This window comes from Bufo bufo, chromosome 3 (genome assembly GCF_905171765.1).
Source record: "Bufo bufo chromosome 3, aBufBuf1.1, whole genome shotgun sequence".
Taxonomy (NCBI): domain Eukaryota; kingdom Metazoa; phylum Chordata; class Amphibia; order Anura; family Bufonidae; genus Bufo; species Bufo bufo.
In genome coordinates this window covers 162966103-163038191 of record NC_053391.1, presented here as the reverse complement: position 1 = coordinate 163038191, position 72089 = coordinate 162966103, and the positions used below count along the sequence as shown (strand labels likewise).

Sequence of the window (72089 nt, the reverse complement as noted above, 5' to 3'; positions counted from 1 at the left end):
AAATAACTCTGAACGTCCTGTCGCCTACGTGCACCTGAGGAAGGTGTTTCATTTGGGAGTGTAGCTGCCACAGATCGACCACTTTCTCTCCCTGCAACAGGAGCTCCACCAACACCAGCAGCACTACGACTAGGGCCATGTCTCTTATTTGAGGTCACCCACTGAACTAACAGACAAATTAACTATATTAATTTCCCTGTCACGGATGCAGTGCAGGTGTACTTCACACCAAAAATGGGTATATGTCACCCACCGTATTAACAGACGGATTAACTATATTAATTTCCCTGTTACAGATGCATTGCAGGTGTACCTCACACAAAAAATTGGTTATATGTCACCCACCAAACTAACAGACGGATTAACTATGTGAATTTCCCTGTCACATATGCAGTGCAGGTGTACCTCACACCAAAAATGGGTATGTCTCACCAGCCAAACTAACAGTCCGATTAACTTTATTAATTTTCCTGTCAAATATGCAGTGCATGTGTATCTCACACCAAAAATGGGTAATGTCACCCACCGAACTAACAGATGGATTAACTATATTAATTTCCCTGTCACGTATGCAGTGCATGTGTATCTCACACCAAAAATGGGTATATGTCACCGGCCGAACTAACAGTCAGATTAACTATATTAATTTCCCTGTCACGTATAAAGTGCACGTGTATCTCACACCAAAAATGGGTATATGTCACCCACCGAACTAACAGATGGATTAACTATATTAATTTCCCTGTCACGTATGCAGTGCGGTGGTACCTCACATAAAAAATGCACATATGTCACCCAGCAAACTAACAGACGGATTAACTATATTAATTTCCCTGTCATGGATACAGTGCAGGTGTAGCTCACACAATAAATGGGTATATGTCACCCACCGAACTAACAGACGGATTAACTATATTAATTTCCGTCACAGATGCAGTGCAGGTGTACCTCATACAAAAAATGGGTATATGTCACCCACCGAACTAACAGACAGATTAACTATTATATTTTTGTGTAAGGGATACAAAGATGGTGCATTGGACCCACATAACAAATCGCTATAGGTCACCCACAGAATAAACAGCCAGATTAATTATTATATTTCTGTGTTAGGGGTGCAAAGCTGGTGTATTGTACCCACAAAAAAATCACTATAGGTCACCCACAGGATAAATAGCCAGATGAGATTCCTAACACTCTCCCTCACTTCAGCTGCCTGTTTTCCTGTCCCTGCACTACTCAGAGCAGATGGGAAGTGCTACACATGATCCAGCTTGTATAGAGGCTGGGTCACATGATGCACCGGCCAATCATAGCCATGCCATTACTAGGCATGGCTGTGATGGCATTTAAGTGCCCACAGCATAAAAGCTTGTTGATTGGCTGCCCTGCAGCCTTTCAACAAGCTTCATTGCAAAGTTCAGGTTCGGGTCCAGGTACCCGAACTCGCAAAGTTCGGTACGGACCCGAACTTTGCAGTTTGGGTTTGCTCAACACTAGTCAGAAGCTTTTTTAGGCATTTTGTTTATAAAGGTTCAGAAATATCAACATTTTTATGAAGGTATAAAAAAGGCCCCCATGTTAAACCGATAGTGAGGGTTTAACATTTTGAAAAGGCAGTAATCATCCCTCTGCCAAATAGTAATAATGCGGCTGTCACTATGCAAGCAACTCAGCATGCATCTGGTCATTTGCCCAAGGGACTCCCTGCCTCCATCTCCACTGCATACAGCCACGGTGTGTCAGGGTCATCTGTTTTATCTTTGTTGTCGCCCTCTAGCTACTCCTACTCCTCTCCTGTCGCTTGGGGAGATAAACCACCCAGTTCTGTAGAGAATTCTTGGACATTTATGTCCTCCTCCTGTGCCAGTTAAACCCCCACAGGGCTTAGGTGGCCATGAGATATAGGTGCCACTTTTCTGTCCTCCCACCAGTCAGATTTATCAGCATCCCTCCAGGACGTGAAGGAGTGGAATGACATTATTCATCCCATAGTCCTGGCGACTGCCAAATAAAGTGTCCTCCCCAAAGGGACTGAGCAAACAGCAGGTGACACGCATGACCTGCCACTATCTAAACCTTAGAGTAGGCCTGTCCATCTGCATCATCAAGAAATCAGTCATGGTTTTCCTCTGCTCATAAAGTTGGTCCAACATGTGGAGCATGGAGTTCCAACATCTGGAAATGTCGTATATGGGACGATGTAGGGGAATACCATTCCGGATTTGCAGCTCATGGAGGGTGTATTGTGCATGGTGAGAGTGGCTGAAGTGCGTGAACAGTTTCATTGACATTCAAGACATCTTGCAGTTGGGTGGAAGACTTCAGGAACCGGGTGACAACCAGATTGAAGATGTGTTCCATGCAAGGCGCATGGGTCAGCCCTCCCTCATGCAGTGCAGACAGAATGTTCTTCTTGTTATTGGTGACTATTGTTCTATCTTCATTTGGCGAGGAGACAACCAGGATTCAATGAACTAGAAAAACTTGCCTATATATTAGACTGCCTGTTGAGACTAAGTCTGATGCACAGTAAGTCTATGTATAACAGAACAGATTAATTATAAATGACGCAACAGATGAACTAGAAAAACATGCCTATATAATCAACCACCTGTTGCAAGTCTGATGCACAGTACAACTGAACAGATAAGTGAACTAGGTAAATGTGCTTATATGTTAGACCACCTGTTGAGACTAAGTCTGATACACAGTAAGTCTGCACTTGCATATATATTAGACTGCCTGTTCACAAAGAGTCTGATGAACAGTAAGTCTATGTATAACAGAACAGATTAAGAATAAATGATACAGCAGATGAACTAGGTAAACGTGCCTATATATTAGACGGCCTGTTGAGACTTAGTCTGATGCACAGTAAGTCTATGTGTAACAGAACAGATTAATTATGAATGGTGCCGCAGATGAACTTGAAAAACATGCCTATATATTAGACCGCCTGTTGACAATGAGTCTGATGCATAGTAAGTCTATGTATAACTGAACAGATTAATTATTAACCCTAGAGCGATGGGTAACCCTGGAGCAATGGGTAAACATGGCTCCCACTTGCACCTTCAGCAGGCACCATGGCCAGTAACTTGCACCGTTTCAGCGGCTTTAACCCCTTAAGGACTTAGGATGTACCGGTACGCCCTATTTCCCGAGTCCTTAAGGACTCAGGACTTACCGGTACGTCATAACTTTAAATCTCGATTGCGGCGTGGCGGGAGTTAATCGCAACAGGATGTCCGCTGAAATAATTCAGCGGGCATCCTGTCACAACGCCGGGGGGGTCATGTGACCCCCCCGCATCGGCGATCGCAGGAAACCGCAGGTCAATTCAGACCTGCGGTTTGCTGCGTTTCCGGTCCATTCGGGTCTCCGGTGACCCGAGGAACCGGAAAAGGACTGTGATCGGTGGTGTGATTACACACCACCAATCACAGTCCGAGCATTTGGGAGAGGCGGTGCTGGCCGTGGTGCTGAATTCCGCTGTCCACGGTGCTGATTGGCGCGGGGAGAGAGGAGCAAGATTCAAACTTCCAGCGCTCTTCTCTCCCCTCCTCTTCCTGTTCAGCACGTGCACCGTCCAGCACCGTCCTCACGAGGCTCCTGCAATCCCCCCATCGGCACCCATCACCCTCCTGCACCCATTACCCTCCAGGTGGGTTAGGGTCAGTGAGGGAGAGGCACTGTTAGGCAGGGATAGAAGGGAAAAGTTAGTTAGGAAAAAAAAACAAAAAACACTTTATCTAAATTTATTGTTTTCTAGCTTTCAGACGCTAGACCCCCCCCCCCTTCCCTTGCCCCCCCACCAGCTCCCCCACCACCACTTTTTTATTTTTTTGCGTGCACTGACTGGCTGGCACTCTTAGCGTCCGGCCACTGTTAGCGCATCGCCCGCCCCACCACTGATCAGCGTTGTACCGCTGATCAGCAAGTTTGAAGTTTTTTTTTCCCAACACTTTTTTTTTTACTTTTTAGTACGTGAACACCCGTGCCCCCACACACACGCACATACAATAAAGTTTTACACACGCACACACACACACATACCCATGGCCCGCCGGATGTTCTCGGTGGAGGAGGCATACGCCCAGCTTGCCTCCGACTCCGAGAGCCCCAGTGAGGAAGAGGATGACCCCACGTTCCTCTTGTCATCCGCATCCTCCTCATCATCATCTGATGACGATGAGCCCCCAAGGCGGCGGAGACGCCGCCAGGCGGAGCCAGGGGCCCCACATGCTAGGGACCCTGTGGCCCACCCTAGTACGAGTCATACTGGTTTCCCGGCCCACCAAATAAGCCCACTGGAGCCCCCTGCCGGTGAACTTAGCTGGTGTCCCCCAGTGGATTTTGAGCCCGAGATTCTGGATTTTGTTGGCAATCCAGGAATCCAGATTCCCACAGAGGGGTTTACTGAAATGGACTTTTTTTTTTCAGTGACCCATTTGTGAATCTAATGGTGGAGCAGACGAACCAGTACGCCCAACAGTTCATTGCTCAGCACCCTGGCTCCTTTTTGGCTAGACCCGATGGCTGTGCGCCGGTCAGTGCAGCCGAGATGAGGACATTTTGGGGCCTCATGCTGCACATGGGTCTAGTGCAAAACCCAGTGTCAGGCAATACTGGAGTGGGGACGTCCTCTACCAGACCCCACTCTACAGTATGGCCATGACACGTCCCCGGTTTGAGGCCATCCGGAAATGTCTGCATTATTCAGATAATGCAGCATGTCCCCCCTGAGGTGATCCTGCCCATGACCATCTGTATAAGAAACGGCCGGTCTTCGATCACTTCGGGGCCAAATTTGCGCAGGCCTACGTACCTGGAAGGGAGGTCGCGGTTGATGAGTCTCTCGTTGCGTTCAAGGGGAGACTCCGTTTCCACCAATACATTCCCTCTAAGCGAGGTATGGCGTGAAAATGTACAAAATTTGTGAGAGTACCTCAGGGTACACTTACAAATTTTGTGTGTACGAGGGGAGAGATTCCCATATTGAACCCCCAGAATGTCCCCCCAATCTGGGTGTTAGCGGGAAACTCGTGTGGGACCTTATGTACCCACTGCTAGATAAGGGTTACCACTTGTACGTGGATAACTTTTATACTAGCATTCCCTTGTTCAGGTCCCTTGCCGCCAGATCCACGTTCACTTGTGGGACCGTGCGGAAAAATCAACGCGGCCTCCCTACCTACCCCCTCCAGGTACCTATCCCAGGGGTGAGACCCATGCCCTTACCAGTGGAAACCTGTTGCTGGTCAGGTATAAGGACAAGAGGGATGTCTTTATACTGTCCACAATCCACGGTAACAGCACCACCCCTGTCCCTGTGCGAGGTACCGCGGCAACAGTCCTCAAGCCCGATTGTATCGTCGACTACAATCAGTATATGGGAGGAGTTGATCTCTCTGATCAAGTCCTCAAGCCATATAATGCCATGCGCAAAACCTGGGCATGGTACAAAAAAGTCTCGGTCTACTTGGTACAGGTTGCCTTGTACAACGCTTTTGTACTATCCTGAAGTGCTGGCAGCACAGGGACATTCCTCCAATTCTATGAGGCAGTCCTCAAGGACCTGATCTTTTCAGACCAAGAAAGAGCAGGCCAGAGTACCTCAGGTACTGGAGGCACCCGGATCGTCCCTCGCCAACATTTTCCAGGTGTGGTCCCCACTACTGGAAAGAAGGGACGAACCCCAAAAAAGTGCAGAGTGTGTCACAAGAGGGGGATACGGAAGGACACCACCACTCAATGTGACACTTGCCCCGATCATCCGGGCCTCTGCGTTATTGATTGCTTCAGGGAGTATCACACTTCCATGGAGTACTACATTTTTATAATCCCCAACAGTCCCCTAGAGAACATAAAAAACTATGGAACTCAGACTTTGGAGACACGGAAACTATATTTTTTTCCCCAAAAATATTAGTTTTAGTGCAGGCATCCTCAAACTGCGGCCCTCCAGATGTTGTAAAACTATAACTCCTAGCATGCCCAGACAACCTACAGCCATCAGCAGGGCATGGTGGGAATTGTAGTTTTACAACATCTGGAGGGCCGCAGTTTTAGGATGCCTGCTTAGTGTCTCCAAAGTCTGAGAGCCATACATATTGGGCATCGCCGCGTCCGTAAAAATCTTCTCTATAAAAATAACATTTAACTCAACCCCCCCCCCCCCCCCCGGATGAACATCGTTAAAAAGAAAAAAAAAACGTGTAAAAAAAAAAAAGCAATTTTTGGTCACCTAACATCACAAAAAGTGTAATAGCGAGCGATCAAAATGTCATATGCACCCCCAATTAGTGACAATAAAACCGCCATCTCATCCTGCAAAAAATTAGCCCCTACATTAGATAGTCGCCCAACAAAAAAAAAAAAAAAACTGTAGCTCCCAGGCTATGGAGATACTAAAATATTTTTTTTTGGTTTCTAAAAACGGTGCCAAAACCCAATTTTTTTCCCAAAATTTCCATTTGAATCCTTTTTTTCCAGTAATAAAGCAAGGGTTAACAGCCAAACAAAACTAAATATTTAAACGCAAAATACAAATGTGATAGCACTCTGCAACCAGCATTCTGCTCTGCCTCTATGCTGGATGAGGCATTGGTGTACATTTTGGCCAAAGCGTAATAAGCCACTCACCACGTCAAGGTCGCCTCTATGGAGTGGTCCCTAACACTAGTTCCTACCTGTTTATGGGCCATGATAGCCACACAAAGTCCAGGGAATGCAGGTCAGCATGCACGCCAAGCACACTCTGCTTTTAACCCCGTCTGGTGCCATCACAGCTTTCATCGGATCCATTGATACAAGTACCAACATGCATGCTGAACCCACCATATACTTCTCCTGGAGCCAAATGGCTACTGGTAGGTTCTATATAAGCAGACTCAGTTTTATACTGACTTTAAAACCAGCCTCCAGGACAGATTGACTGGTCAGGTGTGCATGACTGCATGGAGATCGCCACGCCTCCAATATATACTGCAAAGAAAAAATGTGGGTGATTGAGTCAGCACAACCTGTATGTGGTGCACATCGCTATGGCGAAATACATATTCAAATGCAAAATACAAATGTGATAGCAACCAGCACTCTGCGACCTTGACGTGGTGAGTGGCTTATTACGCTTTGGCCAAAATGTACACCAATGCCTCATCCAGCATAGAGTCAGGGCAGAATGCTGGTTGCAGAGTGCTATCACATTTGTATTTTGCGTTTGTATATGTATTTCGCCATAGTGATGTGCACCACATACAGGGTTGTGCTGACTCAATCACCCACATTAAAACTAAATATTTATTTCCCTGATTCTGTAGTTTGCAGAAACACCCCATATGTGGTCGTAAATGGCTATATAGCCACACGGGAGGGCATAGAACGATGGGAACGCCATATGGTTTCTGGAAGGCAGATTTTGATGGACTGGGGTGTGCGAGCTGTGCGGCCGCACAGGGCGCCATGGCAACAGGGGCGCCTTGCGGCCGACACAGCTCGCAGTCGGTCTCTACAGGCTACAGCAGCCGGCCCGACCTGAGCCGAGATTGGGCGCAAAATTGCAGGGGGCGCCAGGCAGCAAACACTAAAATGAGGATCATGGGAGCCTATGGCTCCAGTCCCCTCTGTTCTTCCTCATAGGCTTCAGCGCCTGAAGCCTATGAGGCAGTAGAGCGAGCGTAGTGTCTAGAATGTAGTTGATCCTAGGAGGTATGATGTCAGGGAAAGAGGCGGAGTCTCGTCATCCAGGGGGCGGGGCCTAACGATGTGCAGGAGATTCTACAGAGCAGGAGCAAAGTCTGCAGGTAAGTATGTGGAGGAGAATAGTGACTGTTATTTTTACTTGGGGGGCTTTTTGCAGGGGCTGAAGGGAGAAGGAATCATCTTTGTACTGGAGACTGTATGTTAGAGGGGTCTGAAGAGAGGGTAGTTGGGGTGATATTATTTACATGGGACTGTATGCTGGAGAGGCTGAAGGCAAGGGGGTGATATTATTTTACATAGGGCTGTATGCTGGAGAGGCTAAGGCAGGGAAGTGATGTGTCTTACATGGGACTGTATGCTGGAGGGGCGTTGTATCTTACATGGGACTGTATGCTGGAGGAGCTGAAGGCAGGGGGAGTGATATATTTTACATTGGACTGTATGCTGGAGGGGCTGAAGGCAGGGGGAGTGATTTATTTTACATAGGACTGTATGCTGGAGGGGCTGAAGGGAGAATGAGTGATGCATTTTACATGGGACTGTGCAAGAAGGACTGGAAGGCAGTGGTGTGATCAGGGCCGGTTATAGGCGAAATGGGGCCCTGGGGCGTAAAATATTAAGGGCCCCCCCCCACATGACACTTGCTGACTTTAACATCCCGTATTGTAAACAAATGCAAGTGGCAAAGCAACATGTACAAGTACTTTGTGTGGCACAGTGTAGCGATATACTGTACTTTGTGTGGCACAGTGTAGCGGTATACTGTACTTTGTGTGGCACAGTGTAGTGGTATACTGTACTTTGTGTGGCACAGTGTAGCGGTATACTGTACTTTGTGTGGCACAGTGTATGCTATATGTGTATAACATAAACATATTTCACATGAAAACTTACAATTACTTGGCTAGACCCTTGGGGATCTCGGACACCACTTCCACACTTTGGCCGGGGGCTCGGAGGAGCTGATGTGTTTTATCCTAATGAGAAAGATTTCATAATAAGGATTTGGAGAAGGGGCAGAGGGATAGCAGAGCAGGGAGAGGCTGGTGCTCCTTCTAGGGGGTCATACCACGGGGGAGTAATAAAGCCCACCATAATGCCCCCCCCCAGTAGAAATAATTCTCCTTATAATGTGTGAAAAAAATACCCCCTTGTAATGCCCCCAGTTGAGCTAATGTTCCCATAGTGCCCCCATAATGTACCAGTCTAAAATACCCCTATATAGTGCCCCCAGTAAATGCTGCATAGTGCTCCTCTCCCCCCTTCCTCCTAGTGCCCCCCATAATGTACCAGTGTAAAATGCCCCTATATAGTGCCCCAGTAGATGCCCTCAGTGTCCCGCATAAATAATTTTGCAAGCATAAAATACCCCTTCTTAGTGCCCTCTGTAGATGACGCCATAGTATTCCTCTCCCCCCTTCCCCATAGTACCCACCATGTGTCCTAGTATAAAATGCCACTGTACAGAGCCCTCCATTTAACATACCACTTCTTTGTACCCCAGTAGATGCCCCAAAAGTGCCCACCAATAATGTGCCAGCAAGAAGTGCCCCCATAGTGCCACCTAATAATGTGCCAGTAGTAAGTGCCCTCATAGATGCCCCCCAATAATGTGCCAGAAAAAAGTGCCCCCATAGTGCAACCTAATAATGTGCCAGTAAAAAGTTCCCCCAATGATGCCCCCCGGGCCTCAATGTCAAATTTCTCCCCCTCCATGTCACGTCATCACCCCCTTCGCGTCACATTATTCCCCCCAAATGCACCATGGCAGCACACTTCCCATCCTCCACCCCCCCCCCGCCCCCCCAAATGCACATTTCTCTAGTCCAACTGACTCCAAACACAAACAGAACCGGGCTAGTACACCACTGGCACGGGTGAGATGGTGCCTGGGATGGATCCGATCCAGTTTAATCAACCAACCTACCAGACTGGGATGAATCACAATCCAGTTTAATCAACCAACCAGTTACTGGTAGGTTGGTTGATTAAACTGGATCGGATCCATCCATCCCAGGCACCATCTCACCCGTCCCAGTGCCAGTATACTAGCCCGCCCTGGTTCTGTTTGGACAGTTGGACTGGAGAAATGTGCATTTGGGGGGGGGGGGTGATGGGGCAGTTACGGGTAGTACCAGTAACTGCCCCCCCCCCCCCAAATGCACATTACTCCAGTCCAACTGACTCCAAACACAAACAGAACCAGGGCCGCAGGCCGGGCTAGTAGTACACTGGGACGGCCCACACGGGTGAGATGGTGCCGGACAAAGTAAGTCAGTGAGTGGGAAACACTGGGAATGGATGGATGGATCATGGATTCATTAACAACAACAAAACAAGGCTACTTTCACACTTGTGGCAGGACGGATCCGGCAGGCTGGTCTCCCTGTCGGATCCGTCCTTCCGCTGTTTCGCCGCTCTGTCCCTTTTGACTATAATGGGGACGGGGGCTGAGCTCCAGCGCAGCACGGCGGGGCTTTTTAGTGCGGCGGCTTTCGCCGTGCACCGCCGTGCTGCGCAGGAGCTCAGCCCACGTCCCATTATAGTCAATGGGGACGGAGCGGCGGTCCGGCGAAACAGCGGAAGGACGGATCCGACAGGGAGACCAGCCTGCCGGATCCGTCCTGCCGCAAGTGTGAAAGTACCCTAACCAATGAATTATGAACCTACCAGACTGGAACTTGGCTGGGGGCGGCGGGCCTTCCCTGGCGCTGCTGTCACACTGGCTGACAAATGCCAATGGTATCCAACAATCAAGATTCTCTGCTCTGGATGAGGGGGCGGAGCCTGTGGCAGACGTGCCTGACTGTTCCCTGCATGCCGCTGCTGGCTGCTCCAGACAGTCTTGAATCTCTTAAAGAGACAGAAGCAGCGGCAGCGCAGGCACAGTCAGCGGCCACCTGCGCCCGGCGAGGGGCCCCTCCAGACCACACTTGACTGCAGAGTTAGTGAGAGACACTCCAGTCGACCAGCCGCGGCCGCCTGCGCCCAGCGTGGGGCCCCTCCACACCTGACAGCAGTCTGCAGAAGCCGCCCTGGCCCGCCCAGTGAGTAAGTTAGTTTAGTTTATTAATTAGATTACTGCCGGCTGCCCGCAGAGTCCAGCACTGTCTGATGACTCACAACAATGACATGATTATTTATGAGACGAGTGTAGTGTCAGTGACAGTGTGTGACAAGTCACAAGTACTGTCTGACAATAAGATAATTGTAAGGCCGGCGCTAGGGGGCCCGGGGTGGGGGCCCCCTAAGGAGCGGGGGCCCGGGGGCAATTGCCCCCCTTGCCTCTATGGTAGCGCCGGCCCTGGGTGTGATGTATCTTACATGGGACTGTATGCTGGAGGGGCTGAAGGCAGGCGGCAAAGAGAGGGAGTGTGATATTATTTACATAGGACTGTATGTTGGAGGGGCTGAAGGCGGGGAGTGATGTACCTTACTTGGGACTGTATGCTGAAGGGGCTGAAGGCAGGAGAGTGATCTACCTTACATGGGACTGTATGCTGGAGGATCTGAAGGCAGGGAAGTAATGTGTCTTACATGGGACTGTATGCTAGAGGGGCTGAAGGCAGGGGGAAGGTTGTATCTTACATGGGACTGTATGCTGGAGGGGCTGGGGGGGCATAATTATTACTATAATACTACAGAGGGGGCCATTATAATATTAATAATAATAATAATACAGAGGAGGAAATAATAATAATAATAATAATAATATAGAGGGGCCAGTATATATTATAATTATACAGAGGGCATTATAGTTATGGGCACTACGGGGGAGGGGAGGTCTGTTATCTGAGGATGATAGTAAAGTGAGAAATCCCCAAAATTTTCTGTGAAACTCTACAGAGATGAGACGCGGCTGAAAGAAGGTATCATGACGGTCCTATCTCCGAATGAAGATGCTGAGGAAAGTGTACATCACAGGAGATGTCACTGGATGTAACAGGTATGGTGCGGTACTCTTTTTTTTATTTTTTTTACCAAATATCTTTCTTTAAATGGGGCCTGTGTGCAGGGGACTGGATAAGGATAAGGGTGACAGACACTGGGTATGATTAAGGGGGCAGAGGACTGGATAAGGTGGGTGACACCGTGACAGTCACTGGGTATGATTAAGGGGGGCAGCGGACTGGGTAAGGGTGACACTGGGTATGATTAAGAAGGGCAGGGGACTGGGTAAAGGTGACAGGGTATGATTAAGGGGGGCAGGGGACTGGCTATGGGTGACACTGGGTATGATTAAGGCCCTTAATCATACCCAGTGTCACCCAGAGCCAGTCCACTGCCCCCCTTAATCATACCCTGTCACCCTACCCCAGTCCCCTGCCCCCCTTAATCATACCCTGTCACCTTTACACAGTCCCCTGCCCTTCTTAATCACACCCAGTGTCACCTTTGCCCAGTCTCCTACCCCCTCAATTAGACCCTGCCCCCCTTAATCATACCCAGTATCACCCATAGCCAGTCCCCTGCCCCCCTTAATCATACCCTTTCACCTTTACCCAGTCCCCTGCCCCCCTTAATCATACCCAGTGTCAACTAAAGCCAGTCCCCTGCCCCTTTGTCATACCCAGTGTCACCCTTATCCAGTGCCCTTCCCCCTTAATCATACCCAGTGTCTGTCACCCTTAATTTAAGGGGGGCAGGGTCTAATTAAGGGGGCAGGGGACTGGGTAAGGGTGACACTGGGTATGATTAAGAAGGGCAGGGGACTGGGTAAAGGTGACAGGGTATGATTAAGGGGGGCAGGGGACTGGCTCTGGGTGACACTGGGTATGATTAAGGGGGCAGGGGACTGGGCAAAGGTGACAGGGTATGATTAAGGGGGGCAGGAGACTGGCTATGGGTGACACTGGGTATGATTGTACTTGTTTGCGCTTGCACTTAAATTATCTGTAATTAAAGAAAACAGTTTGTTACAAAGATTGTTTTCCTCTTTGTGTATGTTTAGGTGAACGGGGAGGGGGAGCCGAGATTAGCTCGCACAGGGCGCCTGAACACCTAAGGCCAGCCCTGTTTACACCATGTCCCATTAGAAGCCCCCCTGATGTAGCCTAAACTAGAAACTCCAGAAAAGTGACCCAATCTAAGAAACTACACCCCTCAAGGTATTCAAAAGTTACTTTACAAACTTTGTTAACCCTTTAGGTGTTCCACAAAACTAAATAGCGAATGTAGAAACAATTTTAGAATTAAAATTTTTTGTTACCTTGCGTCAAAAAAGTGTAATATAGAGCAACCAAAAATCTTATTTACCCTAAAATAGTCCCAAAACATCAACCACCTTATCCCGTAGTTTCCTAGATGGAGTTTCTACTCTAGGGGTGCATCAGGGGGCTTGAAAGGGTACATTGTGTAAATAAACTTTCCCCTTCTTCTATGTCCTGCCGTTTAGCCAAATAGTAGTTTACGACCACATATGTGGTGTTTCTGCAAACTACAGAATCAGGGCAACCCATATTGAGTTTTTTTTGGCTGTTAACACATTTTTTCCAGTAATAAAGTAAGGGTTAAAATGGAAAATTTTCCAAAAAATAGAAATTCCTAAATTGTTTCTCCATTTGCCATTAACTCTTGTGGAACACCTAAAGAGTTAACAAAGTTTGTAAACCCAGTTTTGAATACCTTGAGGGGTGTACTTTCTTAGATGGAGTCACTTTTTTGGAATTTCTATTCTAGGGGTGCAACGGGGGGCTTGAAATGGGACATGGTATCAACAAAACCAGTCCTGCAAAATCTGCGTTCCAAAACCCATATGGTGTTCCCCTCCTTCTATGTCCTCCCGTTTGGCCAAACAGTAGTTTAGGACCACATATGGGGTGTTTTTGCAAACTACAGAATCAGGGCAACCCATATTGAGTTTTGTTTGGCAGTTAACCCTTATTTATTACTGGAAAAAATTGGTTAAAATGGAAAATTTTCCCAAAAATTTAAATTCCAAAATTGTTTCTCCATCTGCCATTAACTCTTGTGGAACACCTAAAGAGTTAACAAAGTTTGTAAACCCAGTTTTGAATACCTTGAGGGGTGTACTTTCTTAGATGGAGTCACTTTTTTGGAATTTCTATTCTAGGGGTGCGACGGGGGGCTTGATATGGGACATGGTATAAACCAAACCAGTCCTGGAAAATCTGTCATGCAAAAACCATATGGTGTTCCCCTCCTTCTATGTCCTCCCGTTTGGCCAAACAGTAGTTTACGACCACATATGGGGTGTTACTGCAAACTACAGAATCAGGGCAACCCATATGGAGTTTTCTTTGGCAGTTAACCCTTGCTTTGTTCCTGGAAAAAATGGGTTAAAATGGAAACTTTTCCAAAAAATCAAAATTCTTAAATTTTATGTCCATTTGCCATGAAGTCTTGTGGAAGACCTAAAGGGTTAACAAAGTTTGTAAAATCAGTTTTGAATACCTTGAGGGGTGTAGTTTCTAAAATGGGGTAATTTTTGGGTGGTTTCTATTACATAAGCCTCACGAAGTGACTTCAGACCTGAACTGGTCCATAGAAAGTGGGATTTGGAAAATTTCCGAAAAATTTTAAAATTTGCTTCTAAACTTCTAAGTCATGTAAAATCCCCCAAAAATAAAATGACATTCCCAAAATGATACAAACATGAAGTAGACATATGGGGAATGTAAAGTCATCAAAATTTTTGGGTGTATTACTATGTATTACAGAAGTAGAGAAACTGAAACTTTGAAATTTGCAAATTTTTTAACATTTTTGGTAAATTTGGTCTTTTTTTGTGCAAAAAAATTAACTTTTTTTACCCAATTTTAGCAGTGTCATGAATTACAATATGTGACGAAAAAACAATCTCAGAACGGCCTGGGCAAGTCAAAGCGTTTTAAAGTTATCAGCACCTTTGGTCAGATTTGCAAAAAATGGCCAAGTCCTGGCTACGAACTGTGCGCTGCGATTGGCCAGCGCTGCAGCAAGGGACACGCCTCATACAAGAAATCACTCCAGTACAGCAGAGGGAGCGCAGACACCGGAGCCTATACCGGGCGAACGGAGCGGCGCCCAGACATACTAGTAAGTGCAGGGAGACCCCTGGGCGCCGCTCTGCCCACTGATATAGTAGTTTTTAGTTTCTAGAGTAGTGAAAGGTCCTCTTTAAGGTGAAATAGGGCTGAGTCCTCAAGGGGTTAATTACCCAATCATGGTCATTAAAGCCAAAAAACTCATAAGCACCTACTTCCTGGCTTCTTACCAGCATCCTCTGCAGTTAATGAGGATGATGGTAATTTAATTCAAAACGCTAGGTCTCTTTGAAGAGACCCAGGGTATTGGAGCTGCAGTTCAAATTTTGGGCAGCAGGTGGCAGACTAACATAAGAAATCATCAATTCACATATTTCCATGCTCCTGTATGGTGTGTGGTAATATTGAATAATAAAAAAAAGTCAGTCTTGTAGCCTCAAACACGAGCTACAAAACCTTAAAAAAATATATAAAAAATGTAAAAAAATCAAAAAAATTTAATCAGGGGGTGATTAAAATGTTTCGATTTTTTTTACATTTTTTATATATTTTTTAAGGTTTTGTAGCTCGTGTTTGAGGCTACAAGACCGTAGAATAGAAAATGAATATACATAAATAACAAAAAATATAAACATCATGGGCATCACTAAATCTGAAAATGCCGTACTATTAAAATATAAAATATTTTTCCAATACGGTGAATGGTGTAACCGAAAAAATGGTCAAAATAGCTGATTCGCCATTTTTTCATTGCTTCTCTTACCCAATAAAATATAATAAAATGTGATTAAAAAGTCACACACTCTCCAAAATGGTATTAATAAAAACTACAGATCGTCCCGCAAAAAAATTATCCCCCACACAGCTCAGTAGATATAACTAAAAAAAAGTTATATGGTGATGTAAAAAAAAGAATTTTTAAGTTTTAATTTATTTTTGCATATTTAGACATAAAAACCTATACATTTGGGGCATCGTTGTAATTGTACTGACCCATAAAATGAAGGGCACAGGTCAGTTTTGCCACAAAGTGAATGCCGTAGGGACAAAACTCTTAAAACGGTAGAGGAATTGCTTATTTTTTTTCAATTCTACACCATTTGGAATTTTTTCCCGCTCCCCACTAAATTGTATGCCATAATAAATGGTGGCATTAGAAATTACAACTTGTCCCGCAAAAAATAAGCCCTCATATGAATATGTGAACGAAAAAATAAAAAAGTTATGGCAGATTAATTATGAATGGCGCAGCAGATGAACTAGATAAACATGCTTATATATTGGAACGCCTGTTCACAATGAGTCTGATGCATAGTAAGCCTATGTAAAACAGAACAGATAAAGAATGAATGGCGCAGCAGATGTATAAGATGCACAGGGCGATTACATTGAGCCTGCACTGCAGTCTCCCTATGCAATCCCTATGCTCTTACTACGGTGTGTAAAAACTCTTCTTATAATCTCCCTACACTGTCCCTGCACTATTCCTATCCAATATTCTACAATTAATAGCTTTGTTAAACACTTTTTCCTAGAGTTTGGCACGTCTGCCCCTATGCTCAGCTCACAGTAAAATAGCAGAGACCAGGCGGAATGAGGCTTTTATAGGGCTGTGACATCACAGGGGATGGCTGATCTGCTGATTGGCTGGTTGCAAGGCATTAAGGCCTCTTTCACATGAGCGTGTCCGGATTAGGTCCGGATGCGTCCCGGTGCATTGCGGCAAACCCGCGCGAGTAGGTGCGCAATTGCAGTCAGTTTTGACTGTAATTCCGTTCCGTTGTTCAGTTTTTATCGCGCAGGTGCAATGTGAAGTTCAGGTTTGGGTTCAAGGTTGTGTAGATTGTATTATTTTCCCTTATAACATGGTTATAAGGGAAAATAATAGCATTCTGAATACAGAATGCATAGTAAAATAGGGCTGGAGGGGTTAAAAAAAAATTATAATATTTTAACTCACCTTAATCCACTTGTTCGCGCAGCCGGCATCTCTTCTGTCTTCATCTGTGAGGAAAAGGACCTTTGATGATGTCACTACGCTCATCACATGGTCATGGTGATGGATCATGTAATGGACCATGTGATGAGCGCAGTGACGTCACCACAGGTCCTTTACCCAGGTCCTGAATAAAGAAGACAGAAGAGATGCCGACTGCGTGAACAAGTGAATCAAGGTGAGTTTAAATATTTTTTATTTTTTTTTAACCCCTCCAGCTCTATTTTACTATGCATTCTGTATTCAGAATGCTATTATTTTCCCTTATAACCATGTTGTAAGGGAAAATAATAATGATCGGGTCCCCATCCCGATCGTCACCTAGCAACCGTGCGTGAAAATCGCACCACATCCGCACTTGCTTGCGGATGCTTGCAATTTTCACGCAACCCCATTCATTTCTATGGGGCCTGCGTTACGTGAAAAATGCACAAAGAGGAGCATGCTGCGATTTTCACGCAATGCACAAGTGATGCGTGAAAATCACCGCTCATGTGCACAGCCCTATAGAAATGAATGGGTCCAGATTCAGTGTGGGTGCAATGCGTTCACCTCACGCATTGCACCCGCGTGGAAATCTTGCCCGTGTGAAAGGGGCCTAAGGGTCATACCGCGTTCTCAAGCTTCTTAATTTCACTTTGTAAAACACGTAGCTGCCATTTTAGGAAACAAATGATTGTTACCACGAAGTGGAAAAAAACTTGGATTTGTAGCAAATAAAATTTTTCCAGAAATTCGCATTGAATTCAATTCATTTCACTTTAAATCGCTCAACACTAAGTAGGATGTTAAAGCAGATTTCCAGTTGAAATAATGATAGAGATCAAAATCGATATAGATCAAAAATGACCAGAGATCAAAAAGTTTATAGCTTCTAGTTATGTCTATTGTCATAGTAACACATACCGTAATTACTTATATTAGTAAATGGTAGTCTGAACCATTCCACCTTGACTCAGAGACATCTAATATTATATGACAGTAGCTTCTTGTGTAAAATGTCCACCTAAATGTATAATTGCAGGAAGCGTGAAATGATCCTGTAATTAATGATAATTCACTCTGTGATTTCAATGGACTCCATATCTGCCTCATATGCAGACAAATTTCCATAAATGTGCAAAAGGATTTATAGCCTTTGATGATAAAAATGTAAAACTCATTAACAATAGTATAACATTTTATACATATTTAATCATGAATAATTGTACTTTTTGTCACTGCCATGTCATTACACTGTGCCAATATACTGTAGGTGCAAAGGTAAACATTTTGAAAATGTTTCAACTAATTGCTATCAGTGGTGTTCCTAAGGTGTTTGGCACCAGAGGCAGGTCCTTTCTCTGGCACGCCTTCCCCCTTTAAAACATTGTGCCCCCTCACAATTGTTATGTCTTCCTTTCCCCCCTCATAGTAAGTATGCCCAAATTGTGCCCCATCATAGTAGTAATGCATTTATTGCACCCCTTCACAGTAGTTATGCCCTCAATGCACCCCTTCACAGTAGTTATGCCCTCAATGCACCCCTTCACAGTAGTTATGCCTACATTTTTCACCCATAAAATATTTATCCCTTCATAGTGCCCCTTCATAATAGTTATGCCCATTCTGTGCCCCCATAACAGTAGGTATGTCCTCATTGCACCCCCCTCACAGTGCCATAGTTATGCCCTCACTGTGCCTCCTTTACAGTAGTAATGCTCACATTATGCCCCCTCAGTGTTAATAAAATAAAGAAAAACAGTAACTACTCACCTTGTCCTGTTCCTGATGATCAGATCACCTCCAGCTCTCCCCTGCAGGCACAGATCACACTGCAGCAATGTGTGGGAGGAGTGCACAGGAAGATTCCCGGATCTACGCAATCTGTGCCTGCAGTATGGAAAGGTGAAGCAGAGAGAAGATGGCTCCTGGAGGAGGGAAGGCGCACAGAAGTGAGTGGTCAGTAAGTTGAAGGACCGTCAGCTCCTCGGCACTCTAGCAATGAGCGCTTCCATCTGTATTGATGGAAGCACTCATTGCACCTGGCAGACCCTTGACAGCTGGCACTCGGGGCGGAAAATCCCCCCCCCCCCCCCCCCCACCAAAGGTTTCATACAACACAGTAAAGCATTGCTATAGTCTACGCCCTAATGTAATAATGCTTTGCTTATTTTTAGATGTATTGATGTATTCTGCAAAGGAGAAAAATACATCCATTATAACTGAAGGTCGGACTATAGAGTACTATAAAATATTGTCATGGAAACAAGTCACTGTGTTATGGAACTAGAATACATAAGCCACATGAACGGCATCCATGCGGATCATTATATGGACAAAAATAAAATTCTAATTCTTATAAGTGTTCCTTTATCTGCCCATTCTTAAGCCTTTGTGCCCATTGTATTGGTTGTAGAAGTAAGGTTTATACATTTTGCACTGGACTACAAGTTCAGATCTGATGGAACAATTTTTTGGAGGATTTTGCCGCAAATCACTTTTCTGCAAAATAAATATGCATGTGTTAAATCCATGGTAAATATCTGCAGCAAACTGTGATATGTATACCACACACTCAAAATGGTAAAGATCTGTTACATATAAATGGGGGTTTGAGAATCAAGTTCACATGTGTTGCATGTTGGATTACCAGTGCTAATAAAATTTAAAGGTGTTATCCCATTATTGTTGTAAAAAATGACATTGTATAGTACACGTCAATCTCTTTCTAACAAAGCTAGAACCAGTCCTTCACCTCACATGGATCCAGACAGCTCCCCATTCATTGCTCTGCTGGATTTATATCAAGGGGAGTGTATTTTCTGTTACAGCTAAGGGGGCATTTCCATTCTCTCCCTATCACAGCTCAGGAGGCAGTTGAAGGATGAAACTGAGCATGTGCGACCTTCTCAGTGAGTAGGACAAAGAAATAAGAAAAAGAACAAAGAGCAGATGGCGCTATATAGCAAAAAATAAAGAAGAAACAGTACTGATTTAGTGCTGAGTCCCCTTCTACATTTTTTCCTGCATACAACTTTACCACAATTTACGGTGCAGCCATTATGATTTGATGCAGATCAAATTAGAACATTAGAAAATCGGCTATTATAGCAACAATGACAAATCTACAACATTTAATTATCATACCATCCTGGCATATACCACAAACCTATATGGAAAAATTACCATACTATCCTTACATGCACCCAAACCAGTATCCAATATCTATTGATATTACTTTTGGTGCATTTCCTGTTAAAATAGGTGAAATTTGCCTTAAGATCAGGGCTAACCTCCCTTGCACTCTTCCCTCTACCCTGCTTTCTGTTATCCAGCTAACTACCTCACTTTCCTAAACCTCCATACTACCACCCTCCCCTGCATCTACCCCATAGAGTGCCTGCTCAGTGAGAGCAAACTCTTTTCCAAATTGCCAACGCTTCTCAGTGTTGAAATTTGCTTGATTAGATACAAGATGTGTGATTCCAAATGGGAAATTTGCTCACATTTTGAACAAAAATATGCCCCCTTAAACGGCTGTTCCAAGACTGCATACATTTGACAAGATGTGCACTTGACTGTGTTGTCAATAATGGAACACATACTAATGGGGATTACACAAGAAAAGAGAAAGAAAATAACAATAATACAGTGCAATGAAAAGCAATTGACTTAGTGTAGTCCTCTGAATCTAAAGTCAATTAATCTTAACTCGCACACTAAATACAAACACACACTTGTAAAATAAAGTTTATGCTCACAGAATACAGAATAGAAAGATCCAGAACACAATAGAAACTATTGATTATAGCACAAATAGGGCAGGGACTATGCAAACTGATGTACAGTCAGTCTAGTGAGAGATGCTGACTAATCAACTAAAACCAACACATGTAGAGACGCTTAAGTGCTTCATAAATGAATTCTATTATGACTGGAGTAAGAAATTAACTTACTATGTACTGGAGGGAAGATTTGGTCTATACAAAAAAAAACAGCCATCTGGGATGCTGCACATTCAGCAGTGTTTAAGCTCTGATCCCTAGATGGGGGAGGGGCCTCTGCACTGAGCTCAAAGTGAAGAAAGACACACAAACTTTCTTCATTCTCTCTAGCTCCCCTTGTTTGTAAGGAAGTGATTCACCTAGGAACTGTAAGTAGAGAGTAAAATCTAGAGGGGAGACTACTAGTGCAGTGAAGAAAAATGGCTTGCTTGTTATGGAAACCTGGTGTAAAACTGTGTTTATGTGGAGACTGGAGGACCTACGAGCTTCTATTGGCTGATAAGGGTAATGTGACCGTGTATATGGCAGTTGGGATATGAGTGAAAGACCAGCAGGCTTCTATTGGCTAATGTAGGTCATGTTATGGTGTCATATTTGCATTTTTTGGGACTATCTCAGGAATGGTACTAGAGAGCTGAGGTCCTAGAGAGCTGAGACCCAGCCTAAAGCCTTCCCGGACACCTGATGTACCTGTGTGTTAAATTTGGTGTAGATTTGTTCAGTCGTTTGGTCGCGCATAAAGAACAGACAGATGGACAGAAACTAATTTCTATATATATGAGAGACTAGCAGAAGGACTTGGTTTTGCATGGGTATATTTTCTATTTCATTTAATGTTTGTGTGTGTCATTAATAGATATTGACAGTATCCCCCTATAACAGTGACCTCTACAGCATCCTGCCCCCTTAGCAGTGACCTTCACAGCCCCACCCCTTAACACTGACCCCCCCCCCACAGTGCCCCATCTCCTTAAAATGGGACCTCCACAGCAGCCCACCCCTTAACTTTGACTTTCACAGCAGCCCCCCCCTTTATCAGTGAGTTTCACAGCATAGCACCCTCTTGACAGTGACCTTCACAGGGGCAGCCCCTTTAGCAGTGACCTCTACAGCACCCGCCACTTAACACTGAACTCCATAGCAGATTGTCCCCTTAACTGTGACCTCCACCGTTCCCAGCCCCATAACAGAGACCTCCACAGTGCCCGCCCCTTTAACAGTGACTGCCACAGTACCCCATTCCCTTAACAGTGACCTCCACAGCAGCTGCCCCTTTAATAGTGGCCTCCACAGTCCCCTGCCCCCTTAAGAGTGACCTTCACAGTGCCCGTTCCTTTTAACAATGACCTCCATAGCGGCCTGCCCCCTTAACATTAACATCTACAGCGAACGCTCACTTAACAGTGACCTCCACAGCAGCTGCCTCTTTATTAGTGACCTACACAGTCCCCTGCCCCCTTAACAGTAACCTCCACAGCACCAGCCCCTTTAACAGTGACCTCCACAGCGGCGCACACTTTATTTGGGACCTCCACAGTACCCCGTCTCGGTAACAGTGATTTCCATAATAACCTACCCCCTTAACAGTGACCTCCACAGAGCTCCGTTCCCTTAAAATGTGACCTCCACAACACCCCGCCGCCTTAACAGTAACCTCTACAGCACAACCTCTTAACACTGACCTCCATAGAAGACTGCCGCCTTAACTGTGATTTCCACCGTTCCTTGCCCCCTTAACAGAGCCCTCCACAGCACCCGCCCCTTTAAGAGTGACTGCCACGATACCCCGCTCCGTTAACAGTGATCTCCACAGTACTCCACTGCCTTAAAAGTTACCTCCACAGTGCCCGCCACTTTAACAGTGACCTCCACAGAGGCCGCCCCTTTATTAGTGACCTCCACAGTAGCCCATCTCTTCAACAGTGATTTGCACAATAACCTATCCCCTTAACAGTGAACTCTAAAGCACTCTGCCCCTTAACACTGACCTCCATAGCAGAGAGTCCCCTTAACTGTGATCTCCACAGCAGCCTGCCCCCTTAACTGCGACCTTAACTGCACTCTGCTTCCTTAACAGTCTCATCCACAGCGCCTTTAAAGGTGACCTAGAGAAGTGAAGAAAAATGGCTGGGTTGTTATGGAAACCTGGTGTAAAACTGTGTGCATGTCGAAACTGAAGGACCTGCAAGCTTCTATTGGCAGATAAGGGTCATGTTGTAAGGGTCAGCCCCAAGAAGTATCAAGTCGCATTTTACAGTGATATTTCACACAGACTGTTATGCCTTCTTCCGGCCACAAGAGGCCACTGTGTCGCTAAGTAAGAGAAAAATGAAAGTTGTTGGTTCCAGAGGTTGTAGGAGGAGTTGAAGTTCTCGGGCAGGAGAGCTGAGTGCTGCGTCCTTGCTGAGGTGTACAGAGAGAGTCTGCTGTTGTGGGACAGAGCTACAGGGACTATAAAGTGATTTTTCCTGGCTGCTGTGGGACAGATCGACAGAGACTGCAAAGTGTGTTCCAGAGGAGCAAAGTGTTCAATTCAGAGACCTGTGACAGGATGGGTTTCTCATGTCAGAGTTGAACTATGTGGATGACTGCAACTGCAATTTGAGAGAGAGAGAGAGGAAAAAACCTTGCTGGGACATGCAAGCGACCGGGTCAGGAGCCAGACTGTATCTGCCTTCACAAGTAGCTACCTGCAGAACTGTGAGTGTGCACCGGTGCTAATCTGTGGTAGGACATAGAGCAGAAGACTTAGTCAGTGCATTTTAGAAATGTGCCCTGGTTAGCAGGGGCAGACAGGAGAATATTAGAGGAGAGTTGCTTGCATTTTTTATGTGTTTGCTGTTTAGAGCGCATTTTGTTTGGATGCAAAGTTTAGCTATCCTTCTTGTAAATTTATGTAAACCTGTTTACACTGTTTCTGTCATTTGTCGATTACGCCTCTGGTGCATCCACACAATACTGTTAATCCGATTTTCCGGCCGTTATATTTTGCCCTTTAATAAAGCCGGTATCTGCTCAAGCCTCCTTGTCTGCTGTAGTGTATTTGAATCCTGCCTTGTGGTCATTTCCTCCCCTGACTGCTACAATGTGACTGTGTGAATGGCAGTTAGGATATGAGGAGCAGTGATGCCCAGTTCGCCATCTTTTCTCACAAGTCCGGCGAGGCACAGGTAAGCCCTTACCTGTGCATGTGCCACGAGCCGGTCTGAAACAAATGCGGTCAGCGGGAGCAGGCAGTTCCGAGAAACATAGAAACATAGAATGTGTCGGCAGATAAGAACCATTTGGCCCATCTAGTCTGCCCAATATACAGAGTACTAAGGATTGCCCCTGGCCCTATCTTATATGAAGGATGGCCTTATGCCTATCCCATGCATGCTTAAACTCCTTCACTGTATTTGCAGCTACCACTTCTGCAGGAAGGCTATTCCATGCATCCACTACTCTCTCAGTAAAGTAATACTTCCTTATATTACTTTTAAACCTTTGCCCCTGTAAAGGGGGAATATTAATTACCAATATTTATGTAAATATCGATAATTAATATTCATAAATAGGAGGAGCCGTCTATCGATGACTCCGCCTATTTATACCTTTATAATAATAATACTCTACTTTGCCTTACGCCAATCACTAAACTAGCTGCATGCGCCTTACTGAACTAACTATCGCTAATAACCACACGTTACACAGATAGTTACAAATAAAACAAGATATGTATTAATCCCTACAGTACACTACGCACGCAATACACTAACAATACAGTACTATAAATACAGCACCAAACTACACTACACGGTTCCCAAATTCCACCCACAAAGCTATCTAATACAGTACACACACACATATATTAGCAGCCCACCCCACCTGGTTCTAATCCTATCCCTAAGGGAACAACGAGGGTTAACAGTGGCGCTGCAGGGGTGAATGCAGGCCACAGACACAGAAATACAGTCAGGGGTGCAGAATGGGGAGCAGGGATGCTCCTGCAGGGTTAGGGTAGGGGATTAGTGGTGAGCAATGCAAGGGTTAATACCCTGCAGGTGAATGCTGGGGTACAGGGGAATTAGGGTAAGTGAGGGTGATGGGAATATGGGCAGGTATGGGTATAAGGGTCGTAGGTGGGATAGTGGTAGGGGTTAATCAGGGGAATACGTTGGTGGGATAGGGTAAGTCAGGGGGTATTCGTTGGTGGGATAGGGAAGGTATAGGGTAGGTAGGGGTTAATACAAGGATATCGTTGGTGGTATAGGGGTTAATAGTAATGATACTCAGCGCTCGTTGTCCAGGGGGTGCTTGTTCGTCTAGGGGTGATCCTCTTCAGGCGGGGGGGGGGGGGGGCGGCTCGGCTCTTATACCTAGTGCAGGGGCCGCCGGATATTTATATCCGGCGGCCCACACTGCCGCACCGCCCACACTGTGGCACGCGGGCGCGCGCCACCATCAGGGACACGTGGGCCGGCGCAGTGATATGACGTCACTGTGCCAGCCGGCGCGTCCCCGAACGAGCGCATCGGGCCGCACCACTTGCTAACAGGCGGGAGAAGCCTTTGATCTCCCGCCTGTAGCACTTTGCATTCCGGGCAGCGCGATGGTAATCGCGCTGCCGGAAATCGCATAATAAAAGGAGGGGAGGTTTCTCTCTTCCTTCTATCATGCATAATTATCTCCAGCAGCGCTGGAGATAATTAAAACAAAGGACAAAGATTCTGTTGAATCTGAGTTCTTTGTAGTCATCAGGATGACCGGACCTTTGTCTGGTCATTCTGATGCAATCAACCAGATTGCATCAGTGTGAATGCTTGGGGCACATTCACACAGATGCACCTGGTTTCAGGAACATGTACTATGGATATGGGGGATATATGAGACACATATAAGGGGGCACATATAAAAAGGGACATATAAGGGAGCACAGATATTATACATATAAGGGGGCACAATGAGCCCCTGTGGGCCACTAAGGGCAGATGTGCGCAGATGCTGGGCACATCTGCGCACATCCTCCTATAATGTGGCTGTTAATGCGTGCATATATATTATACATGCATGCACGTGTTTGCATGCATATATACACTCACCTAAAGAATTATTAGGAAAACCATACTAATACGGTGTTGGACCCCCTTTTGCCTTCAGAACTGCCTTAATTCTACGTGGCATTGATTCAACAAGGTGCTGATAGCATTCTTTAGAAATGTTGGCCCATATTGATAGGATAGCATCTTGCAGTTGATGGAGATTTGAGGGATGCACATCCAGGGCACGAAGCTCCCGTTCCACCACATCCCAAAGATGCTCTATTGGGTTGAGATCTGGTGACTGTGGGGGCCATTTTAGTACAGTGAACTCATTGTCATGTTCAAGAAACCAATTTGAAATGATTCGAGCTTTGTGACATGGTGCATTATCCTGCTGGAAGTAGCCATCAGAGGATGGATACATGTTCTCATTCTGTTTACGCCAAATTCGGACTCTACCATTTGAATGTCTCAACAGAAATCGAGACTCATCAGACCAGGCAACATTTTTCCAGCTTCAACAGTCCAATTTTGGTGAGCTCGTGCAAATTGTAGCCTCTTTTTCCTATTTGTAGTGGAGATGAGTGGTACCCAGTGGGGTCTTCTGCGGTTGTAGCCCATCCGCCTCAAGGTTGTGCGCGTTGTGGCTTCACAAATGCTTTGCTGCATACCTCGGTTGTAACGAGTGGTTATTTCAGTCAACGTTGCTCTTCTATCAGCTTGAATCAGTCGGCCCATTCTCCTCTGACCTCTAGCATCCACAAGGCATTTTTGCCCACAGGACTGCCGCATACTGGATGTTTTTCCCTTTTCACACCATTCTTTGTAAACCCTAGAAATGGTTGTGCGTGAAAATCCCAGTAACTGAGCAGATTGTGAAATACTCAGACCGGCCCGTCTGGCACCAACAACCATGCCACGCTCAAAATTGCTTAAATCACCTTTCTTTCCCATTCTGACATTCAGTTTGGAGTTCAGGAGATTGTCTTGACCAGGACCACACCCCTAAATGCATTGAAGCAACTGCCATGTGATTGGTTGACTAGATAATTGCATTAATGAGAAATAGAACAGATGTTCCTAATAATTCTTTAGGTGAGTGTATATTATACATACATGCACGTGTTTGCATGCATATACACTGCTCCAAAAAATAAAGGGAACACAAAAATAACACATCCTAGATCTGAATTAATTAAATATTCTTCTGAAATACTTTGTTCTTTACATAGTTGAATGTGCTGACAACAAAATCACACAAAAATACAAAAATGGAAATCAAATTTTTCAACCCATGGAGGTCTGGATTTGGAGTCACACTCAAAATTAAAGTGGAAAAACACACTACAGGCTGATCCAACTTTGATGTAATGTCCTTAAAACAAGTCAAAATGAGGCTCAGTAGTGTGTGTGGCCTCCACGTGCCTTTATAACCTCTCTACAACACCTGTGCATGCTCCTGATGAGGTGGCGGACGGTCTCCTGAGGGATCTCCTCCCAGACCTGGACTAAAGCATCTGCCAACTCCTGGACAGTCTGTGGTGCAATGTGACTTTGGTGGATAGAGCGAGACATGATGTCCCAGATGTGCTCAATTGGATTCAGGTCTGGGGAACGGGCGGGCCAGTCCATAGCATCAATGCCTTCGTCATGCAGGAACTGCTGACACACTCCAGCCACATGAGGTCTAGCATTGTCTTGCATTATGAGGAATCCAGGGCCAACCGCACCAGCATATGGTCTCACAAGGGGTCTGAGGATCTCATGTCGGTACCTAATGGCAGTAAGGCTACCTCTGGCGAGCACATGGAGGGCTGTGCGGCCCTCCAAAGAAATGCCACCCCACACCATTAATGACCCAATGCCAAACCGGTCATGCTGGAGGATGTTGCAGGCAGCAGAACGTTCTCCACGGCGTCTCCAGACTCTGTCACGTCTGTCACGTCTGTCACATGTGCTCAGTGTGAACCTGCTTTCATCTGTGAAGAGCACAGGGCTCCAGTGGCGAATTTGCCAATCTTGGTGTTCTCTGGCAAATGCCAAACGTCCTGCACGGTGTTGGGCTGTAAGCACAACCCCCACCTGTGGATGTCGGGCCCTCATATCACCCTCATGGAGTCTGTTTCTGACCGTTTGAGCAGACACATGCACATTTGTGGCCTGCTGGAGGTCATTTTGCAGGGCTCTGGCAGTGCTCCTCCTGTTCCTCCTTGCACAAAGGCGGAGGTAGCGGTCCTGCTGCTGGGTTGTTGCCCTCCTACGGCCTCCTCCACGTCTCCTGATGTACTGGCCTGTCTCCTGGTAGCGCCTCCATGCTCTGGACACTACGCTGACAGACACAGCAAACCTTCTTGCCACAGCTCGCATTGATGTGCCATCCTGGATAAGCTGCACTACCTGAGGACACTTGTGTGGGTTGTAGACTCCGTCTCATGCTACCACTAGAGTGAAAGCACCTCCAGCATTCAAAAGTTACCAAAACATCAGCCAGGAAGCATAGGAAGTGAAAAGTGGTCTGTGGTCACCACCTGCAGAACCACTCCTTTATTGGGGGTGTCTTGATAATTGCCTATAATTTCCACCTGTTGTCTATTCCATTTGCACAACAGCATGTGAAATTGATTGTCACTCAGTGTTGCTTCCTAAGTGGACAGTTTGATTTCACAGAAGTGTGATTGACTTGGAGTTACATTGTGTTGTTTAAGTGTTCCCTTTATTTTTTTGAGCAGTTTATGTATATATATGCATACGTCTCAACCCTTCCTCAACAGCCCCTCTAATTTAAAACTATGTCCTCTTGTAGCAGTTTTTCTTCTTTTAAATATTCTCTCCTTTTTTACCTTGTTGATTCCCTTTATGTATTTCAAAGTTTCTATCATATCCCCTCTGTCTTGTCTTTCTTCCAAGCTATACATGTTAAGGTCCTTTAATCTTTCCTGGTCACTGATCTTGCACTTATCAACATTAAATTTTAGTTGCTAGATTTTTCACCATTTCTCTAGTTTTCCTAAATCCTTTTCCATTTGGTGTATCTCTCCAGGAACATCAACCCTGTTACAAATCTTTGTGTCATCAGCAAAAAGACACACCTTACCATCGAGGCCTTCTGCAATTTCGCTGATAAAGATCTTAAACAATATGGGTCCCAGAACAGATCCCTGAGGTACCCCACTGGTAACAAGACCATGGTCTGAATATACTGCATTGACTACAACCCTCTGTTGTCTGTCCCTCAGCCACTGCCTAATCCATTTAACAATATGGGAGTCCACGCACAAAGACTGCAATTTATTGATAAGCATTCTATGTGGGACAGTATCAAAAGCCTTACTAAAGTCTAGATAAGCGATGTCTACTGCACCTCTGCCATCTATTATTTTAGTCACCCAATCAAAAAAATCTATAAGATTAGTTTGACATGATCTCCCTGAAGTAAACCCATACTGTTTTTCATCTTTCAATCCATGGGATTTTAGATGTTCCACAATCCTCTCCTTAAGTATGGTTTCCATTAATTTCCCCACTATTGATGTCAGGCTTACTGGCCTATAGTTGCCCGATTCCTCCCTACTACCTCTCTTGTGAATGGGCACATTTGCTAATTTCCAATCTTCTGGGACGACTCCTGTTGCCAGTGACTGGTTAAATAAATCTGTTAATGGTTTTGCTAGTTCACCGCTAAGCTCTTTTAATAGCTTTGGGTGTATCCCATCAGGCCCCTGTGACTTATTTGTATTAATTTTGGACAGCTGACTTAGAACCTCTTCCTCTGTAAAGACACATGCAGCAAAAGATTCATTAGTCTTCTTTCCTAACTGAGGTCCTTTTCCTTCATTTTCCTTTGTAAAAACTGAACAGATGTATTCATTGAGGCAGTCAGCTAGTTCTTTATCTTGCCCCCGGCGGCTGTTCTCGGAACTGCCTGTTCCCGGTGACCGCATTTGATTTCAGATCGGCTCGCGCACAAGCACAGGTAAGGGCTTACCTGTGCCTCACCAACTTGTGATAAAAGATGGCAGCCCGCATGTGTTCGTGGGCGAACAATGCGAACTGGCCATCACTGATGAGGAGAAAGACCTGCAGGTTTCTATTGGCTAATGCAGGTCATGGGATATTGCCATATTTGTATTTTTTGGGAATATCTCAGGAACGGTGCATCCCAGAGTGCTGAGACCCAGTCTAAAACCTTCCCGCACCTGATGTACCTGTGTGCCAAATTTGGTGCCGATCAGTCCAGTTGTTTGGTTGTGCATAAAAAACAGACAGTCAGAAACTCACATTTTTATATACAGTCAGGTCCATAAATATTGGAACATCGACACAATCTAACATTTATGGCTCTATACACCACCACAATGGATTTGAAATGAAATGAACAAGATGTGCTTTAACTGCAGACTGTCAGCTTTAATTTGAGGGTATTTACATCCAAATCAGGTGAACAGTGTAGGAATTACAACAGTTTGCATATGTGCCTCACACTTGTTAAGGGACCAAAAGTAATGAGACAATTGGCTTGTCAGCTGTTCCATGGCCAGGTGTGTGTTATTCCCTCATTATCCCAATTACAATGAGCAGATAAAAGGTCCAGAGTTCATTTCAAGTGTGCTATTTGCATTTGGAATCTGTTGCTGTCAACTCTCAAGATGAGATCCAAAAAGCTGTCACTATCAGTAAAGCAAGCCATCATTAGGCTGAAAAAAATATATAAAACATCAGAGAGATAGCAAATACATTAGGCGTGGTCAAAACAACTGTTTGGAACAATCTTAAAAAGAAGGAATGCATCGGTGAGCTCAGCAACACCAAAAGATTCGGAAGTCCACGGAAAACAACTGTGGTGGATGACCAAAGAATTCTTTCCCTGGTGAAGAAAACACCCTTCACAACAGTTGGCCAGATTAAGAACAATCTCCAGGAGGTAGGTTTATGTGTGTCAAAGTCAACAATCAAGATAAGACTTCACCAGAGGTAATACAGAGGGTTCACCACAAGATGTAAACCATTGGTGAGCCTCAAAAACAGGAAGGCCAAGAGTTTGCCAAACGACATCTAAAAAAAGCCTTCACAGTTCTGGAACAACATCCTTTGGACAGATGAGACCAAGATCAACTTGTTCCAGAGTTTCTATGGCCTAAACAGCGTTCCATTAGTCGTTGAAATGTTCCTGGTGCATTACAAAGTCCAAAGGGCATGCAATTAAATTTGAATAGGCCCATGGGGGTGGTAAAAGCTGTTTTCTCTCGGTCTTCAGGAGCCATGGGTACTTGCCAGTATCCACTGGTCAGATCAAAAGTAGAGAAATAGGCTGATGACCCCAGTGCTGTCAGGGATTCTTTAATTCTGGGTAAGGGATAGGAATCCTTGTGGGTGATTTGATTAAGTTTTCTGTAATCCACAAAGAACCTGATGTTGCCATCCTTTTTCCGGACAAGAACTAGGGGTGCAGCCCATGGACTATGGCTGTCTTGGATAATATTGGAATCCTTCATCTCTTGGATCATTTGCTTCACAGATTGGTACATAGTTGGTGGTATAGGCCGGTACCTTTCTTTTATTGGAGGGTGAGAGCTGGTAGGGATAGTGTGTTTGATCCCACGGACTTCCCCATAATCTGTAGAGTGATTACTGAAGGCTTGATGATGTTCCTTCACGATGTTCAAAACTCCTTCAATTTGTTTTTTGGGCGTAGAGCTGTCTCCCACGTTAAGTTCTTCCCACCATGAGGCAGGCGGAGCATGTTCTGGAGTACTGGAGCGCTGTGCAGATTGTTCTACTTTAATTGCAGGCACGCTGATAACATCCTGGAAAGAGATTTGCAATAACTGAGCAACAGGATAATGTTTAGTGAGGGTAATGTGGTGATCATTCAGGTTTATGAGACGGACAGACACTTTATCTTGGGAAACAGTCACTAAGCTCCTTGCAGCTCTGACTAGGGGATGATCGTCTAGCGCGAAGGGCTCTACCATGGCTTGGTAGTCTTGACCTTGAATTCCCAGGGTGGCATGGCACCATATGAGTGTCTCGGTATTTGGTTTAAAGATCACAGGTTGGTTACCCTGGATGCGGACACAGCAGATTTCTCCCTTCTCATTGGCGAATTTCTGTTGTGCACTTAGCGCACGGTTGGTCTGTTGTATGACCCTTTTGGAGGCATGTGAAGCAGTAGGCATAGATTGGCGTAATGCCTCGAGCATCTCAGTGTAACAATTCCTAAGGACATTCATTTCTAGGATCACTGCAGAGCCACCTTTGTCTCCGTCTTGTACAACACTAATACCTTGTCGAGGTAGGGTGGTTTCATCTACTTGCAGAGTTAGAATAAACATGTATTGGCACGGGTTTCCTGTTGCTGGCAGTAATATCCAACCAGGATTCTGGTGGTTGCGTAAGTTGGCTCTGGTCCCAGTATTTATCAAATGCAGGCCGTAGGATGGTAGTGACTTGAGATCCGGTGTCCAGTATGGCGACAAAGGGAATTCCGTTAATTTAGATTGCTACTTCCGGACGGGATCCTATGTATCTGGGCATCCAGTTGGAATATTGTGGACCTACTGGTTTACCTCTCAAGGGGTGGTCCTTAGCCTCGAGGGTCTCTTTTTTAATCACCAGCACATTGTTTCTGTATGTCCCGACTTATGACAGTAGATGCAAACAGGTCGCCGGCGGGCGTTGGAGTGGTCATTTGGGCGCCCGCCAGGACTTCTGGGATATATATCTTTGTAGTCAGGAGGAAAAAGTTTTTTTCATACAGGTGTCTCATCCTCCAATAATAAAGACTTCTCCCACTGTTCTAATTTCTGTTCTAACACACCTTCTCCAGGCTTTTTGTCAAAAAGTTAGCCTGTTCTGTCAAGGCTGCTACGGCATCAGGGACTAGAGTTTGAACTGCCTGGCTGGCTACCGGACAACACTTGGAAGGGGTAGCAGGCGTGTGGACAAGAGTTTCAGCAATTTTAGCAGGCTCTGGCTGCAGACTCTTCCACAGAATACTAATGGCTAGCTTTTTTAAGTCTAGGAAGTTGACACTAGGGTGTTGTGCAGCTAACATTCTCAACTGGCTTTTTAGGTTGTCAGTGTTAACACATTCAATGAGTTGTTCCTTTAAAGTTTTGTCTTGGTTCTCTGTCTCAATGGGGTCTAACTGAACCACAGCTCTAAGGGCTTCTTGTAAAGACAATGCAAAGTCTCTCAGTGACTCACCGGCTTGTTGTTTCATGCTGAAGAACCTCATTTTGACTTCTGACATAGTCTTGTGTTCAAAGGTGGTGTAGAGTCTCTCGAAGATCTGTCCCAGTGTTCTCCTTTCAGAGCTAGTCCAGGACTTCACCTCCCAGAGTGCAGCTCCCTCTACAGATGTAGCAGGGATAGCTCTCCAGCTATTAACTCAAATTTCTTAACTCATCCCATAATCTTGAGACAAAAGCCATTGAAAAGCAATTGAAGGTGTTTGCTTAGATTAGATAACACAACTCAGAAATCTCAGAAAACAGAAGTGTTAACTCTACTCCATCCGTAGTTGCGCTAGGAGTATTTTCATTTGCTGCTCTGTGGAGACAGTGTACAACCTGAACAAGGCATACATTTTCTCTTTAAAGTCTCTTAGTGTGTGAGCTTCCCCAGAGTATCGGGGGAACCAAGGGGCCCCAAAGTAGCAGGGCATGGCTAGTGGCATCATGCTGGCTTCTGCAGCGGCTGGTGGTGCACTGGAGCCAGCTGCGGCTTCTGCAGGGGGTCCGCTGAGGTCAGGCTGCCCGGCTTCCTCCTGAACAGACATGGCAATGACAGTTTATTTAAATGCTGCAGGCTAAATTTGACTTTATACAGTTTTTGAATGGGGTTTCTATAGGCAACCGTTGCAGTTGTATGGCCCTTTAAGGCGATCGGTGCAGGCCGGAGATACTATTGAAGACGATTCTTAATAAATTTCCACTCTGCTACTGATGGAGGAATTTTTACAGGCTGAGGAGTAAGGTCGGGGACTTTACTTGCGTTTATCCCCGTGGAGGTTGGCTGGCAATGTGACGATCCTCCTCTCTCTTGCACGCATGCCAGATCTCACAATCCGCGAGAGTACGTCACACTAGTCTCTCTTCAATGCGATCCACAGCCAGAAGGGGCGGTGTTACACTTTGCATACAGCTCGGCCTCTCTGAACCGTTACAAGAGTGGGAGGCGGCACTTTGGCTTATTGTTTTGCATATGGGGCGGTGCACCAACCTTTTCCGCTCTGAGAGAGGGTGTAACTTAGTTTTTCCCGCCATCACAAGGACTATCAGTTCTGGCGTGACAAATATAGCAGTGAAGGTGGCTCATATGCTGCATAATAGTGAGATCACAGACGTATATGCAAGCACCGTGCGACTTACATTACACAAGTCTGGAATGGTGGCCCAAAAAAAGGTGAAGAAGCCTTGACTTCATTATCATCACTAGAGATGAGCGAATTGAACCTGACGAAGTGGAATTTGAATGCAAATTTCCTTGCACTTCGGGGTAACAAATCTAATTTTTCCTAAAATGGCGGCTACACGTGTGAGGACTGAGGACCTCTGGGAAGGTAGGATCACCCAGATTGACATGCCTGCATGCAGCCAATCAGCAGCCAGCCAGCCCTGTGATGTCACAGCCCTATAACTACGGCAGCCATCTTAGAGTCAGACATTTTCCAGCGTTCAGAGTGCAGGGACAGACGTGTAAAGGCGCTAGGGAAAGCAATTGGAAAAACTTGATTGTGGAAAAAAAGACAGAAAAACAATTTATAAGTGCAGGGAAAGGATAGGGAGGAATCATTTCACAGCATCTTAGTGCAGGGAGAAACATCAGAAGGTGCTAGGGACATTGATAGGAAAGCAATTTGTAAGTGCAGGGAAAGATTATTTGGGGATCCAAATAGCCATTAGACAGCTCTGTCATTCCAGCTATTTGGGCTGCAAGTGCTATGTTGAAAAGCCTTTAGTGGGTGATATCTTAGTATCTTTACTATCTTATATCAGTACTACAAGAAAATATATTCTCAGTTCACTACTGCAGTTATTTCTGTTTAAAGCGTATAGGGGCGTATTACAGTAAAAAAACTAAAATATATACGCACTGCACTGTTGCAGTTATTTCTGGTGAAAGCATATAGGGGTCTATTTCAGTAAAAAAAAAATATATATATATATACGCACTACACTGTTGCAGTTATTTCTGGTGAAAGCGTATAGGGGCATATTTCAGTACTACACGAAAAATATATACGCACTTCACTCTTTAAGTTTTTCCTGGTCAAAGCTGCAGTTAATTCTGGTGAAAGCGTTTACTGGCCTATTTCAGTACAAAAAGAAAAATATATTCTCAGTTCACGTCGGCAGTTATATGGGTTAAAAGCGTATAGAAAGAAAAAATATACGCACTTCACTGGTGCACTTATTTGTGGCAAAAGCATTTTGTGGCCTATTTCATTATAGGAAAAAATATATATATGCACTTCACTGGTGCACTTATTTGAGGCAAACGGGTTTAGTGGCCTATTTCATTATAGAATAAAAAAAATATACGCACTTCACTGGTGCACTTATTTGTGGCAAAAGCATTTAGTGGCCTATTTTAGTACAGAAAGAAAAAGATATACGCACTTCATTAGTGCAGTTTTTTGTGGCAAAAGGGTTTAGTGGCCTATTTCAGTACAGAAAGAAAAATATATATGCACTTCACTGGTGCATTTATTTCTGCTGAAAGCGTTTACTGGCCTATTTCAGTACAAATAGAATAATATATTCTCAGTTCACGTCGGCGGTTATATGTGTTGAAAGCATGGCTGGGAGTCCGCAGGGTGGCAGCAGTGGGAGGTCGGGAGCCAAACGTGCCCAGGGTAGAGCACCTGCTTCTCAGCAGCCTACTAACCCGGGAAGTAGTGGTGCAGGGGTTCACGGAAGTAGCGGCGGTAGCAGTCAGTCAGTGCAGCGGTTATATGTGTTATTTTGTATTTCAGTACTAAAAGATAAATATATTCTCAGTTCACTTAGGCGGTTATTTGTGTTGAAAGCGTTTAGTGGCCTATTTCAGTGCAAAAAGGAAAAAAATATACGCACTTCACTGGTGCATTTATTTCTGCTAAAAACGTTTACTGGCCTTTTTCAGTACAAAAAGAAAAATATATACGCATTTCACTTCTGCAGTTATTATTTCAGTACAAAAACAAATTATATTAAGTGTTCACTTTAGCAGTTATATGTGGTAAAACCTTTAGTGACGTATTTTGGTCAAAAAACAAAATGTATTCAGCGGTCAGCGCTGCGGTTATATGTGGTAAAATCTCCATGATGTCTCCATGATAAATCTGCAGCGTGGGGGCCCCGTGTGGCTTCTACACACTTTCAAAATAATCCTTCAGTGGGGCGAATAGATGCCGGATGCCCGGGACGCTCCATGACCTTCTCAGGAGCTGCTGTCGGGAGCAGCGGTTCTTTTCTGAGACGTCCGTATAGTGCGGGGGGAATCCGAAGACCCTCTCCATCTCCGTGCTCCGTTATATGTGGTAAAATCTTTTGTGACTTATTTCGGTGGAAAAACAAATTTTATTCAGCGTTCAGCGCAGCAGTTATATGCGGTAAAATCTTTTGTGATGCATTTCGGTGGTAAAACAAATTGTAATCAGTGTTCAGCACTGCAGTTATATGCGGTAACATTTTTTGTGACGCATTTCGGTGGAAAAACTAATCTTAATCAGCGTTCAGCGCTGTTGTAATATGCGGTAAAATCTTTTGTGATGTATTTTGGTAGTAAAACAAATTGTAATCAGTGTTCAGTGCTGCAGTGATATGTGGTAAAATCTTTATTGAAGTATGATAGTTGAAAAACAAAATTAATTCAGTGGTCAGCGCTGCGGTTATATGCGGTAAAATCTTTATTTAAGTATTTCGGTCAAAAAACAAAATTTATTCTGCGGTCAGCGCTGCGGTTATATGCGGTAAAATCTTTAGTGACGTATCTTGATGAACTTCACGACTCATCTGGGCTCAAAGCTATCTTTACGCTTTGTCTTCTCATTGTCTGTAGCTACTAGAGGCCTGCTCATGCCAGGCAGGTTCCCCCAGAAGTATCTTGGTCGATCGACATTCTGTCATTGTGCCATTCTGGGGCTTCCTCATGCTGCTGCCACCTCCAGACTCTGTCATTGTGCCATTCTGTGGCCTACTCATGCTGCTGCCACCTCCAGACTCTGTCATTGTGCGACTCTGTGGCCTCCTCCTGATGCTGCTGCTGTCAAAACCTCCAGACTCGGTCATCGTGCCACTCTGTGGCCTACTCATGCTGCTGCCACCTCCAGACTCTGTCATTGTGCCACTTTGTGGCCTACTCATGCTGCTGCCTCCTCCAGACTATGTTGTTGTGCCATTCTGTGGCTTCCACATGCTGCTGCCACCTCCAGACTCGGTCATTGTGCCACTCTGTGGCCTACTCATGCTGCTGCCACATCCAGACCCTGTCATTGGGCCACTCTGTGGTCTCTTAATGCTGCTTCCACCTCACCACTATGTCATAGGTCCACTCTGTGGACTTCTCATGCTGTTCCCACCCTTCCCCACTTCATTACTGGTCCACTATTTTGGCTTTTGGCCTGGCTGACATTATCATTTATTTGACACTTCTTCTGATCTGTCAGAAGGAAGTAAAAATGAGAAGCACAACGGATTCTGTCTGTGTAGCTGCTTCAAGGCCTGTATGGTCCCATCAGAATTGGCTTATGATTTGGTAGTCAAAAGCAGGAGTGGGTAGAAAACACAGAAGTTTTAGATCCACTCCTGTTTTTTTTTTGGGCATTAGGAATACTGATGGATTACTGACCAAATGCTGACCGAGTAAAGGCAAATACTCAACAGACAGGATCCGTTTTTTGGGGGGTTATTGTTGTGACGATCAGAGGAAGGGCAAAATTATCAGTAACATCAACACAAACTTATTGCTGACACCCTCTCCACTCTGTCAGGGGGGTGTCTACTTTTATAAGTGTTTAATAGAACAGGTTCTGTAGACATCTACAAACCGGATTCCAAAAAAGTTGGGACACTAAACAAATTGTGAATAAAAACTGAATGCAATGGTGTGCAGATGGCAAATGTCAATATTTTATTTGTAATAGAACGTAGATGACAGATCAAACGTTTAATCCGAGTAAATGTATCATTTTAAAGGAAAAATACGTTGATTCCAATTTTCATGGTGTCAACAAATCCCCAAAAAGTTGGGACAAGTAGCAATAAGAGGCTGGAAAAAGTAAATTTGAGCATAACGAAGAGCTGGAAGACCAATTAACACTAATTAGGTCAATTGGCAACATGATTGGGTATAAAAAGAGCTTCTCAGAGTGGCAGTGTCTCTCAGAAGCCAAGATGGGTAGAGGATCACCAATTCCGACAATGCTCTGCAGAAAGATAGTGGAGCAATATCAGAAAGGTGTTACCCAGCGAAAAATTGCAAAGACTTTGCATCTATCATCATCAACTGTGCATAACATCATCCGAAGATTCAGAGAATCTGGAACAATCTCTGTGCGTAAGGGTCAAGGCCGTAAAACCATACTGGATGCCCGTGATCTCCGGGCCCTTAAACGACACTGCACCACAAACAGAAATGTTACTGTAAAGGAAATCACAGAATGGGTCAGGAATACTTCCAGAAACCACTGTCAGTGAACACAATCCACCGTGCCATCCGCCGTTGCCAGCTGAAACTCTACAGTGCAAAGAAGAAGCCATTTCTAAGCAAGATCCACAAGCTCAGGCGTTTTTACTGGGCCAGTGATCATTTAAAATGGAGTGTGGCAAAATGGAAGACTGTTCTGTGGTCAGACGAGTCACGATTCGAAGTTCTTTTTGGAAATCTGGGATGCCATGTCATCCGGACCAAAGAGGACAAGGACAACCCAAGTTGTTATCAACGCTCAGTTCAGAAGCCTGCATCTTTGATGGTATGGGGTTGCATGAGTGCATGTGGCATGGGCAGCTTGCATGTCTGGAAAGGTACCATCAATGCAGAAAAATATATTCAGGTTCTAGAACAACATATGCTCCCATCCAGACGTCATCTCTTTCAGGGAAGACCCTGCATTTTTCAACAAGATAATGACAGACCACATTCTGCATCAATCACAACATCATGGCTGCGTAGGAGAAGGATCCGGGTACTGAAATGGCCAGTCTGCAGTCCAGATCTTTCACCTATAGAGAACATTTGGCGCATCATAAAGAGGAAGGTGCAACAAAGAAGGCCCAAGACGATTGAACAGTTAGAGGCCTGTATTAGACAAGAATGGGAGAGCATTCCTATTTCTAAACTTGAGAAACTGGTCTCCTCAGTCCCCAGACATCTGTTGAGTGTTGTAAGAAGAAGGGGAGATGCCACACAGTGGTGAAAATGGCCTTGTCCCAACTTTTTGGGGATTTGTTGACACCATGAAATTCTGATTCAACATATTTTTCCCTTAAAATGGTACATTTTCTCAGTTTAAACTTTTGTTCCGTGATTTATGTTCTATTCTGAATAAAATATTAGAAGTTGGCACCTCCACATCATTGCATTCAGTTTTTATTCACGATTTGTATAGTGTCCCAACTTTTTTGGAATCCGGTTTGTATGTGGAATCAGCTGATGAGGGTTTAAAAGGAGTGTGCTTCTTCTTGATGCTAACATTTACCTGTAAGGCTGAGTTGGTTCTTGAGTTATTTGGTCAGTTTTGGCCTCGTGACTGCCCAAATAAGTGAAGTATGCAGTGATTCTAAGAGCGACACCTGTCATGTGCTTGTCATACTGACTCCCCGTATTGTTTCTCTACCACAGCAGACTCCCTATGCGTGTTACTGCAAGGCACAGTGTTCTACACCCCTATAAAGGCTCTCTGCAGCCCGGAAATATACATTTTTTATGCAATTCGCCGCAAAACAATTTGGATCAAAGCAAATTTTTCGGTGAACCGGCCGAATAGAATTTTTAAAAAATTCGCTCTTCTCTAATCATCATAAGAAGCGCCGGCTCGAGTTTGCAAAAAAGTATGAACAGTGGATAGTAGACGATTGGAAACAGGTGATTTGGAGTGATGAGACAAAAGTCAATAGGCTGGGCTCTGATGGGTGTAAATGGGTCTGGAGGGGAAAAGGGGGCTAACGGATTGAGAAATTGAAGGAACTGTCAAGTTTGGTGGAGGAAGCCTGTTGATATGGGGTTGTTTCACAGTCAAAGGCATTGGATACTTGACCAGGATCGATGATGGTCTCAATGCTGAGCTATATCTGAGTCCCCTGCAATATGAGTTACTTCATACACTCGAGTACTATGTGTATGAAAAGGACAACATAGTGTTCCAGCAGGACAACAAACCGAATACTACATCGAGATTGGCAAAAAAATGGTTCAATGACAATGAAGTATAGGTGTTGGATTGGTCCCCACAGTCCCTAGACTTCAACCCAGTCTAACCCAATCGTAGAGTTGAAGAAAAAGCTGTATTCGTACCCAAGTGAGTTGACCAGTAAGCACCAACATTGGTAATGTGTAGAAGAGACCTGGGAACATATTTTGATTGAGACATGCTTGAATCTTATCGGGAGCATGCCCAGAAGTATTCAGGCAGTGCTGAATGCCAAAGGTAGATTTACAATATACTAACAAAATAATAAAAATAAAAATTTACAATTTTAGGAGCAAAACAGTAACAATGCAGTTACATGACAGGGATCTGCATAACTAATAATATGCTGAATACTTGCAAGTCCAATTTATGTATGAGATAGCCAAGATGATTGTCTATAAAATTATGGTAGTTTCACGTTCAAAGCTGTAGTGGTGAAATATGGAGACTGAAAGTTAAAAGTTCAAAACATTGTTGCCCTTTTGCTCATCAGTGTATATCCTGAATGTAATATTTCCTGTTGCTATAGTCAGCCAAACCCATGATTTAATTTTTTCTCTGCCATAGCTTAAGAACTGCCCCTAAAAATGCCCAGCTAGTATATATCTCACTCCTACCCAGGTAGTTACATAGATACGTAGATAGTTCTCTATCACTGCCCCTCTCTGATTTTGGTACCACAAACTGGTTTCTACTAATAATTAATTCACAACCACAAACATTGACCTTTCCAGTGGATACACTATCCAGGTAATGGCTTGTGTCACTTGCTAGGTAATTAACTAATGAATCAACTAATCCACTGTAAAAATACTTAAAGCTGGGTTTACCCATGTAGTAGTGTGCTACATAAGCAAAACTGCAAATGCATCTACAGTAACTGTGAATTGTGCATGGTATTTATAAGTGAAAGAAAACTTTTTTTGACATGTTTTATCTGTAAAAACTGCATTGCCAATAACCCTACCATAAAAATGTGGTAATTTATGGTAACCACTTTAAAAAATTTAACAAATGTACCTCAAAATATAAACCCAGCCTAAGGGAAGCTAGAAAAGCAGTTAGCTCTCTTTGCCTGTTATAACAGGAGGTCTGTCTGTTTGATCATGAATTGTGAGAAAAATGCTGCTTTTATTCACAATTGAGCTGTCAAGGAAAAGCTCTCCTTCTGTTTGTAAGGGATGCTTAATGTATATCAAATGCCATCTCAGCAAGGACTTAAAAGGGTTGTCCCATCTCGACCTTTCATGACCACAATGGGAATAACTGCAATAAGTACCAGGCAGAGGTGAGAAACTGTTGCTCTGCTGTTTCCATAACTCTGATTGTAGTGAATGGGAGCTATGCAAACAGTATAGCACAGCAAGCTACCCTGGTTCTGTAACTCCTGAGTAATGGGAACAGACTAGCACCAGCCTCTCAGTTATCTTTCAAATATGATTTTTATTAGAGTTTTTTCAGTGTAGATTACACTTAAATCATTAAAGTATGTTTATGAGAAATAGAAACATTAAGGAATATTTGCAAGTGATTTAGTTACAACAAAGTATTGGTAGTATGATTGAATGTGACAAGCATTTATACATTTCTTTGTACCTTCTTACCCTGGTCAGCACTTATTGAGGTTATTTCCATTTCAGCCACGAAGCGCCAAGAAGGATCAACTCATTTACCTTTTAGAATTTTTTTTATTAATTCATATATTTTCAGTCTTTTTGGGGTTGATTTTTTTATGAATGTGTATATACACTATACATAGCAAAGCACAATACCTACACAATATAACCGCAAAAGCTTTGATGACATGACATTCTAAATATACAGTATATGCACTAATATAAAGTCCTCCCCTTTTCTGAGAAGGATTTCTACAAGATGTTGGAGTATGTTTTGGGGAATTTTGCACCCAGAAGAGCATTTTTGAGTTCAGACACTGAAGTAGAACAAAAAGGTCTGTCTCGCAATTTCCATTCCAGTTTATTCCAAAGTTTCTTGATGGGGCTGAAGTCAGGACTCTGTGCGGGCCAGTCAAGTTATTTCACATTAAACTCACCCAAACATGCCTTTATGGACCTTGCTTTGTACATTGGGGCACCATCATGCTGGAACAGAAAAGAGCCTTTATCAAATTGTACCCACAAGGTTGGAAGCATTCAATTAAGCATTACAATTTTACTTCACTGGAACTAAGAGGCAAAGGCAAACCCTTAAAAAAATAAAAACATAGCATGATCCTTCCTCCACCAAACTTTACAGCTATCACAGTGTAGTCAGGCAGGTAGTGATCTCCTGGCATTAGTAAAGCTCAGACTCATCCTTCAAACGATCAAATAAAGAAGTATGATTTATTGCAGTGTGCCAGTCCGCAGAGGTAGAACACGTGAGGTTCACGGGAGGCCGGAATGTACATACAGTTCATCGGTTACTCACGGTTAAGCAGATGCCTCCCTGGGCCAGCAGTGCAGGGAAGGGGAGAACAGCACTGGATTCTCCGGGGCACACTCAGTTACAGGGGACACCGGCCAGGTGGTGATTGAGGTGCCGTTGATGGTGATTGGGTTTCTGAGTGCTTGTGTGGCTGGGCCCCTGGTTTAGGTTTTGTTGTGACGCCAGCACCTTGATGGTGCAAAATGTTGAGAGTGGTAGTGGTATGGAGTTAGAAGAATGAGGCAGGTTTAAATCCAACTGGGAACTTTACTATAATCAGGTTCTTTATAACTGCTTACATCCAGTTATTAAACAGTCTCTGATACACATGCAAGTTGGATGCTTCAGTCTCAGTTGAGGTAGTTCAAGTCCTCGTCTTCTACACACAAGCGATGCAACAGAAATCTTATCTGTCCAGCGCTGTCTCTTGCAGTCATCTTTACAGGATGGCCACTCCTAGGCAGAGTAGCAGCAGTGCTGAACTTTCTCCATTTATAGACAATTTGTCTTACCATGGACTGATGAACAGCAAGGCTTTTGGAGATCCTTTCCAGCTTTATGCAAGTCAACAATTCTTAATCGTAGGTCTTCTGAGAGCTCTTTTGTGCGAGGCATCATTCACATCAGGGCAGCTGTAACCAACACCTCCAATCTCATCTCATTGATTGGACTCTAGTTGGCTGACACCCCACTCCAATTAGCTCTTGGAGATGTCATTAGTCTAGGGGTTCACATACGTTTTCCACCTGCACTGTGAATGTTTTCATGGTGTGTTGAATAAAAACATGCCTGCCTCTAGTTGCTTTGTTTTGTTACATCACGGCTGTCTGTCTGCTGGACGATGATCATACTGTGAGTAGTAACTGGTGTTGATATTTTGGGTCCTTAGAACTTCAGACTAAGAAGGAAAATGTATTCTATTGTGGATATTCTTCTCTGTGTTTTCTGTGGTTTGTTTTGTGTGTCAGGCGCCTCCCAGGTAGCAATTAACCATGGCAAGAGAATTCCCCTGGCAGGAGGTTGCGCTTTGAGCGCAGGGACAGGACTGAAAGAGACTACAAGATCATTTCTGCCTGTGAGAGTCTGGAGGAATTGCCAGACGAGGGGGCAGAGGGGGGGTCCGACCGGCAGGCCAACCGTGGAAGCTGGGGAAAAATCCTGTCTGCCAGTGAGGTGAGCCCTGCTTGTTGTTAAAGAGGGGTGGTGATGCTTGATTTAGTCTTGTTAATGTTCAAGTTGGTAAACAAGAAGTTGAAAAGTTTATCTTTATTGTGTATACTTGTTGATTGTGTCTCCCCTCAGAAGAAGAAAACAAAAAACAGAGACAAAAAAAAAACTGTGCAATGTAGCATAGGAAATTCCTGTACTGATTCTTTAAAGTTGCGACTCATGAAGTCCGGTTGTGACTGCCACCCCTCTCAGGGAGTGAGGGGTGTTTGGGTTAAATGTACATGCAAGAATTACTGCTGCTGAGCCCGTAGGAACTTTGTTTGCTAAGATAGAGAACATATGGAGACGGAGCGCTGGGTACTTGTAAGGGAAACCCCGTGTTGAGGTTATTATAGACCTGGTGGGTCCCCAAGGTGGTCTCTGCGTAAGTCCTGACTAGGTGAACCAGAAGGACTGTCTGAGGGAGGAGAACCTAGGGTATGTTTTAACTACGTGTACCAGAAGGATTATGATCCGAGGGAGGAGGACCTAATGGAAGCCCGGCCAGCAAATAATGTAATTCAGGATTTGGGGTGTTATAGTGCCTTGTGAGCCAGACCCAAATACTGGGATTGGACTGAGACAGACCATGGGGACCATACCAAAAAAAGGCCTAGGAGCAGAAGAGGAAAACTGCCAGACAAATGGTGAGAGAGAGAGTAGGAAAGAGTTTCTTGCAACTTATCAGTTAACCCCTTGTTATGTACCGGCTGTGGGATTTATGGGAGAAACCGTTTTTGTCCGTGAATCTGAGCCAGTTAAAATAAAGATAAAAGACAGTATGATTGTTGCCCAATTGTTACTAAAGAAGAAACCCAGTTAAGGGGCTGCCTGTCAGTTACAGGATGGTTCATGTTCCTAGAGAAGATATCAAGGTGACAATTTTGAAAAACCCCAGATAGAAGGGAGGCTGTTGAAAGGATTTAAATGCCCAAAGGAGCACAAATCCTAAGGGTGTTTTTGGGACTGGTGTCATACTGGATTAGACATGCCTCCATGGTAATGCAGCCTATGTGTGATTGTCTGTTATCTGACCTATTTCACCTGACAGAAGAGGCAGTGAATAACTTTCATACAATGAAGCTGTGCCTAACCTCAGCCCCAGCCCTGAGTATTCCAAAATATGATGAGGAATTTAACTTGTTCTGTTCTAAACTTCAGGGTCACAGTCAGCCATGTTATACATTGTTGCCCGCGGTGCCCCCTCCTGTGTCAGGGCAGTCACAGCAGTGCAGGCAATGAAATTGATAAGCAGCTGTGAAGACATGGCAATTTCTGTGTATAGATAGCACCCACACGCACCCCCTTCCCCACAATTTCATCTTTAGCAATCAGTTTGAGTTTCAGGAAGTGCAGGGGGGGGGGAGAAATGGAAACATACAGTTGTGCAAACTCCCCATGACATATAGGGCATTCTCGCACAGGTGCAACCAAAACATATTTCTATGGCTAGACAACTCAGACTCCAATGTTCACTCCTCATTTCTTTCAAAAGATTTACTACTCTGAATCCTGCTACTTTGTTACCAATTACAGATTTAGAAATGGGGGAGGGTAGCACAGGTAGCCTTTTGTCTGATTTAGCTGAAAATGCTCCTCATGAATGTATACAGTTGATGCAACAAGAAACTTCTGGATTTCCTCATGAAAAAACTCTTGATAACCCTGATTTTGAGTGTTTTGTAGATGGAAGCAGGATTATGGGAGAGGATGGCTGGGTCCACACTGGATATGCAGTGGTCACACAGCATGAGGTAGCCGTTGCTGAACCACTCCCTCTGCAAATGTCTGCACAGGAGGCAGAGCTGAAGGCACTCACAGAGGCGTGTAAGGGGAAGAAGGTAAACAGATTCAAGGTATGGTTTTGGTATTGCACATGACTATGGACCCATATGGCGGGCTAGAGACTTTGTAACCTCTGCAGGTCAGCCCATTAAAAACAAAGACTCTGTGAACTCTTTACTGTTGCCAGAAGAAGTTTCTATTGTAAAGGTAAAGGCTCACACAAGGTGTACCACAGTAGAGGCGAAAGGCAATGGCAGAGCTGACAAGGCGGCCAAACAAGCTGCGCTCCAGCCAAAAAATGCTGATGACACCCCGGTAAGAGCCTTAAAGCCTGTGGATATATCTAAAGACATTTCAATTAAGTTAAAGAACTGTGGACTAAACAAGGGGCTGGGCCAGATGACCAAGGAGTATGGAAAAACAAGGACAAAATTTGTCTACCACGCTCTCTGTACCCAGCTATTGCTCAGGAGACCCGTGGGCCCACTCACCTATCGAAAGGTGCCATGGTAAGTGTGGTTAATACAGGGTGGATTGCTCCAGGGTTTTCTCTGTGCACTGAATAACCCTGGTCAAGTGGTGAAGACTCCAAGCAAGCACACCCCCCAGGCCATGTTACCCATTTCAGAGAATGCAGATAGACTATATAAACTACAAAAGGTAGGAGTGTATGAATTCGCTCTCGTGTGTGTTGATCTCTTTTCCGGTTGGCCTTCCCGATAGCCAAAGCAAATGCCAAGAATACGGCAAAGAAACTGGCCAGTTAACTGATATACAGGTATGGTGTTCCTAAACTTATTGAGTCATATAGAGGTTCTCATTTCGCATTTGAAGTGATGAGGGAAGGTATGCATGCATTAGCGGTGATCCAAGCTTTCCAAGTTGAATGCTTGAACGTATAAAAGGCCATGTTGGAGATCCAGAGGCCCTGGACAGAGGGCTGGCCTCTGGCTATATATTCAGTAAGGACTACCCTAAACAAAAGGACTGGGTTGTCCCCATTTGAGATCCTTTTTAGAAGTGCTCCCAGGTTAGGGTTGTACTTTCCCCAGCAGCTGCAGATGAATAATGACAGTCTGACCAGTTACATACGGGCCCTCACAAAAAGGCTAGAATACATGCATAAACAGGTGTTTCGCTTCACTTGCAGATCCTGACTCAGTAGAAGGAACTCACAACTTGCAGCCCGGGGACTGGGTGGTGATAAAAAGGATTGTGAGAAAAGGACAAGTTCCAAGATTCGATGGTCCCTTTCAAGTACTGTTGACCACCCACACCGCTGTAAAGGTTGAAGGAAAACTCAACTGGATACACGCTTCTCACTGCAAGAAAGTCTTGGAACCACAGGATAAAGATCCTCCTGCTGACAGTGGCTCTGACCCTGAGCATGTCAGCAGTGTTTCGTCCACTGAATGATGAATGGGACAATGCTTTGATACGGCACCTTCAGGTGCTGTTTGAAGGAATGAATGAAATTGAAAAAGTGATAGACTGTTGGATCTGTACTCACAGTCCAGTGAGTTCAGCCAGTATGCCCTATTTCGCCGTGCCCCTCAGTTTTTCTGAATTGACTGAACTGGCCAACTCTACTATCTTTTTCACAGGCATGAAGCAGGTTAAGTCCAAACTAAAAACAGGGAGGTACCCTTACCCGTTGCAGAATGACCTGAGCCCCCCTGGCTCATGGTAAACAGATCAGGGCCACCAGTTTATTATAGCTCTACCCCCTGGAACGAGAACATGTGGTGCAATGTGTCATGCTTTCCAAGTTGGACACACTGTTATTGTTTGCAAATACAGTCGAAAGGTATGTCTTTTAGTCCTCATGACAAATTCGGCTGCAATGACCCTAACACAAAATACCTGGTGCAGTCTGTTGGTATATATCCTGTAAAGGGTAAGAATCTGGCCTGCAACAACTGTACTTTAGTTGATTTAATTGCTGGAATAACCTCTAACTCCTCAGATGGTCAGAAAAAGGGACCAAAACTGACAGAAGGTGTCCTACTGGCCAAATTGATAACTCAATTGTTTAATAGTACGGTGGTTGCAGTCCCAGAAGATATATTCCTGGTCTGTGGGCATAAGGCATACAAGTGGTTTCTCAGAGATATCACTGGTTTATGTGCAATCGCCCAGTTTACTCCTGCAACCTTTATAATACCCTATTCCAACATAGATATGTTTATTAATAAAGTTTGTAAGAAGGGGAAACAATATCGAGATTATTGAGAGTATCTGTGGTACTGTTCCCACTGAAGGGAATCCTTAAGCCAGAATAAGGTTAGCTTGTTCTGAAGTACCTTTGGGTGGTAACAGTTCACAGATTTCTTAAAATGGGGGAATTGTGAGAGATAGAACTCCATCTTGTATATCCTATATCTATCTGAACCAGAGTTCAATTAGAGGTTAATAAAATGTTAGCTGAAGTGTCTGAAAGGTCAGCTTTTTGCAGGCACGCGGGGGAGAGGGGGAATCAGCTGATAACCTTCCCCCCCTTCCTGTTCTATTTTTATAAATGCTAGCTTCTGCTGCGCTAAGTTCACATCCTCTTTTCTGATAAATATGTTTCATTTCTTCTGTCTTTGTGGTTTTATGTGACACATGGCTGTTGGGAGTCGACCAATAATCATGGTATAAGATTATCTGCTAATTTACAATAAAGTAGATTACTGATTACAACCATTGTCCGTTTATATCAGCCTTCTCTGTGCGCATACGTTATTTGAATTTGGAACCCCTAAATTATAGACACAGGGATAATTGTCCTCACAGTCCTCCACCTAGATACAAAGGCACCTGGAGCCTAGAATAATGGCTCTGTCCTTCCTTTGTCTTTGTCCAACAATAAACTTGACCAAGATTCACTTGCTACTCCAGAAGAGTGAATGGTAGAATAGAGACTTTTTTTCTGACCCTGCCTTGCTGGCTTAGTTCTGAGATACATCTATGGCTCCTCTGGGCCGTGAAGCCCAAGAGAAAGAGCTTGAGAGGAGAGGAGACCTCTCCTACCTCCTCCACACTCCTGTACTCAACCACTACATCTTCCCAACTCACCTAACTAGGCCTGAACTGTCCTATATATACTGTGGTGCTATCCCCATCTAGTGGCTGATTTATGTAGTGCACCAGACAGCCTGGTAAAAAGGGATTTCACACAGTAGTACAATGCAGCATGAAATTACAGAAGATGACAAAAAGCTTTTGCAGATCCCACATAAGCTAGTGGGACGCTGCATACCCCCTTTGTTTAATATGTGTCGAACTCGATACATTCTGGACGAACTCTCCTGAAAAATACAAAAAAGGCAAGCATACAAACAAGCATACAGGTATAAATAAAAAACAGTAGGAAAATGTACATTATAGTAATACACTTTATAGAAAAACACAATAAATTATGTGGTTCACAACGCAAAATGGGATGTGGGACGACGTTTTCTTCTGATCTTGACGGTGACAAAAATGGGCGTTGATCTCACAAACATAATATAAAGTCCATGGCAAAGTCTAACCAAGTCTTTAGTATATAAAACTTTTTAAGTGCAGTATAATAAGAAAAGTGCAAAAAGTCTGTTGAATTTGCAAACATAGGAATTGAACATAAACAAATCACAGAAGAATGTCTTTCTGGGTACGTGACCTAAGCAGTATAATAGTCTTGTTGCTTAAATGGGTATTCCCATCTCAATGATCACTGTTTAATCTGGTAATGATGTGACAATGATCATTTCTGTAAATATAATCTATTAGCCAATTCCCACCCTTCTTCATAAAAATCTTCTCTTACCCATTGTTGTCATTGGTTTCCCCCTAGTTATGGCCACATCTCGCCTGCCAAATGCAGGGGCCGCGCATGCACAGATGATTCAAAGCGATCCAGTGGCAGGCCTCTTTCATTCATGTACGCGCACAGCGCTGGGCGGGCGCGCATGCGCTGATCTTTATTTCTTTGTGCTCCATCTAAAACAGAATCACAGAGTGTCATATAATATGCTGAAGAGCTATCATCAATATGTCACAGAAATTGTAAGCTATTCAATTAAAATTTAACTTATAATAGATAATGTTAATAAAGGTATAATTTTCCAAAATTTCTTGATATATTTTCACTTGATATTATCAATTGCCAGAATAAAGGTAGAATTAAGACCCACCGTGGACTTCAATGCAGTAGGTCATATGATAAGGAAGGTAAGAGGTGTAGCACTTACAGTTAGATGTTTTCTAAGTGAGATCTGGTGAGGTCAGGAGGAACAAGTATCCCTATTGATACCCTAAGGTGTCTACCCCTGCCTACAGGCAGAGCACCCGCCCCGAAAGGGGCGACCCCACCTCTCGGTGGCTAAACCCTTATTCTTACCCTCACGTGACCCTAGATATTAACTCACGGCGGGTTCAAATGTTCTCCTCTATTGAAATAGGACAAAGATGTCAGTCCTAAATGATGGAATTTTTTTTTTTTTTTTGTTGGCCCGACGCGTTTCCCCAAGTCAGTCCTTGGTTCCTCAGGGGACCATGATGGTAATGTTCACGTAGCCGAAGGATGGTGGCTATATGCTGGCAGTGGCTGATGATGAGCAGCTACTATGTCTAAAAGCAGGGTTTAAGTAGCAGAATTTTCGCGCCAGATAAACGGTGCCGCCCCTTTTTTTTGGGGGGAGTGATTTAAGTCTGCCATGTCCAGTCGTTAGTGATGCTCCATTATGTTAGTAAGGTCATTGGTCTAGGTTCGGGGTAGTGGGATAGTCACATACCTGTCAGCCAGTCCCGCTTGTTTGTTTCCTCCGAGAGCGCCGGTAAGTCTATGCGTCATGTCCGGTCATGTGATCGGGAACTCAACCTCACATGATCACTACTTCCTCTCTGTGGAACGCAAGCATAGCTGGCTGTGGAACGCATCGTGCGTCACTTGTACTAGTGACTGTGATCAGTCTAATTTTACCACTGGAACTATAGAAACCCTACAATTTATGCAGAAACTGAATTGGAATACTTATGGTAGTACTTAGATATCTCGAACTGATATATAATAAAGGGCGATATATAAGACTCATGAACCTATTCCGGTTCAGATATGCTCTGGAGTCCTGGTCTTTTTAATACATTTACGGATCCCATGTTCAATAATTTATATATAACCGGAGACATAATCAGGAGAGGGAAGGGGGGGGGGAAGGGAGAGAAGGGGGGGGAAGAGGGAGGGGGAGGGGGGGGGGGAGGGGGAAAGGGGAAGGGGGCAAATGGAAAATCATATTAGATGAAACATGTGTAGGAGATTTGTTCGTTGAGTCCCTGTGGGTAAACTGTTTTCATTCTATGGATCCATTGGGCTTCCTTTCTCAATATTTTGTTGTCCCAGTCCCCACCCCTAGGCGACTGTCTCACTACCTCAACCACCTGAAATTTAAGTATTTTTGCATCCCCTCCATGATATTCGTTGACGTGGCGTGCTATCGGTTTTTCCCTTTTGTTCCTGATATCACCTAGATGTTCGCCTACTCTACGCCTAAGTTCACGTTTGGTTTTACCAATATAGTTCAGTGGACAGTCACATGAGCACAAGTATATAACTCCTTGAGTGCGACAGTTGGCAAAATCATAGTTTTGGTATGTGATACCTGTACTGCTGCTACTGAAGGAGTTAGATTTTAGTATGTGTGGGCAACAAACACAGTCACTACCACATTTATATGTGCCTGGAGGTCTATTCCCAAGCCAGGTGGGATCACTTTGTGGTCTTTGATAATGGCTGTGCATTAATCTATCCCGTAATGATCTGCCACGTCTATACGTAATGGCGGGTGTGATTGGTAAAAATTCCGCTATATCAGGGTCGGAAAGTAAGATACCCCAGTTGTTACTCAGGATATCTCTCACTTTTTGACTTTGTTTGTCAAAGGTACCAATGATTCTTGTAACCGGTTCAATTTGATTAGAGGGAGTATTTGTAATAAGAAGAGAATGACGGTCTCTCTGATTTGCATGTTGGAATGCCTCCCTTGGTACCCCCGCTGTAGAAACCTATGCCGTAAATCTGCTGATTGTTTATAAAATGTAGAATAGGATGAGCAGTTCCTCTTCATGCGTAAATACTGCCCCCTGGGGATTCCTCGTTTGAGGCTTACTGGATGGTAGCTATCCCATTGAAGCAGGCTATTGGTGGAGGTGGGCTTCCTATAGGTTTCAGTATACAGTTGACCCAGATGTTTAGATATACGAACATCAAGGAATGCCAGGGTGTTTTCGCTTATTTCCGATGTGAATTTAAGGCCAATCTCATTTATGTTTAGATGTTCCACGAAGTTAGAGAATTCTTTTTTATTTCCATCCCATAAAATGAACACGTCATCGATGTAGCGACCCCAGTATATAATATTGGGGGCCCATCGATGACATGATTCATTAAATACCAACGTGTCTTCCCACCAGCCCAGGAACAAATTAGCGTAACTGGGTGCACATGGGCTACCCATCGCTGTGCCCCTGAGCTGGTGGTAGAAGCGCGTTTCAAATAAGAAATAATTATGCGACAATGTAAATTCCAGAATTTTGATGATGAAATCTGAGTGACGTTGGTATTGTGTACCACGAGTGCTTAGATAGTACTTAATTGCAGAGATTCCACAAGAGTGGGGTATGCTGGTATATAGTGCCTCGACATCTATAGAGGCTAGATGGATGGTATCTGCAACTTCAATATTCTCAATTTTAAGCAGCAGATCTGTGGTATCTCTAATGTGGGATGGCAACGAGAGAACAAAAGGTCTTAACACTTTATCAATATATGAACTGACGCCATGTGTCAGGGAATCCACACCAGAGACTATTGGGCGTCCCTTCAATGGTTTTGGACGCAGCACAAAGAAATAAAGATCAGCGCCGGGCAGCCGCGCTATTCCTTTGTGCCTTCATCTTCAGGAGCAGAGGGCTAGGAGCAGAGGACAGGAGGCAGGATGGGGTCAGACTCTGGACAGCAGCAATGGAGCTGTGGGGGATTTCTGGCTGCTCTTTTCTGGTTGTGTTCATAGTGGCTGCTGCATTATTGAATAGAGGGACACAGAGAGGATAACATTGAATGGAGGGACACAGAGGGGTGACATTGAAAGGAGGGACACAGATGTGATTACATTGAATGGAGGGACACAGAGGGGTGACATTGAATAGAGGGACACAGAGGGGTGACATTGACTGGAGGGACACAGAGGGGTGACATTGAATGGAGGGACACAGAGGGGTGACATTGAATGGAGGGACACAGAGGGGTGACATTGAATGGAGGGACACAGAGGGTGACATTGAATAGAGGGACACAGAGGGGTGACATTGAATAGAGGGACACAGAGGGGTGACATTGAATGGAGGGACACAGAGGGGTGACATTAAATGGAGGGACACAGAGGGGTGACATTGAAAGGAGGGATGCAGAGGGGATAACATTGAATGGAGGGACACAGAGTAGTGACATTGAATGGAGGGACACAGAGGGGTGACATTGAATGGAGGGACACAGAGTGGTGACATTGAATGGAGGGACAGAGAGGGGATGATATTGAATGGAGGGACACAGAGGGGTGACATTGAATGATACTCACTAGAGATGTCGCAAACATAAAATTTTCCGTTCGCGAACAGGCAAAGCGGGCGAACCGCCATTGACTTCAATAGGCAGACGAAGTAGTGATGGAAAAATTGTTTCAAGGGAACTAACACCTGGACTGTGGCATGCCGGAGGGGGATCCATGGCAAAACTCCCATGGAAAATTACATAGTTGACGCAGAGTTGGATTTTAATCCATAAAGGGCATAAATCACCTAACAATCCAATTTTTTTTTGAACAACGTGGTTTAAAACATCCAGTGTGTGTATACGATCAGGTATGATGTTGTATCGATCAGGTAGTGTAAGGGTTACGCCCGCTTCACACACATTGACAGACCAAACTCACCTTTTAATGCACCGCAAACAACTGTAAACAGTCCATTTGCCAAACCGCAAACTCACCATTTGTACAAGGTTGGATACCAAGCTAGCCATGTCCCGTTGATGTCATTGAAGGTTTCTTCCTCCACCCAGCCACGTACAACACCAAGGGTCCCCGAAAGGTGAATTGAATTGATTTTTCGAACGGGGAGATGGTTAAAAAAACGCTGGCTCCCTCCCCTTTGTTTGAATCCACGGTTACTGCGTCTGCGCCGTGCAATTTACTCTTACACCCGATATGAGTGTTATTTTCTGTAGTTCTCTTCTCATCAGTTTAATCCCTATTACGTCCCCAATCTGGGGTCCATTTATTGAATTGATTTTTCGAACGGGGAGATGGTTAAAAAAACGCTGGCTCCCTCCCCTTTGTTTGAATCCACGGTCACTGCATCTGCGCCGTGCAATTTACTCTCACACCCGATATGAGTGTTATTTTCTGTAGTTCTCTTCTCATCAGTTTAATCCCTGTTACGTCCCCAATCTGGGGTCCATTTATTGAATTGATTTTTCGAACGGGGAGATGGTTAAAAAAACGCTGGCTCCCTCCCCTTTGTTTTAATCCACGGTCAATGCGTCTGCGCCGTGCAATTTACTGTCACACCCGATATGAGTGGTATTTTCTGTAGTACTATTCTCATCAGTTTAATCCCTGTTACGTCCCCAATCTGGGGTCCATTTATTGATCTCTGAAAAGTGCGCCATGGCTGTGTAGGAACGCCTGAAATGGCCACACACCTTCCTGGCCTGCTTGAGGACATCCTGCAAGCCTGGGTACTTAGACACAAAGCGTTGTACAATCAGATTCAACACATGTGCCATGCACGGCACATGTGACAACTTGGCCAAATTCAATGCCGCCAACAAATTGCTTCCATTGTCACACACCACTTTGCCGATCTCCAGTTGGTGCGGGGTCAGCCACTGATCCACCTGTGCATTCAGGGCGGACAGGAGTGCTGGTCCGGTGTGGCTCTCTGCTTTCAGGCAAGTCAACCCCAAGACAGCGTGACACTGTCGTATCCGGGATGTGGAATAGCCCCTGGGGAGCTGGGGGAGTGCCGTTGATGTGCAGCCAGATGCCGCAGCAGAAGAGGACTCAGCCGAGGAGGTTATTGAAGAGGATGGAGTAGGAAGAGTAGAGGAGGTGGCAGTAGGCCTGCATGCAAGTTGTGGCGGTGTCACCAACTCCGCTGCAGAGCCACGCATTCCATGCTTGTCAGCCGTCAGCAGGTTGACCCAATGCGCAGTGTAGGTGATATACCTGCCCTGACCGTGCTTTGCAGACCAGGTATCAGTGGTCAGATGGACCCTTGCCTCAACACTGTATGCCAGACATGCCATGACTTCCTTTTCAATAACTGAGTAGAGGTTTGGGATTGCCTTTTTTGAAAAAAAAATTTGTCCGGGTACCTTCCACTGTGGTGTCCCAATAGAGACAAATTTTTTGATAGCCTCAGACTCCACCAGCTGGTATGGTAAAAGCTGGCGGGCTAAGAGTTCCGTCAAGCCAGCTGTCAGACGCCGGGCAAGGGGGTGACTTTGTGACATTGGCTTCTTACGCTCCAACATGTCCTTGACAGACACCTGACTGTGGGCAGATGAGCAGGAACTGCTCAAGGCGAGAGACGGAGTGGCGGATGGTTGAGAGGGGGCAAGGAGGACAGCAGTGGTTGACGTGGCTGAAGATGCTGGACCAGGAGGAGGATGGCGGCTTTGAGTTTGTGTGCTGCTTGTACTCATGTGTTGATCCCATAGGCGTTTGTGATGTGCGATCATGTGCCTTCGCAAAGCAGTTGTACCTAGGTGGGTGTTGGACTTCCCACGACTCAGTTTCTTTTGGCACAGGTTGCAAATGGCATTGCTGTTATCAGAGGCAGACACACAAAAAAAATGCCACACTGCTGAGCTTTGCAATGACGGCATTCTGGTGGTGGCAACAGCATGCGTTGATTAGCGTGCTGTCTGGCTGACCCCGGGTGCCGATACATGCTGTCTGACTGTGCCACTAGCTCCTTTGCGACGACCTCCCCCTGCTTCCAACTCGTCTCCTCCTTCTCTCTGTCTCCCCTTCTGAACTTTCCCCCTATTCTTCTTCTCTTCGAGCAGGCACCCACGTGGCATCCACGGACACATCGTCATCATCAACCACTTCACTTGTATCTGACACCTCAGCAAAGGAAGAAGCAGCGGGTACAACATCATCATCATCATCACACTGTACGTCCATGTGTGTAATGCTGCCTGACTGAGACATATCCCTGTTACCTACATCCTCTGGCAATAATGGTTGCGCATCACTAATTTCATCCAACTGATGTGTAAATAACTCCTCTGACAGATCAAGTGAAGCGGCTGTGGTGGCTGTGGTGGTAGTGGTGGTGGTGGCGGCGGGCGGGAGAGTGGTAACTTGAGAGCAGGTGACCAAAGCTGAGCTGGAGGAGGATGGTGCGTCAAGGTTCTTAGCGGAAGCTGTTGAAGATTTGGTGTCCTGTGTAAGCCAGTCCACTATTTTCCCCAAATTTTTTGGGTTCAGGGTACGTGGCCTCTGAACACTGGGCATTATTCCAGGGCCAGTGGAAATCACAGCACCACGACGGCCCCTGCGGGGTGGCCTGCCTCTGCCTGTCATTTTTTTTAGATAAGTGGTACTATGCGTGCAAGGTACTGTGCCACCCTATATAAGTGGTGGGCAGTGGGCACAGTACAGTCAGTGTGGGCCTGACACACACTGGCAGGCAACTGCGATTATATCACAGAGAAATAATAAATTGACTTTTGTTATCTGCAAGGTATTGTGAGTGACACCCTGTAACGGTATGAGTGGTGGCCTAGCCAGTGGCCACAGTACAGTCTGTGGGCCAGACACTCACTGGCTTGCAACTGCGATTATATCACAGAGAAATAATAAATGGACTTTTTTTTATCTGCAAGGTACTGTCTGTGACACCCTGTATGAATGGTGTGCACACAGTACTGTCTGTGAGCCTGCAGCCTCTCACTGTCTGGCAACTGCGATTATATAACAGAGAAATAATAAATGGACTTTTTTTTTATCTGCAAGGTACTGTCTGTGACACCCTGTATGAATGGTGTGCACACAGTACTGTCTGTGACTGAGCCTGCAGCCTCTCACACAAGGGCAGGCAACAGCAATATATATTTATATATATAAAAAAAAAAAGGCAGACTGATGTACCAGCCCTAAAAAGGGCTTTTTGGGGTGCTGTCAGGACGTTGTCCTTACAGCAGGTGAGTCTGTGGACACAGAACACTGCCCTAGCTAACGCTTTCCCTATTAAATCAGCAGCAGCAGCAGCACTGTCCCTCCTCTCACTAAGAATGCAGCTTCCGAATGAATCTAAAATGGATGCTGTCCAGGAGGTGGGAGGGTCTGGGAGGGAGGGTCTGCTGCTGATTGGCTGGAATGTGTCTGCTGACTGTGAGGTACAGGGTCAAAGTTTGCTCAATGAGGATGTATAGGGGGCGGACCGAACATCGCATATGTTCGCCCGCCGCGGCGAACGCGAACAAGCTATGTTCGCCGGGAACTATTCGCCGGCGAATAGTTCGGGACATCTCTAATACTCACCTATTTTTAAGTTATCCTGGTCCTCCGATACTTCTCCGGCACATCCTCTCTCTCCACTTCTGTCCGATCTTCATATACCCTGATCTTCAGATACAGCTCTGCTACATCTGTCTTCCTCAACACTACCAGCACTGTGTTTGAATCACTTTATATACAGCTCTGCTACATCTGTCTTCCCCTCCCCCAATAGCACTCTGGCTGAACCACTTCTTATACAGCTCTGCTACATCTGTCTTCCTCTACAGTACATTTCATTCTTGGTGTCTAATTCATGAAACTCAGTGTCCCTCCATTCCATATTGGCGTCCCCCGTGTCCCTCCACAGGACATTATGAAGTGGAGGTCCTGGTAGTGTAGAGGAAGACAGATGTAGAAGGGCTGTATCGGAAGCTATTCATCCACAATGCTAGTGGTGGAGGGGGAGACAGATGTACCAGTGCTGTATAAGAAGTTGATCAGCCACAGTGCTAGTGGTGGAGACAGATGTAGCAGAGCTGTATAGGAAGCTTTTCATCCACAATGCTAGTGGTGGAGGGGAGACAGATGTAGCAGAGCTGTATATAAAGCTGTTCAGCAACAGTGCTAGTGGGGGAAGGGAATAGACAGATGTAGCAGTGCTGTATGAGCGGCGGTTCAGACACAGTGCTGGTGGTAGAGAGAAATAGACAGGACAGATGTAGCAGAGCTGTATATAAAGCTGTTCAGCCACAGTGCTAGTGGGGGAATGGAATAGACAGATGTACCAGAGCTGTATATGCGGCGGTTCAGACACAGTGCTGGTGGTAGAGAGAAATAGACAGATTTAGCAGAGCTGTATATAAAGCTGTTCAGCAACAGTACTAGTGGGTGAAGGGAATAGACAGATGTAGCAGAGCTGTATATGCGGCAGTTCAGACACAGTGCTGGTGGTAGAGAGAAATAGACAGATGTAGCAGAGCTGTATATAAAGTTGTTCAGCCACAGTGCTAGTGGGGGAAAGGAATAGACAGATGTAGCAGTGCTGTATATGTGGCGGTTCAGACAGTGCTGGTGGTAGAGAGAAATAGACAGATGTAGCAGAGCTGTATATAAAGCTGTTCAGCCACAGTGCTAGTGGAGAAGGGAATAGACAGATGTAGCAGAGCTGTATATGCAGTGTTTCAGCCTCAGTGCTGTTGCGATAGTGAGACAGATGTAGCAGAGCTGTATATGAAGCTGTTCAGACATAGTACTAGTGGGCGAACGGAATAGACAGATGTAGCAGAGCTGTATAGGAAGCTTTTCAGACACAGTGCTAGTGGGGGAGTGGAATAAAGATGTAGCAGAGCTGTATATGAAGCCATTCAGCCAAACTGATGTTAGGGGACTGGAGTAGACACATGTAGCTGAGCTGTATATGCATCTATACAGATACATAGTGTAAGGTTTATACACAACTGTAGTACAGCTGTAATTGAAACAAATCTGCATCAGTGCTAGTCGGTGGGGGTTGGTCATGTTTTATGGGAGTCAAAAGCACAGATTATAAATCTACTAGCTAAAATGCTTTTGGGCTAATGTATAATATGGAATTATAGTTTTTGCTGCCCAGAATGGATTTGTAAAAGATAAGACAGAGATTTTGTGTGTAAAACTGTGCAGGACAGCCACATGTTACTGTACACTGAGCTCACTTATCACAGCTCTCTGAGTGACAATTCCCCAGCCGGAGGGAGGGGCCTCACAGACACTGCAGGCTGCCAGACTGATGACTCATACTCTTCACATGAACTAGCAGGCAAGGACTGAGTTCTCAATGTGATGTCATAAGGGGGCGTGGCCGACCTTCACTCAAACTGCCTAAGCCCGCCCAGCCTTAGCAGCAGGAAACCAGGAAGTGAACAGTAGAGCTGGCAGCAGGTGAGGATGAAAGAGCAAGATGGGAAAACCCCTTTAACCCTCATCAACCTGACGAGGGAATAGGAAGGGAAAAACTTTGCGCAAACCAGGCGCTACTTGGGCGAAAACAGTGGTTATAAGGCAGGGAGTCCTGAATGTAAAAGGGCCAGCAGGCTGTGAAGTGGCCTAGTGAACTGTCACTTGCCGTGGTGAACTGGCATCAGTCCATACTGGGACAAAAGAAACATTGGCTCCAGTTGACAGTTATTGTAGAATGGCCTACAGGCCAACTTACAGATATGGATCCGGTGAGGAGGGCACATTTGTGGATAGTGGACTCCTGGAATCCCACTCATCCGGAGAGGAGCCATCAGGGGCAGCTCCCACTAAAAAGTGAACAGATAGGGCCAGTAAGCTCAGTTGTCTCCTGATTTTGTCGAATATATTAACTTTTTCTCTGTGCACCAACTCACTCCTCTCTGGTGACAATTCCTGAAGGGACAAGCTTTGCAGTCCCCGGATTCACCCCTCTTCGTCACCCATCTTCCAGGTAGCGGCGGTTTTCTTTTTCGGGCGCCTTCTCCGAGACTCGGGTCGAGGACCTTGAGGAGTAGACACAATGGTAGGCTGCCACACTACATTAGCGCTAGCTATTCCCGTCGCGTACAGGCACTGCGCTGGAGTGATGGATGGCCTTTGCGGAAGACTCAGCCACCCAGAATAAGGGCATCCCTCTTTGGTCTTCCTCTGTCTCCGGTTAGGCCACGGCCTACTCCCCGCGGATACCTCTGAAGTCAGGTCTCCTCCTTCGGGAGCGTTAAAAGTAAAGACTTCATGACAAGCCTGAAGAGGCTCTTCCGTCTTCAGGGCAGCCTTAGGTGGTACCGACTTCACCTCTTCAGAAGTGGTAAGCGATTCTAGCTCTTTGTCGGACCCGGCGGGCACATTTGCTGCCATGCTCGCGAGTCTGTCTCTCTGCGTGTCTGCAGGCAAGAATACATTTAGCAGAGTCGTCCACTGATCGCATAGACTCCACCTTTCTTTAAGCACGCCCCTAGGTTCTGCAGCATAGGGGAGGTGGCGCTCATATTGTAATCCATGGTAATGAGGCAGTTGTGGCGCAGTAGAAATTGGTTTCCTGCACTTTGGCAAGGGGTGGTACTCTATTTTCCCGCCGTGTAGGGCGTTTTGCAGAGCGATGGCGCCAAAAATCAGACAAGGAGGCCCCCGGCGGACATTTTATGTTCAAGGTCAAAGTCAATTCAATTGCAGCAAGCAGTTCTAGTGACACAAAAATCTGCGATTTTCTCAGTTTCAACAGTGCAATTTCAAAGCAGTCAACTGGCACAGTGTATCCTTGCAGTTTTAAGCAGTTTAAACAGTTTTTTAGCCCAATAAAAACTGTCAAACAAATGGGGCTCATTCACATAAGGCACAGAGGATATTGATCCTGTTCTATAAGGCACAGAGGATATTGATCCTGTTCTATAAGGCACAGAGGATATTGATCCTGTTCGTGACGCCAATTTTATTTTCAGGATGCCAGTCCACAGGGTAGAACACGTGAGGTTCATGGTGAGCTGGAATGTACACACAGTTAATCGGGTACTCACGGTTTAGCAGACACCTCCCTGGGCCAGCAGTGCAGTGAAGGGGGGAACAGCACTGGATTCTCCGGGGCACACTCGGTTACAGGGGACACCGGCCAGGTGGGGATTGAGGTGCCCTTAATGGTGATTGGGTTTCTGAGTGCATGTGCGGCTGGGCCCCTGGTTTAGGTTTTGTCGTGACACCAGCACCTTGATGGTGTAAAATGTTGAGAGTGGTAGTGGTATGGAGTTAGAAGAATGAGGCAGGTTTAAATCCAACTGGGAACTTTACTATAACCAGGTTCTTGATAACAGCTTACATCCAGTTATTAAACAGTCTCTGATGCACATGCAAGTTGGATGTGATTAATCCCAGTAACAGGCTGTGCTGGTAGTAATGTGTCAGGCTAGGGTAGTTAGTTAGGTACTCACTGATAAACAGCTCCAGTCTTAGTTGAGGTAGTTCAAGTCCTCACCTTCTACTCACAAGCGATGCAACAGAAATCTTATCTGTCCAAATAACAGTGAGGCTGCCAGAAGCTAATAAGTCCTACACCTAGATACAAAGGCGTCTAGAGCCTAGAATAATAGCTTTGTCCTTCCTTTGTCTTTGTCCAATAAACTTGACCAAGATTTACTTGCTACTTCAGAAGAGTGAATGGTAGAATACAGACTTTTCTTCTGACCCTGCCTTCCTGGCTTAGTTCTGAGATACAACTATGGCTCCTCTGGGCCGTGGAGCCCAAGAGAAAGAGCTTGAGAGGAGAGGAGAGCTCTCCTACCTCCTCCAAACTCCTTTACTCAACCACTACATCTTCCCAACTCCCCTAGCTAGGCCTGAACTGTCCTATATATACTGTGGTGCTCTCCCCATCTAGTGGTGGATGTATGTAGTGCACCAGACAGCCTGGTAAAAAGGGATTTCACACAGTAGTACAATGCAGCATGAAATTACAGAAGATGACAAAAATCTTTTGCAGTTCCCACATAAGCTAGTGGGACGCTGCATTATCACTCCACATAACACATTTACACTGCTCCAGAGGCCAGTGCTTTATACTGCCTCATTGTCCTTGGTGAAGTATGGTTTGCATGCAGCTGATTGGCCATAAAAACCTATGCCATGAAGCTACTGCAACACAGTTTATGTGCTGATGTTAATGCCGAATGTTAATGCCAGTGGTTGAATTGCTGTGGTTCATAAATGCTTCCACTTTGAAATAATACCACTCACAGTTGATGGTGGAATTCAGTGAGCTCTTCACAAATGTTTGTAAAGGCAGACTAAATGTCTAGGTGTTTGATTTTATACTCCCAAGGAAATGGGACTGAATGAAACACCTGAATTAATCAATTAAGAGGTGTATCCCAATAGTTTTCCACACAGTGTATAAATGTTAGCAGTTTCACACTGTGAACATACAACATAAATGTAAATTTATCAAATAGGGTGGAGTTAAATTAATTTAAGAAATTTTACTCACTGGTTCAACCCACCACCACCACCATTGTCTCAGAGCTGCTATTGGGAAAGTAGCTCAGAGATGTACGGAGGTGACAGGATGAAGACAGCCTTACAGGGAGTGCAGAATTATTAGGCAAATTAGTATTTTGACCACATCATCCTCTTTATGCATGTTGTCTTACTCCAAGCTGTATAGGCTCGAAAGCCTACTACCAATTAAGCATATTAGGTGATGTGCATCTCTGTAATGAGAAGGGGTGTGGTCTAATGACATCAACACCCTATATTAGGTGTGCATAATTATTAGGCAACTTCCTTTCCTTTGGCAAAATGGGTCAAAAGAAGGACTTGACAGGCTCAGAAAAGTCAAAAATAGTGAGATATCTTGCAGAGGGATGCAGCACTCTTAAAATTGCAAAGCTTCTGAAGCGTGATCATCGAACAATCAAGCGTTTCATTCAAAATAGTCAACAGGGTCGCAAGAAGCGTGTGGAAAAAGCAAGGCGCAAAATAACTGCCCATGAACTGAGAAAAGTCAAGCGTGCAGCTGCCAAGATGCCACTTGCCACCAGTTTGGCCATATTTCAGAGCTGCAACATCACTGGAGTGCCCAAAAGCACAAGGTGTGCAATACTCAGAGACATGGCCAAGGTAAGAAAGGCTGAAAGACGACCACCACTGAACAAGACACACAAGCTGAAACGTCAAGACTGGGCCAAGAAATATCTCAAGACTGATTTTTCTAAGGTTTTATGGACTGATGAAATGAGAGTGAGTCTTGATGGGCCAGATGGATGGGCCCGTGGCTGGATTGGTAAAGGGCAGAGAGCTCCAGTCCGACTCAGACGCCAGCAAGGTGGAGGTGGAGTACTGGTTTGGGCTGGTATCATCAAAGATGAGCTTGTGGGGCCTTTTCGGGTTGAGGATGGAGTCAAGCTCAACTCCCAGTCCTACTGCCAGTTTCTGGAAGACACCTTCTTCAAGCAGTGGTACAGGAAGAAGTCTGCATCCTTCAAAAAAAACATGATTTTCATGCAGGACAATGCTCCATCACACGTGTCCAAGTACTCCACAGCGTGGCTGGCAAGAAAGGGTATAAAAGAAGAAAATCTAATGACATGGCCTCCTTGTTCACCTGATCTGAACCCCATTGAGAACCTGTGGTCCATCATCAAATGTGAGATTTACAAGGAGGGAAAACAGTACACCTCTCTGAACAGTGTCTGGGAGGCTGTGGTTGCTGCTGCACGCAATGCTGATGGTGAACAGATCAAAACACTGACAGAATCCATGGATGGCAGGCTTTTGAGTGTCCTTGCAAAGAAAGGTGGCTATATTGGTCACTGATTTGTTTTTGTTTTGTTTTTGAATGTCAGAAATGTATATTTGTGAATGTTGAGATGTTATATTGGTTTCACTGGTAAAAATAAATAATTGAAATGGGTATATATTTGTTTTTTGTTAAGTTGCCTAATAATTATGCACAGTAATAGTCACCTGCACACACAGATATCCCCCTAAAATAGATAAAACTAAAAACAAACTAAAAACTACTTCCAAAAATATTCAGCTTTGATATTAATGAGTTTTTTGGGTTCGTTGAGAACATGGTTGTTGTTCAATAATAAAATTAATCCTCAAAAATACAACTTGCCTAATAATTCTGCACTCCCTGTATATCTATTTGTTAGTATTTTAAACAGAATTTGCTGGGCAATGGGGAGCCAGTGAAGGGATTGGCAGAGGGGAGAGGCAGAAGAGTAATTGGGGGAAGAGATAAATTGGTCGGGCAGCAGAGTTGAGGATAGATTGGAGGGGTGCGATGGTGCTAGATGGAAGGCCACAGAGGAGGATGTTACAGTAGTCTAGGTGGGAGATGATGAGGGCATGTACTAACATTTTAGCAGACTCCTGGTTGAGAAATGCACGGATTTGAGAGATATTTTTGAGTTGGATGCAGCAGGTGGTGGCTGCAGCTCATCTACGTCCACAACCTGGAAGTTTGGATTGTAAACAATGCAAAGCAACGGGAACATGGAGACTGAAGTAAAGGCTTGACCGTTGACAGGTACACTATTATGCTCTGTAGATGACTTGATGAGGCTAGCACAATTAAATGACTTTTTTAGGATCTTGCACAAACCCTTTACGGTGCTCTGACATCTTCACTAGCTGTCTGTTCACAGATTGTTCTCAATGGGGAGAGGGAAGTAAGACACTTCCAGACACCTCTGACGACATGTTAGGCTACTTTCACGCTGGCGTTTTGGTTTCCGTTTGTGAGATCCATTCAGGGCTCTCACAAGCGGTCCAAAACGGATCAGTTAAGCCCTAATGCATTCTGAATGGATAAGGGTCCATTCAGAATGCATCAATTTGGCTGCGTTTGGCCTCCGTTGCATTTTTTCGATGGTCACTAAAACGCAGCTTGCAGCGTTTTTGTGACCGTCTGACTTTGCGGAGCCTAATGGATCCGTCTAGACTTACAATGTAAGTCAATGGGGACGGATTTGTTTCTCAATGACACAATATGGTGCAATTGAAAACGGATCTGTCCCCATTGACTTTCAATATAAGTCAAGACGGATCCGTTTTGACTTAGACTTTTTTTGAATTAATAATGCAAACAGATCCGTTATTAAGGGATACAATCATTTGCATTCGTGCGGATCCATCTGTGCAGATATAAGACGGATCCGCACAAAGCGCGAGTGTGAAGGCAGCCTTACTTGAGAACAAATGGAGCTGAATTTCAGCATACCATACCATCATCTGTTGGAGGACTGTTAGAAGGTGCCTGTATACATAAGATAGTCAGCCGGTCCCACAGTAATCAGATGTAGTGATGATTGAGCATGCTCGGCTGAACACCTGTTCGGCTCAAATATCTCGATGCTCGGCACATGGCTGTACTCGGCCGAGTACCGCTTGTACTCGAGTGCCATGCTCGAGTCTCCTCCCCGCACGTTTCTTGGCTGCTACCCAGCCAATAAACGTGCAGGTAAGTACTGCCCTCACTGTAATGCCAGTAGTCATGTTGGCTACTGGCATTACAGTGATTGGCTGGCCGGAACGCGTCATCGAGTGCTATATAGCACCCGCTAACGCATGTTCAGCTCATTCGTAGTCAGGGAGAGCTGAGCATAGGAAGGAACAGAGAGTGTAGGGAGTGAAATTGAATATTTTTTTTGTACAAAAACGTTTCAGAGACCCAAAAGTCCTTGTAAGGACTGTTGTGTTTGACAGCAGCAATATATGTTTGTAGCTCAAACTACGCTAAATTGTTCAGTGTTAGGGAGAGCTGTGCATAGGAAGGGACAGACAGTGTAGGGAGTGTAATAGGAAGATTTTCATATAAAAACTTTTCAGAGACCCAAAAGTCCTTTTAAGGACTATTGTGTGTGACAGCAGCAATATACAGTATATTTTTAGCGCATCCTGCGCTAAATACTGTGTAATAGGCCACTGCCACATCTGTTTTAAGTGTGCGCATCCCTAGAATATCAGTGACATCCAGTGTACTTTTTCCGTAGACGGTGTCCGCTGCGGACAGTTAAATTTCCCGTGCCACATCTCCTGTGTAAAGTGTGCACATCCAAAAACTATCTGTGACATCCAGTGTACTTTTTCAATAGATGGTGTCGGCGGAGGACAGTGACATTAGCTGCACCACATCTCCTGTGTAAAGTGTGCGCATCTCAAAAATATCTGTGACATCCAGTGTACTTTTTCAATAGACGGTGTCCGCTGCAGACAGTGAGATTAGCTGCGCCCCTTTTGAATCCAGAGAAAACAAAACAGGCTGGTTTTGAGAGCTCCATTTATATAAGCAGGCATATAATGCGAGTTTGCGTGTTGCGTGTTTGATTTAAGTGTGTGTTTGTATAAGTGTGCGACTTTAGATTAAGTGACTTCAGATTCAGGGACTTCAGTGGGGGACTGCAGTAAATCAGTTTCTTATTACTGCATTATATTGTATTTTTTGCTTTCTTTGTGTAATCCCCATCTAGTATGTGTTCCATTATTAACAGCGCAGTCCAGTGCACATCTTGCATGATGTATGCAGTCCTGGAACGGCCGTTCAAGGGTGTATATCATTGTTCAAAATGTGAGCAAATTACTTGTTTGGAATTGCAAATTGAGTATCTAAACCGGTGAGTTTCAACACTGAGAGGCGTTAACAATTTGGAAAAGAGTTTGCTGCTCACGGAGCAAGCACTCTATGGGGTAGTTGAGGGGGAGGGTGATAGCGAGGAGGCTGAGGAAAGTGAGGTAGCTAGGTCAGTAAAAGTTAGAAAGCGGGGTAGAGGGAAGAGTGCCAGGTAGGCTAGCCCTGATCTGTCACACCCCAACAAGTTTACACGGTTGGCAGATGAGGGGGATGTCGGTTCAGGGACAGCACTGCTGCAGCCGGACTCTTCCTCTGCCATTCAGGAAAATGTCAGCTCCAGTAAGCAGGGGACCAGGAGAGCATGGCAGGGCAGACAGGTGCTGGTAGTGGGAGACTCTATTATTATGGGTACTGAAAGAGCAATCTGTCACGAAGACCGTGATCGCTGAACAATGTGTTGTCTTCCTGGCACTAGAGTTCGACACATCGCGGATCGGGTTGACAGAATACTGGGAGGGGCTGGAGAAAATCCAGCGGTCATGGTCCATATTGGAGCCAATGACAAATTTAAAGGAAGGTGGTGAGTCCGTAAAAATGATTTTAGGGATTTAGGTCAAAAGCTTAGGGCAAGGACCTCTAAGGTAGTGTTTTCCAAAATACTGCCTGTACCACGAGTCACACAAGAATGGCAGCGGGATATTAGGGAGGTAAATATGTGGCTCAAGAACTGGTGTAGGAAGGAGGGGTTTGGGTTACTGGAGAACTGGGCAGACTTCTCTATCGGCTACAGGCTCTATCGTAGGGACGGGCTGCACCTCAATGGGGAAGGGGCAGCTGTGTTGGGGGGAAAGATGGCTAGAAGGTTGGAGGAGTATTTAAATTAGGGACTGGGGGGGAGGGTAATTATGTTATAGGATGGGAATATAGTGATGATAGAGACCGGGGAAAGGTAGTGGGACTGGGGGAGGAATGGAAGGAGGGACTAGATGTATACTAATGCCAGAAGCCTGACTAATAAAAATGGGTAACTGGAATTAGTGATGTGTGTGGAGGACTATGACATAGTGGGAATAACTGAGACATGGCTGGATGATAGCTATGACTGGGCAGTTAATGTACAAGGTTACAGTCTGTTTAGAAAGGATCATCAAAACAGGAGAGGGGGAGGGGTTTGCCTTTATGTAAAGTCCTGTCTAAAGCCCGCAGTCCGAGAAGATATAAGTGAGGGACATGAACATGTGAAGTCAAGGTGGGTAGAAATACATGGAGGCAAAAATAATAATAAATTAATAGGAGTTTATTATAAACCACCTAATATACCAGAGTCCACAGAAAATCTACTACTAAACGAGATAGAAGAGGCGGCAAATCATAATGAGGTGGCTATTATGGGGGACTTCAACTACCCAGATATAGACTGGGAAACTGAAAGCTGTACATCTCATAAAGGAAACAGGTTTTTGGCAATAACCAAAGACAAAAACCTTTCCCAACTGGTTCAGAACCCGACTAGAGGGACGGCCATACTGGAATTAGTATTAAAGGGGTTGTCCGGGTTCAGAGCTGAACCCGGACATACCCTTATTTTCACCCCGGCAGCCCCCCTGAGCCTAGCATCGGAGCATCTCATGCTCTGATGCACTCCCGTGCCCTGCACTAAATCACGCAGTAGACACCCTAGGGTATTCACTGATGGGCATAGTGAGTTCATGGAAGTTTTTATTTTTTGTCACAAGTTAGCGGAAAATGATGATTCTTTTTAAAAAATTTTTCCTTACAGAGTCTCATATTCCACTAACTTGTGACAAAAAATAAAAACTTCCATGAACTCACTATGCCCATCACGAAATACCTTGGGGTGTCTTCTTTCCAAAATGGGGTCACTTGTGGGGTAGTTATACTCCCCTGGCATTTTAGGGGCCCTAATGCGTGAGAAGAAGTCTGGAATCCAAATGTGTAAAAAATGCCCTGTAAAATCCTAAAAGTACTCATTGGAATTTGGGCCCCTTTGCCCACCTAGGCTTCAAAAACACATACGGACCTCTGAATGGAGCCAGCCTTACAGGGGGGTGATCAATGACAGGGGGGTGATCAGGGAGTCTATATGGGTTATATGTCATTGATCACCCCCCTGTAAGGCTCCATTCAGACGTCCGTATGTGTTTTGCGGATCCGCGGATCCATGGATCGGATCCGCAAAACACATACAGACGTCTGAATGGAGCCTTACAGGGGGGTGATCAATGACAGGGGAGTCTAATATGGGGTGATCAGGGGTTAATAAGTGGTTAATAAGTGATGGGGGGGTGTAGTGTAGTGGTGTTTGGTGCTACTTATTACAGAGCTGCCTGTGTCCTCTGGTGGTCGATCCAAGCAAAAGGGACCACCAGAGGACCAGGTAGCAGGTATATTAGACGCTGTTATCAAAACAGCGTCTAATATACCTGTTAGGGGTTAAAAAAAATCACATCTACAGCCTGCCAGCGAACGATCGCCGCTGGCAGGCTGCAGATCAGATGGTTTACCTCCGGTTCCTGTGAACGCGCGCGCCTGTGTGCACGCGTTCACAGGAAATCTCGCGTCTCGCGAGAGGACGCGCCGGCGGGTCCACTCAGAATAACAGGACCGCCGCAAAGACGCAATCCTGCGTACGGCGGTCCTGTAGTGGTTAATTATATAAATGGTAAAAAGTATAAATCTCTACAGAGCAATGAGGGGTAAGTTGCAGAGTGCGATGAGGAGAAAGCAAAGCTATTAAATATTTTTTTCTCCACTGTATTCACAGAGGAAAATAAACTGTCAGATGAAATGCAGAATGTAAATTCCCCATTAAAAGTGCCCTGACCGAGGAAGAAGTACAACAGCGACTTAAAAAGATTCAAATAGACAAATAATCAGGACCAGGTGGCATACACCCCCGTATCCTAAGAGAATGAAGTAATGTCATAGCCAGACCCTTATTTATGATATTTACAGACTCTATACTGACAGGGAATGTTCCACAGGATTGGTGCATAGCAAATGTGGTGCCAATATTCAAAAAGGGTGCAAAAACAGACCCCAAAAACTATAGGCGTTAAGATTAACATCTGTTGTGGGTAAACTGTTTGAAGGTTTTCTAAGAGATGCTATCTTGGAGGATCTCAATGAAAACAAGCAAATAACATCATATCAGCATGGCTTCATGAGGGATCGGTCATGTCAAACTAATTTAATCAGTTTCTATGAGGAGGTAAATTCTACAGTCGTGGCCAAAAGTTTTAAAAATTACATAAATATTGGAAATTGGAAAAGTTGCTGCTTAAGTTTTTATAATAGCAATTTGCATATACTCCAGAATGTTATGAAGAGTGATCAGATGAATTGCATAGTCCTTCCCAAAAAAACCTTTCCACTGCATTTCATTGCTGTCATTAAAGGACCTGCTGAGATCATTTCAGTAATCGTCTTGTTAACTCAGGTGAGAATGTTGACGAGCACAAGGCTGGAGATCATAATGTCAGGCTGATTGGGTTAAAATGGCAGACTTGACATGTTAAAAGGAGGGTGATGCTTGAAATCATTGTTCTTCCATTGTTAACCATGGTGACCTGCAAAGAAACGTGTGCAGCCATCATTGCGTTGCATAAAAATGGCTTCAGGCAAGGATATTGTGGCTACTAAGATTGCACCTCAATCAAAATTTATAGGATCATCAAGAACTTCAAGGAAAGAGGTTCAATTCTTGTTAAGAAGGCTTCAGGGCGTCCAAGAAAGTCCAGCAAGCGCCAGGATCGTCTCCTAAAGAGGATTCAGCTGCGGGATCGGAGTGCCACCAGTGCAGAGCTTGCTCAGGAATGGCAGCAGGCAGGTGTGAGCGCATTTGCACGCACAGTGAGGCGTGGACTGCTGAGGACTGGGGCAAAGTCATATTCTCCGATGAAGCCTCTTTCCGATTGTTTGGGGCATCTGGAAAAAGGCTTGTCCGGAGAAGAAAAGGTGAGCGCTACCATCAGTCCTGTGTCATTCCAACAGTAAAGCATCCTGAGACCAGTCATGTGTGGGGTTGCTTCTCATCCAAGGGAGTGGGCTCACTCACAATTTTGCCCAAAAACACAGCCATGAATAAAGAATGGTACCAAAACAGCCTCCAACAGCAACATCTTCCAAAAATCCAACAACAGTTTGGTGAAGAACAATGCATTTTCCAGCACAATGGAGCACCGTGCCATAAGGCAAAAGTGATAACTAAGTGGCTCGGGGACCAAAACGTTGACATTTTGGGTCCATGGCCTGGAAACTCCCCAGATCTTAATCCCATTGAGAACTTGTGGTCAATCCTCAAGAGGCGGGTGGACAAACAAAAACCCACTAATTCTGACAAACTCCAAGAAGTGATTATGAAAGAATGGGTTGCTATCAGTCAGGAATTGGCCCAGAAGTTGATTGAGAGCATGCCCAGTCGAATTGCAGAGGTCCTGAAAAAGAAGGGCCAACACTGCAAATACTGACTCTTTGCATAAACGTCATGTAATTGTCGATAAAAGCCTTTGAAACGTATGAAGTGCGTGTAATTATATTTCACTACATCACAGAAACAACTGAAACAAAGATCTAAAAGCAGTTTAGCAGCTAACTTTGTGAAAACTAATATTTGTGTCATTCTCAAAACTTTTGGCCACGACTGTAGACTTGACAGCGGCGAATCAATGGATGTCGTATATCTGGACTTCTCCAAAGCATTTGACACTGTACCACATAAAAGTTTAGTATATAATATGGTAGTTATTAACGGTACACACTCAGATTGGGTCACTGTCACTAGTGGAGTACCTCAGGGGTCAGTATTGGGCCCTATTCTCTTCAATATATTTATTAATGATCTTGTAGAAGACTTGCATAGTAAAATATCAATTTTTGCAGATGACACCAAACTGTGTAAAGTAATTGACACGGAAGAGGACAGTATACTACTACAGAGGGATCTGGATAGATTTGAGGCTTGGGCAGAGAAGTGGCAGATGAGGTTTAACACTGACAAATGTAAGGTTATGCACATGGGAAGGAATAATGCAAATCACCCGTACATACTAAATGATAAAACACTGACATGGAAAAGGACAGGGGCAGGCTGGGACGGGGGGCAGGGAGGCAATTGCCCCCCAGGCCGCCCTAAAGCACTGTAAAAACGGCCAGTGCTCCTACTCGCTGTCTAAGTCTGAGCACCGCCTATCTAGTTTTGTAACACACATCGCAATGCACTGTGTACGTCCTCAACAGCTGTGTGCACATGTGCTATTCCACATAACCAATGTATTTTCCCCAGCCTGACTCCTCCCACACATGTGGTCACATGTTCGTGACATCACCAAAGGTCCTCTAGCAATCTAAGCTCTAACCTCTACTGCCTACTGGAAGTGTGCATGTGCAGTAAAACCTCCACGAGGACAGATGACAGGATTGGGGAGGTAATTGAGGTGATTTGTGTCGTCACCATTGCACCAGTCCTCGGCTGTCTGTGCAGGGCTGCGCACAGGCGTAAGGCGCTTTGTGACATCACGCAATGCACAGCCTTGCACAGCCGACAGCAGATGCAGTCAGATTACTTTGGAGGAGAGAGGAGCGGAGGAGCGCAGCATCCACTCCAGGAGCAGGAAAAGTGGTTTTTATTTTATTTTATTTTATTTAGGCTGATGGACACTGGGGGCTGGTGGGGGAACTGGGGGCTGATGATGGAGAGGTTGCTTGGGGCTGATGAGAGGCACTAGGGGGTGGGGCTGATGAGAGACACTGGGGGGCAGATCAGAGGCACTGGGGGCTGATGGAGAGGCTGCTGGGGGCTGATGAGAGGCATTGGGGGCTGATGAGAAGCATTGGGGCTGATGGAGAGGCCCTGGGGGCTGATGGAGAGGCACTGGGGGCTGATGAGAGGTACTGGGGTCAGATGAGAGGCACTGGGGGCTGATGAGAGGCACTGGGAGCAGATGAGAGGCACTGGGGGCTGATGGAGAGGCTGCTGGGGGATGATGAGAGGCATGGGGCTCTTATCTAAGGTCTGATTGGCGGTCATTCATATTGGGGTCTGAGCTGAGGTCTGTTTGGGGGTGTGATCTGAGGTCTTATTAACATTGGGGATCTTATTGGGGCTGTTAGCTGAGGTCTGATTAACATTGGGGTCTGATTGGTGGTCTGACCCGAGGTATAATGAAAAATATTTTTTTC

General features: G+C 45.0%; 1 long non-coding RNA gene across 1 annotated transcript; it reads left to right on the top strand.

The window, feature by feature from the left end:
- Positions 1-16518: 16518 nt before the first annotated feature.
- Positions 16519-45156, top strand: LOC120993283. Its single transcript, XR_005777192.1, has 3 exons — positions 16519-16529; positions 30540-30547; positions 44962-45156. It is a non-coding gene; the product is annotated as an uncharacterized LOC120993283 (long non-coding RNA).
- Positions 45157-72089: the final 26933 nt, after the last annotated feature.